A 71384-nucleotide genomic window follows, 5' to 3' on the forward strand; every position below is an offset into this window, starting at 1 on the left:
TTCTTTTACCAAATCTCTGCCTGGACTCTTAGCACTGATTTAGCCTCCAAAGGTAACACCCTGGCATTATAGCAACAAAACCAGTTTCACTTTCTCTTTCCAATCAGATTAAAATTATGTTACGTTTCACATTTACATGCTGTGCAGAACTCCTCTGACATACGTAAAGCATTTCATAGTTCCTTCATTCTCCCAGGTACCCATGGTTTGTAGATACAGAAGGAAGCATTATTTCAAACTATTTCTTTTCAGATGTTTCTAAAGAAGCTTCAAGTCTAAGAGGATTTTTAACTCCTACAGCCTGCTGTTCCAGGTATTTTCTTATTTCGTTTGCATATCTGACACCTTGCATGGAAAAAGAAAAAAAATCACCCATAAAATCTGAGAGGTTTGCACCACTCAGTGCTCAGACCATTGCAGAGCACAAGAATTGTTCCAACTGGCTAACACAAAAACCTGTTCAAAGCTGCAGTTTCCCATAGCAAGACTGAAATCCAACATCTTTTAATCTCTATTCCAAAAACAAGCTGCCACACTATCCACAACAAGATACTATTGCAGACATTTTTTTGGAGAATGAAGCTTGTTTGCTTGCAGGCTGAAGGGAAGGGTTGTTTGCAGTACAAGATAAATTTCCATAGGAGTGGTTCCAGTGCCTTCAGATTTGCACCTGCCAATGGCTGAGAACCCAGATTAAAATTAAAGTGTTGAATTTGGTCTGTAAGACCATTTGTGGATTGGGGCATTCCTCTTTGAAGGACAGTATGTTTTATCCTGGCCATGCTGACCCAGCTGCAATCCACCGCATCATTTATATTGGAGCTACCAGGAAAGTATAAAGGCCTCTCAGCTTCGGTATCTGCCTCTCACCGGATCAGTCCTACAGCTTTGAATTCTGCATGTGGCAGAGCCCATCTATTTCAGTAAGCTCAGCTACGGGGAGAGAGGAGCTAACCCCTCGTGGAGATATGTTCTTCTACAGGTTTAAGCTGAAGGGCTGTATTATGCTTTTTAAGAACTTACTGTTTCAGTTTGGCTTTCTTAATGGTGTGTAACTGTAATAACCTGCCACAGAACTGGTATCTTTGCACCAGAATCCTTGCACACTATTTTAAATCATAAATTCCTAAAACATTTATGCTCCTGCCAGTTCAAGAGATTTATTCTGACAAGTGAGGAGATGTCAAAGAAGTCAGTAAAAACTTCTATATCACTCCAATCACTCTGAAAAATCCTGGCCCCACTGAATCCAGTAGCAAAACTACCTCTCTTCCTACTAACCGGCCACACCTCAGTAAATGAGAGTCTTCACATGTTATATTCTATTCCGATTCTGAGGGATTCTGTTTTAATTAAACAGAGATTTTAGGAATGACCTCTAAACTTCCTAAAAATCAACCATGCTGTCCTCCAGTCCAGCAATGACTTTCATATGATGCTTCTCATCTCCTGTAATAAATTCACAGATGGACCATCCTTGTCCTTCCAACGCCTAAGAATAACTCCTAAGTACTGTTCCCAGGGGATTTGATTTAGTTTACACACATCTGCTGAGATACATGTCTTTGAGCCCAGATTAAGTCTTTGTTTGACTATATTTGAGCATTTGTGAAACTACTTGGCAAGAATGTCCTTATTTTATTCATTCAAAACATGTGCTGATCGTTGCCAGTGTGATCTGAACACCTCCAACAGAATTGTTGTCTTTCATTTCCAACCTATTCACAGGGAGAAGGAAACCTATTGCAGAAAATGGTCAGCTGCATTACCCCTAAAGCTGTGCTCCCCCCCGAGTTTCTCTTCTTAAAAAAAAAAAAAATCAATTGTTCTATTTTTGAGCAAATGCATTTCAGACTTAAATCTTTTCCTAACTAGACTAGTAATGTTTTCCTTTATTAGCCCCCTGTCTCAGTTTAATACCTGTTTTGCTCATTACTCTTTGACATGCTGTGTATCAGATGGGGGATGTTTCAATTAAAGCATTTTATCTTTCGTGGCAGAGAAAGGACTAGGAAACTGCAAAACCTAAGCTCGTGACAGGCTCTCGCAGAGAAAGGTGAGGATGCTGGGACTGTGGATGTGGCTCGCAAAAGCAAAACATGTCTTAGAAAGAGTACGTGACACTTCCACCTACATCCCAGACTGCCTCAGCAGCACACAACTTAAACCTTCCTTTTTGAGCGTAAACCACCTAGTATGTCACACAGCAAGACCACAAAGTTGATGCCACTGAACCTGCAGTGAGAATCTCTGCAGCTCAGCACCTCAGGGGGACAGTATATCAGGCCTTGAGGTTTACGCAATTTTGTATTACACAACTGCATTAACTTGTTGATCTGTTCTTCTCAGTAGGTCTCGTCTTTCCTAGAGCGCTAGCGTAAGCTCTCTACCTTATGTCACTTACATGAATTGTGTTACGACACCATCGACCAGAACCACATTGCCCAGGAGAAGCAATACCTGCGTCTTTCTATAGGAAATATGGCACATGGTGAGCTGTTGCCTTCTTCTGGTGGCTTATTAAGTTACCGCAGGCCAGCCCAATGACCTTCCTCATCCTTGGTGTGCAAATAGTTAGCTGGTCCTTGCTGCAACCTAAAATGTGCCAGCTCAGGTCTCTCCTAGCAGGATTATTATTACTATTATTTTCACAGAGAAAAGGGGAGAATCCAGCTGTCTGGGAACACAAGGAGACAGTTCTTACCCTCTCCTTCAGGAGCAGCTTGTAGTGTAGGTGGATGCAAAAGGGTATTTTTGGGAAAGACAGAATCAGATTCCTCCTCCCTGCTGTGCCCCCACTCACTCCTGAGGTAGGTGGCAGAGAAATGAGGCTGTAACAGCATTGGTAAGGGCAGGCTCAAAGTGGTGGCTTCATGGCCGTCCTGACAGATGGGGCTGCTTACTGTCGATGCCCCTCCAAGGCAAGGACAGCCCTGGGGCCAGGGCAGTAAGGTCCACGCTGCGATCCCTGCACTCTCCCACTGTGGCAACGAGCCTGCTTTAGGCAGATTTATCCCATGCCTAAGGGGCTCCCCACTGCAGAGCTTTTATCAGGACCTAAGCAGCACCTCCAAGCACAGGCACAGACCAGCACGACGAGGTGCAGCACAAGACAGGTCAAAGCAATGGCCTCTTCTCCAAACAGCAAGCAGAGGATACACGCAAAAAAACCCACAAGCGGTTGCTGTGCATCTACCGGCCTTCTAGAAAGCTGCTGGATGTTTTGTAGAAACAAATGGTTTATGGTTTGTAAGTCATGCTTTGAAAGCTAACATAGCTGATATCACAGGAAGCCCAGCCAAAGGAAGACAAAAGCTTTACAACCTGCGTAACCCCTTGCACTTAAACACAGAGCAAGCCCAGGCTAGCTGGAGCTTGTTTCACCAGACACCGACTGCTCGCCGCAACTGTGGAAATGCAGCTTTGTGTTCCCTTTGTGGGAAGAGCTTTGCCCGGAGACAGAGTTATTCTGATGCTTAACTTGAGCTGATGTTTCTAAGTGCAGATGCAACAAGACTTGCCCTGTTCAGAGCACAGTCCCAGAGGTTTTGGGAAGCGTTACCCATGCAGGGCTGGTCCCTTCTCAATGCTACTTAAAATTTTAGAACTGAGACATTTTCTTTCTGTTAGCTGTATAAGTGCAATACTATGTATTTTTCCTTCCATGCAATATTTGTGTCATATTTTCCTCTCTTTACAGCACTCCCTACTTAGGAGTGTTAGTAAAGATCTTCCAAATTTGCTCCTTTAATGTACTTGGTTTCTGTGGGGAACTTCTCATCTCCAGCTCAACCTGGGGACCAACAGTAGTGCCCTCACATATTATCCTACCTTTTACTCAGAATGAAAATCAATTTTAAAAAATGAAAAACAACTAAAAGCTCTCCCAGCATATTCTTAAGCATTCTTAAGCCATAAGCCAGGAGCTGTGTTGCCAGCGGTAGGTTGACAAGTCCTGGGCAAGACGGTCAAACAGGGGATGAAATAAAGCTCACTGCTTTCAGAATGTTAAAACTTCTTTTATTTTACCTCCCCATCTCCTGGGGTGGCCATGCTCCCCTAGCACAGGGTAACCATGCTGCAACCATCCCCATCCCAGCACTCCCACCTTGCACTGGAGGAGAGAAGAGCAGTCAGTCCCCACACTCCTATCCAATTTCTGTGCGGCTTAGATTGCTCTTCTTAGCTCCCCTTCATTAATTACTGCTGGAACAAGCCCAAATATCTGGGTACGTATCATGAAGTCAATATTTAAATAAGGACTTGTTGCGTTGAAGTCTTTATTTAGTATCGCCGAGTCCCCAAGCTGTTCCCCCATGAAGTCCCTCTTCTCCATTGGTAGGTGCTGCTAACAGCAGTCACAGCTGGGAGGGGAGAAAGGGGCTTAGAGGGGAAACGTGGACACGCTGTGGCCTTGCCAAGGCTCTCCTGAAGTGCATCTGACAAGCGCTCGGTTGTCCGCGATGGTTATGATCTCCTCCAACGTCCCCATCATGTAAAGCGGAGCAACAGCAAAGGTGGCTGGGAACCCAGGCATTTTCTAGGCTTTGGGAAGACTGGGATCACAGGCCACAGATTTGGGGCGAGTTGTTTATCTGCCCTTATAGTCCCTCAGTTTGCAGCCCCTGAAATGGAGGAAAGAGCGATTCTTTACATGCCAGGGTGAATGCTGCAAAGATAAACCTGTACTTCTTGTGGCAACAGTGACCCATGTGTCAATATGGGTGACGTGCCAAGCTTCCTATCACACTTGCACACCAGGTAAACTTTTCCCTTCCCGTGTCCCTCTCTGGAGCACTAAACGAGACCTATAGCAGATGAGAGACCAGGGTTACAGTAAGGAGGTGCCCATATAGCTGCAGCCAGAGGAGACATCAGAGAAAGCAAAGGACACGGGAGCTGCCAGAAGCGGAGCAAGAGGAGCGGATGTTTTGCAAGCGTTCAGCGTGCAGCCATAGGGGAGGGTGTTACCCTGTCTTTTATACCAACACATGGCAGTCTCAGTGTGACTCCATGTTGGCTGTTGTGCCTCCAGGAAAGCAGAGAAGGAATGCAAACTCTGGCAAACGAGACTGCCCATCCATCCTTTGGAAGAACTGATGGGAGCTTTTTGTACGCCTGCCAAGGGGAAAAAATAGCAACACAATTTACCTGGGAACAGATGGGCCTTCCTAGGCAGCCAGCCTTAATTAACCAACAAGACAACTTAACAGCCTCAGGCCGCAGCACATCACAGAGGCCTCGCCGGAGCGGCGCAGGGCAGTAGCCCAGCCAGCGAAGAAGCACCGAGCCAGGAAAAGCCCTGGACTCAGCACAGCAGCGCCGGGGCAGCCGGCGAGTCAAAGATGTCACTTGTTCTTTGCTCTCCCTGCTGCTCCTCCATATCACGCTGCTGACACCGCAGCCTGGGGCCGGCGCTCGGGAGGAGAGGCGGCAACCCAAAAGGCCAAGGACGTTTCCCTTTCAGGACAGGGAGGGGAAGCGGCACGCTGCGGCGACGAACCTGAAAGCCTGCCAGGAAAATGCCCCCTCCCCGGCGGCTCGAAAGAGGTCACCTGCGGTGCCTTGCGCCGTCTATTTTCTCAGTTTTATCAGAAGTTAAGAGTTGCAAAGTTAATTTGGAAGCGCTCAAAGGCAGATGGGGAGGGGTAAAGGGAAGGAGCACAAAGGGATTGCATTCGCGATGCCGGAGGAAGCCTTCTCACTTGACCAATTAACAATTTTCTCTTCATTTTCCAGCCCGTACATGGTTCTTCCTCAGCAGCTCTTCCCGCCAGGCTCAAGAACTATTAGCGAGTCCCTGTGTGCCCCTTTCGTAACCCTAAATGTTGCTGGTTACCAGACACGGCTGAGACGGTGCCTCCATTTCGGACTGTGCATCTGCTGGCTTTCAAACTCACACATTCACTTTCTTACTCTTGTCCTTAACCTTTTTCTCAGCTTAAAAAAAAATACATCATTTTGAGGAGAGTCTCAAAAACATCCCTTATACATCTGAATTCCTATCCAAGAAAACCAGTGTATTTTTGCCTTTAAAATGATGGCACATACTCCTTTTCTGCACACAACTCAAACTGGCTAGATTTAACATTTTAAAGCTATGCAGAGAGTGAACTTGTAAATAATGACATCTATGTATGGGACCTGTTGGGAGTTACACAGGGTTTTGTTGAATCTGCTGTTGGGAACTACAGCCCAAGAGCAACTGTAGGTTAAAGACAAGAGACCAGCATTGGTTCACAAATAAGACAATTTGATCTTTTATACATATTTCTGTATATACACAGGTCTGTCTAGCTCTGTATACTCAAACACATACAGACACTGAGGATCCCACTCCCCCATTTTCATTCCCTCCCCCATTTTTAAGAAGTTTTTTAAAACTGTCATAAAACCGCTGCAGATTAGTCTTGGATTATTCTGTATATTCAGCCAGTGAATCACTGACCGTGCAGCGCAGGGCTATCTATAATTTAACTTATAGATAATCCAGAAAGCCCGTACAGTTCTCCGTCTCTACCCTACCACGTGTTGCTGTCCTGCCGGTGCCGTGTGTTTGTTTCGGTGGAGCCTATTTCTCTACTCCACGTCTGGTTACATTTGAGGGGTCACATTCCCTTTCATGTGGAACCTTTAAAAGCAGCAAGAAACCATTGTTCCCAGCATAGTAATTGTCAGAGTACATCTTTTCCTATAGACTCTGCTTAGCAATATGAAAAGCTCGCATCCACACAGCCAAAGCAAAACTAAGAGTAGGTACACTAGTTTCTGTAATTATTGGATTAATCTCCACGACGTACGAATACAATAATTTCAGACTCTCTCTTCCTTATGGATGGCTCAGTTATAGTCACTTGCATAGTCATAAATGGGTAGCCAGTTAGCTGGAGAATTTTTTTTCCTATGGAAATCAGACTATTGGGTTTTGAGCTAATCTTCACATTTAAGAAAGTGTCAACTGCCTTTGAATGTCTGGGATTTTCTGTTAAGGCAAATCAGGAAATTTCTAATATGCTGAGTAAAAGTTAATTAGCTTCTAATTTTTATATCTTTTAAGATGAAGAATATTCCTTCCTCTTCGCTGTTAAATGCAGCTGAGCAGAGCTCTCTTTTACATGATGAGCAGACAGCAGGGCAATGTGGAGACAGTCTTCCTCCCAACCTAAGCAAGTCAAGCCCAGTACTCATAGGCCAAACACATTCTGGTAGGTTGCAGTCAGCCAGAAATATGAAGAAAACATCATGAAAGGAGAATGTATTATTTCTGAGACCCTTTCTTTTCCTCAGATCTCTATTATTGGCCTTGCATTTCAAATAAGCCTATAGCATAAGGCTATGGTTAGAGCCTTTGGACAGACCGCTCTGGGTCTGGCAATATCAGGAGGGAGCCACATTTAGATGAAAAAGAAACTGTCTTTTAGCGTTCCCCACAGCCAGCCTGATGTCCATACCACATGGGGGAGTTTTAGCCCTCCCACTTACCTCCTTCAGGCAACTCTTAAAAAGCAACGCACAACTCCTGATCATTAATGATTCATTATCTGTACCCCTCTCTTTCTCTCTTTTGTTCTAACTGTCACAATGTAATTCTTTGTCTATTTACTGTGTATTATTGGCCAATAACACTTTGTAGAGTCTTTAAAAAGAGCTGTTTACTCAGAGTCAATAACACATTCATCCATGAGGAGTTAATGCTCTCACATACACTAAGGGGAACAGTTTCAGAGGGCTGCACAAATCCCACAGCATTGTTCACGGGGATTTGTGCACAAACTTCTGCTTACCCCTCCTTGGAAATCTACATTTAATTCCGTTGTGTATGGTAATGAGAGTGCGGTGTGCTAACATTTCCATGGCTGGTAACCCAAACAACTTAACAGAATATACTTTTTATGTCATTGTCAGTCATTGATCGGGTAGTTGGTTGGCTTTAGTTGATAGGACAAAGGTGAAAGTCTATCTGCAGCTGAAGAATTTCTGATCAGGAGAAGCACTGGAGGAGATATAATCCAACCAGAACAATGCACTGCAAATGACCAAAGAACATGTGCAGCAACAGCAGCAGTCCCGTGCCCCATAGCAAAGAGAAGCCTCCAGGACTAATACACTACTTGTGCGATGGATTCAAGACGTTCAATCTAATCACTGGGAATCTCCATCAAAAGAGACCTTGCCCAACAGCAAACCAGCAAAGATTGGAAGGACTTTTCAGAACCACAGGAAACAGCACATTAGAAACCTGTGTATCCTAGGCATGTATAGAAGACATCTTCAAATCACTATGCAAATTTTACACCCGCTGTGAAGCCCAGTACTTCATTACTGCCCCTACTCAGTAACGAAGCAGCAGTGTTTTGTCTACTCACTCCACGCTTCAGGAAGAACTGGGCTGACTGAAGTTACCTTCGCCCTTCAGCATCGTTACCAGACAATATATAAACCTACAAACTCACAAAGGGCTTCACAGGGTAGGAGGACAGATAAAGTTCAGTCACAGTTTATCAGAACACCAAATTATTGAAATAGCGACCAATACTTTCATTCAGCTCCCTCTTTTGTCAGTCAGCAAGTTTAAAATAGAATGATTCAGTAAGTCTCTCTCTGGCTCAGTAGGTCCTTACCTGTTTTCAAATTTTTTCCCTAAGTCCTTGCCACTAGCCAGTGGTCTCTGGGTTTGAATGAATTATCAGGGTACCCATTTTAGACAGCCTAGAAAGAGAACTCCAGGATCTTGCCTCTTGTGTGTACTCACGGACTTTCTCACAGTCCCTAGTGCCAGCTGAGGCCGTCAGCTCTAACTAACCAAAGGGACAGGAGGACAGCAGGTTGTTCTGCTGCTTTCCCAAACCCCTAGGTTGAACACCAAACCTGAGGCAGATCACATCACACTTGTTGAGTCAGCCTGGAAGATCAACAACAATTTTCCCACCTGTGTGATCATCAGTTCTCTAATTCACCAACGTAGCCCTACTTCATCATCACACACAAGGACTGTGAGCACAGTCAGCAACACCTTTGGGTTTTTCCTGCTTCTCTGCATTGCAGGTGCTTGTAAAAGCTTGTAGGAGCATTCATGTGTGCCTGGGGCCAGTGCATGGAGACAGGCTGTGGGGCTCAAGGCACATTTCTTCTGACCCTGTACAAACCAGCCCATATACATTACAGCAGTGGCATTTGCAATATCCCAACTGAGCAGATAGGCATATTCAATTTATATAGCCTGATTCGGAGGGCACGAATGTTCCCCTTCTTTCCACGAGTCTACAGATTCCTTTCCCTCCAGGAACAGTCAGGACAGGTGCTCCCCACACGGTCAGGTTACTGCCTCTTTGGAAGTGGCTCTTGGTGCCTCATTTCCAGCGCATTCCTCTGTGTTCCCACCTGTTTGAGAAAGAAGAAGCTGCCACTCCATTTAACGATTGCTAAGTTCTTCCATGCTCCTAGAGATGACTCACTGAAAACCTGTTTTGGATTAAAGCTACTGGAATTTTTTTCATGAGTGACCTATATCATACTCATACATGGAAGGCTTTCGTTCCACCTCAGAGCTGGCTAGGAACAAAATCCAACGTCACCTGTCCATTTTCAGTGCCACAGAGAAATGTATTTAGTGAACAAATAGCCCGAAAGTCAAAATTTGAGGAAAAAAAATTACTGTTTCAATCAAATTATTTGTAGCACAGAGAAGGAAAACAATATTTCATTTCCACATTATAGCATAACTCTAAACATCTAATAAGTACCTTAATAAGCTGTCATTTCACTTGAAAAAATTACATGAGTATGTCTATTTCTCATCTTCTACCTTGATCCAAGGAAGGCTAACATTAGAAATCTGGGCTTGACCACAGGCAAACTGGAGGCAGAATTTAGCAAAGGCTATATAGGGATTACTGTAAGAGGACTTAAGGCTTTTAGCCATGGTTTGCACCAACAATTTAGGTATATCCCACTGGAAGGAGTTGCTGAAAAGGAAAACCAAGGAGAAACATACCCTCAGAAAATATAAATATGAATATTAAATACATATACTATACCAAACTTATTTGATTAAAGCATCATACACATAGATTGTCCTGAACACTGTCCCTGTTACATGCCACTGTTAAATTAAACTCATCAAGGCAAAAGCTCCGGGAAAGAAGACCTGCTGGAGGACCCACTATTAAATCCCAGATATGGGGGATTTATTATTAAGCGTTTGAGATCAATTCCATCAAATCTCTCTGACAAATTCAGTGGATAAAAGCTAACACAGACCTATTAGATTTATCAATGGAAAACACAGTAAGGGAACTGATAAGGGTTATTTCTAAAGAGTAACCATATTTTAACATAGCTCCAAGTTAAAGCCAGTGATCTTTTTGAAGAAAATATGGACTCTGGGCATGATTTGTTCAGGTACTTACAGCACAACAAGAAATTATATGATGCAAATTATTTCTTCCTTTATCTTCTGAATTAAAGTATATTTTCCTCCAAGAAAGAAATAAAATCTCATAACAGAAAAAGCCATGAAAACAAAATGCAACTAGTGAAACTAATATTTTCTGCCGAAAAAAGAGCTTTTTCTCTTGAATCCTATGAAGTATTACAAGTAAAAAGACTATATCACATCCATTTTCTCAAAAAACATGCTGTGCATTGTTTTGAAACTACTCTTTCACAATATGTAATATCATTTTCAGTGATCAAAAAACTACTAAATAACATGAGATAAAGTTTCTTTGTTTTGAGCAACACAAGAAGCCACACTTATGTGAACCACTTATGGTATGGATGTGGAGAGGATTAAAAATAAATAGATGATAAAAAGAATGCCTCGATTACAAATACATATTTATGAGACAGGGTAACTCTCACACAGACACTGAGAAATACTTTTATCCCAAAGAAGTTCTAGTGGTGTTAATTTATTTCTACCAAATTTTACATTTTACAGCAGACCTCACCTGATAGAATAGCTGTAAAAATTATTTACAAACCATAACTGGGATCAAACAGAGTTAAAGACAGAAAACTTATTTTTGAAAGTCAGTATCATTATTTTCATGTCACACAGAAGAAATTGAGGCACATGTAAGATCAGCAAGCAAGTTAAGAGTAAGGAACAGACCCAAGGTCTCCCACGTCCAAGGACACAACACTGGGCTTATCATTACTACACAAAATTCAACAAATACCAAATAACCACCTTAGCTGTCTCTGAAACTTCTGGGAACCCTTTTACAACTTCAGGTTTTCGTCAACTGTAACACAAGGATAATTTGGACAACTTTACAAGGGATTATCAGAACTGGTTGCTTTGTGGTATCCAGCACCATGTTTGCAAGTATAAATATAGATTACAAAATTTATTTTCAAAGCAAATAGATGCTAAGGTTTCTCTAAAATAAAGTTTCAGAAAAATGTGGTTAGTTCATTCTTTTGTAACTCCAGGAGCTGTAAAGCCTCCTTTCCTGAGGCCTTTGAAAATGATCTGTTCCTTCATTTACTTTAATCCTCTCTGGATTTCCATCCATTATTTAGAAGTGTAAAGTGAGTTGTTTATGCAAACAAGGAAAATGATAGTTTTCTGATTTTATATGCAGAATCATGACATTCCACTACAATGCATTATTAGCATGATAATACTTTGCACTTTTATAGTGGCTTCCATACAAGGAATTCAGAGTGCTCTGAAGAAATCGCCACTTTGGCCATTCAAATTTATATTGCCAAATCGGCTAGGAAAATATGTTTCTGCAATCTTTCGACTGCTCTCAATTAAATAAATTGTATTTAACATAATGTCAATGCTTTATAATTCCAACTGGTTCAAAAACTGTTGCTTTTGAATAAATACTACATGCAAATCAACATTTAATTGCATAGTAGTCCCCTGCAGCTCCCTGCATGTTGCAACTTTACAGATGTTCCCAGTAACTCAATGGATTGTGTAAAGAAAGATCACGATTAAGGGTTGTCTTGCTAAAGGTCTAAATGCACCAGCAGGTCCTACTAGCTTCCTGTGTACCTTCAGTCAAGCAGAGATTTGATATACATCTGCTTCTCCTGAGCCATCAATCCAAAAAAGCCCAACAGATACTTGCTCATTTTTCTTTTTAGAATTAAGAAATACTGGGGGGGGGTGGGGGGGAGTGGGGGTGTCTCTAGACAACTGTCCTATAGCTTGGGAACTGCCAGTTAACTGCAGCCTGTCTACACACAGGAGACACATCTTCTGAGTAGGTGTCTGTGGCAAGCTGCACAGGAACACTCCTGTTACTCTGCAGCTACCTATCATCTGTCTGTGCACTGTGGTTGGCCGCTATTTTCTTGTCAAGTTGCTGGCCATAGAGTTACCGTTATTGTCTTTGTGAAGCACTAGGCACCATTTATTTCATGAGGAAACAACAAAGCATCGTCAGTGATTCTTCCGTAGCCCTCCATCCCATATTTCAGAAGAGAAGGGAAGAAAAGAACAGGAGATTTTCAAATATGGTTGAGATTAACAGGTATCTGACTCATATCTGACTCTCACTGACTTCATCTGGGACCTGAGTGCCCTCTGAGATCTCCCCCATACGAACCATGTATGAGAGCTAGTTCAAAAAGGATTGTAATGTTGACCCCACCAGGCGATCAGTTTGTCACTGCAAAAAACAGAATGAACAATGGTGACCACAACTCACCACCACAAAAAATAATGCCAGTACAAAGAGTGACCAGCTATCATCCCTGTGACGTGGGTCTGTAGGTAATGTTCTGGCAAAGGCATACATTTCTAAGAGCCCTTGATAAAGTTTCCTGTGTGTTCTTTCAGTTCCTGTATCTACAGGGACAGGAAAAATAGATAGATATAGAGATAGAGAGATATATATAGGACGAGAGGAAATGGCCTCAAGTTGCGTCAGGAGAGGTTTAGATTGGATATTAGGAAAAAATTCTTTACTGAAAGGGTGGTCAAGTATTGGAACAGGCTGCCCAGAGAGGTGGTGGAGTCATCAACCCTGGAGGAGTTCAAAAAACATGTAGATGTGGCACTTCAGGACATGGCTTAGTAGGCATGGAGGTGTTGGGTTGACGGTTGGACTAGATGATCCTAGAGGTCTTCTCCAACCTTGATGATTCTATGATTCTATTATTCTATATGTGTGTATATATATATACACACACATAATTTGATTTGGTTTTAATCTGGGCTAATGAAAAAAAAAAGCAATTTAATTCCTCAGCCTTCCAAGCCTGACACAGTTTAAGAAGCGGCTTACTCTTGAGACAAAGATGTGAAGGATGTCATGGCTCTGAGGGGCAAGATGCTGCTTTGGGTGCTTCTCTGGTCTTAACATCATTGCCTACCCTGTTTCTGCTGCTTTAGAAATCACACAGCAAACAATCTCACCAGAATAAGACTAAAATCCTCTGCCTTCCCTCCTATACACCAGTCAGCCCTTCAGTCACTGAAATGTCATATGCCAGCATTAATACTCTTCAGGGTCTTCTCAATTTCTTCTTGTCTCCTTGTCCTACAGTCCTCTCTCCATACCCCCATCTGTCCCTTACTGACATCTATGAGTCCCCTCCCTGTCCTCACACATAACTCATTTCCCCCCCCCTTTTTTTGTTTGTTTAAGACCTGAATATGGATAACCCATACTCCAGGTATGGGGGTCCCTATTTTCTCAGTTTAGATAATAAGCTCTTTGGGTCTGAAACTTTGCCTTGTTTGTTTATACAAAGTGGGCTGGAATGCTTACTTGGAGATGCAGTCTGTGGGATGCACCTGCTTTATACACTACCTGCATTGCACAGGTTCAGTCTCAGCTAGGATCTTCAAAATGCATCTTACAAAGCTAACAAGAGAGACAAACTTCTGGTTCAAAAGTTTTCTGTTCTGAAAAGCTTCCAGGAAAAACTAGGGATCAATAGATGGAGTTTGCTAGCTGGTTTCTATTATCAGTAAAGCCCACGAGTAAAGAAGTTGCCTTTTTCCCCAGACAACCAGAATGTCATTGTTTAACCCCAGCTGGCAACTGAGCCCCACCCAGCCGCTCACTCACTCCCCCCATGGTGGGATGGGGGAGAGAATCGGAAGGGTAAAAGTGAGAAAACTCGTGGGTTGAGATAAAGACAGTTTAACAGAGAAAGCAAAAGCCACGCACACAAGCAAAGCAAAGCAAGGAATTCATTCACTCCTTCCCATGGGCAGGCAGTTGTTCAGCCATCTCCAGGAAAGCAGGGCTCCATCACATGTAACAGTGACTTGGGAATACAAACGCCATCACTCCGAATGACCCTTCTTCCTTCTTCTTCCCCAGCTTTACATGCTGAGCATGACGCCACATGGTATGGAATAGCCCTTTGGTCAGTTGGGGTCAGCTGTCCCGGCTGTGTGCCCCCACAACTCCTTGTGCACCCCCAGCCTACTCACTGGTGGGGTGGGGTGGGGTGGGGTGAGAGGCAGAAAAGGCCTTGACTCTGTGTAAGCACTGCTCAGCGGTAACTAAAACATCCCTGTGTTATCAACAGTGTTTTCAGCACAAATCCAAAACATAGCCCCATACTAGCTGCTGTGAAGAAAATGAACTCTACCCCAGCCAAAACCAGCACACAGAACTACAAGCATCCACAGGGAGAATTTGGAGATTAAGGACAGCACCTCAAATCCTGGCAGCAAGTAAGAGAGTGACAGGAACTGCACATAACCCATCCCACAGGAGAGTGAGGGAGCACAGACCCACACAGGGGCTTGTGACAGCTGGACCCATGCAATACAGATTTGACTTTTGTCAGGTCTCCCAGGCAGATGTTACTGTCATGTTCAGGTGGATTTGGGCAGCTCCTTCAGGAAGGAGGCGAGGGAGAGGTGCAGCTGAGGGACAGCAGGCTGTTTTCCTGAAGCTGATCCTTTTCCTTCCCCTGAGGTGTCCTGGGAGTCCATTGCACAAGCAGCTGCTTCTTCCAGCCCTCAATGAGAAGAAAGTAGAGAGTTTTCAAATACATACATCAGCAGACTCTATCAGGCCTTTAAATGTATTCAGGTGGCTACTTATTCTGAAAGCAATGCAAGTTTTTTGTCCCCAAGCTGATTTAAGGAGCTGGGCTGCACAGTCTTACATTTCCTTCTCTTGCGTTTTAATTTGTTTTGTTTCCTCCTTCCTGAGCCCTGTGTCTGCCAGAAGTAGAAGAGTGATCATTTCTCACACATGTCAATCAAGAAAATTACCAGCAGGAAATGGCTCACACCCATCTCACTGCTTACTGGTATCTTGACGTTTCCTGTGCCATCATCCAAACAGACAGAACTATCTCTGTTTAGTACAAAGCAACTACCGAAAGTTAAAATAATTACGTACAAAGAGAGTACATGTTTCTTTCATCTAATTAGATAATATGCCCAGGTGTTTAGCACCAAGGCATCTAGTCCTTAATTGGAAAAAGCCAAGGACAGAAACTAATTAGCAGCATTAATCAAAAGCAGAGGTCTAATGATAATTAACAACACATCCCCACTACAAACCCAATCCCTTTATTATAAGGTGTTCCAAATTGTAAAATTAAATGAACAGAGTTTTACAATAAGTGTTTCCAATTGCCATCTTCTGGCAAAACTACACACGATTTCCCCAAAATAAAGAATACTAATCAGGCTAAACAATGTCATTTTTCACACAATGGCTGTCAGCAGTTTGTCCTGTAATTTGGAAAAAAAAAAAAAAAAATCAAATTCCCAGGTAACTCTCCATATTATCACAGCCACCGAGTGCCCAGTGGCCAGACAGGTCTGTGCTCTTGCTGGGGCAAAATGCTACCTACCATACTCAAGGAAGTGCTCACACTAGCAAAAAAACCATACGAGGGGAGGGGAAACACACTGAGTCTTGCTAAGGTGGTCTCCACAAGCATGGGAGGCTAAAGGTCTTAAAAGTGTTGGCAAAGACCTCAAACTTTTGTGAAATGAAGGACTAATGAGCTGCAGCAAAAAAACCATCAGACCCACCGCCCTCCTGCAAAAGCCTCTGGAGAAGGCAGGGCCGGAGAGGAAATCCCCCCTCTCCAGCTCTCCCCTTCAGCCCTGCCTTTTAGGAAACCCTGCAGTTTTCCAAGAGCGTCCACATATTCAGAACACAGAACAACATTCATCCCAGAACACAATTTAAATTTGACTGCTCAGGGTTTTAGCTTCACTGGTGTTCAGTAAACTCAGGCTGCACTGGATTTACAAGAGGGAGAAACTGCTGGGTTGTCACCTTAACTACACTCCTCTCTTCCCTGGGACTCACCAGGGTCACTTCTTCCACCCTCCCTCCACTCTTTTACCCAAACTCCTCTTTTAACTCTGTTCTTTTCTGGGCTTCCCATTACAGAGCTAATAGAAATGCATCTTCAGGGCAAGCTAAAAATTATCATCCCATGTAGAAACATAGTCTGCAGTTGGTTACTGCCAGCTGAGCTGCAAATTACGTTATTATAATATTAACAATGATTTTCCTAGGCTCTGACATGCCATTAAGTGATTACTTACAAGAAGGGAAGCATCAAGGGAGGGAAAACATGAAAACAGTGAGGCTCAATGTTTGAGACTGCAGGAGTTACACTCTCAAGAACAAGGTACCCACAGAAAGAGAAATCTCTGCCCGCATCTGTGAAGCCTACTTCCCAGGTCCACCACAGCACATTTTGCACGTGGAGCCTCTAGCCCTTCACTAGCTGGGTAATTTCTAATGCCATTCACTTGCTCTTTTCCCATCTACTCAAACACTCCTGTGAGGCAAAAAATCTTACCTGATTCAAAACTTAAAAGGAGTAGTCAAAAACCAAGGAGAACGGCAGAAACCTCTGCGCCAGACTAACATGTAGGCCGGTCATTTGCAAGCAAAATGTCCAGATCCTAGCAGCTTTTGCAGGCTGAAAATCCCACTGCTGGGCAATGGAAGATTTTACACGCTTTCTCTACCATTTTAAGGCCCTTTACTCACACGCACTCATGTAAGAATTTAATAATCTCATTTATTTCACTGACACAATTTGTGCAAGTAAGATCAAGGATGTATGTGAATGCTTGCAGGGCTACAGTAACACCTAAGTTTTATCACCTCTATTTAGCAACCATACTGTGGTTTGCGTGCATTTCATGTTAGATACAGTGCCTGTCAAAACACTGAGAAAAAATTCCCAGGGATCTAAGCCACCAGCTTTCCAGAAGCTGAAGTTTACAAAAGGGAAAACAAATAAAACCCCCTGAGGAACAGTCTTCACACGTCCCTCAAATCAAGGTTGTAGGGATTTTTCATTCTTTTGCACCAAAGAGAGCTCCTACACATCGTCCTTCTCCCAAAGGACTAAGGCAATGGAGACTGGTACTGAACAACACCTGATACAAAATAAATCTAACTACTCTGTCAGCCCGCTGCAGGTCCAACACAATCTTTTTATTATTTTGGTATTTCTGTGTTACATCTTAGCAAAGAGGCAAAGCAAAACAGGAAAAAATATAAGTGTTCATTCCATTTGGTGTGTGGACTAAGAATAATTGCCATCAATATTGATTAACCCCTGGGGACACCACTGAATTTAAAACCCGCAGACAGTGAAATCCCAGCTGATGCATGCTCTGCTTTGAGTAACACGTATTACATGTTTCTATGTTTATATTTATCTGAGAAAACTGTGAAACTAATGGTCCCACAATGGGAATAACATGTTATCATATGCTCCAAGATTGTGCAGTTTCTGCAGCTCTCTACCCCTACCAGGTGCTAATCAATGACAGGTTGATTAAAGTTCTTCCAAAAGTGAGTATTCTGAAAAAAATCAAACCATTTCTGAGTGTTTAGCAGCTCCAGAAAACATTTTATAGTCTTCTAGCTCAGTGCTGGTTTTTAATGAATATAAATCACCAGAGACCAGATTCTGTACTACCCTACCTACTGCAAACCCTACTGGGTTAATTGACTTCACTGAGGTGGCATGAGTTCATGCAGAATTTGGCTTAACAAGTCATACCTATATTGTTTTAGTTATTGCACTACAAGCAGTGAAACTATGGGCCAGGTACCAAATTCACTGTTAGGGCGATACCAAATCAGATCCCAACTCAGTTATGGGATATACCAAGGCATCGAAGGCTAGCAGAATCATTTTAATAAAGAGGACAAGTTGTTAGTAATATTAGCCAGGCAAATTAATTCTCTGTAATCTATCTCCCAATTAATAAGTATTAAAACAGAATTTTTTCACATGTATTTTATATTTAAACTGTACAACAATTTCACCCATGGCTTACTCCATGCCTAGAAATGGATGTTTCACTGGGACTTTGTACAAAGGTTCCCGTGGTTGTTTTCATTACACTCAGTGCTGTTATGTGATGATACAGTATTGTGTTTAGTTACTGGAAGTACCCATTATAGTAGACATTTTAAGCGCAAGAAAATATTCAGTAAATGTTCTGATTTTGTTTTGTTTGGGTTTTTTTACTTAAGACTTCTCTGTTTGTTTATAACTACCTCACATGCAGGAGAAGTGTCTCAAAATCCCAGCAAAAGATCAGAAATCAGCAGTAGTCACCTTTTATATGCACATGGCCTGACAGCTGTCTTTACCCAGAGAGAGCTCATTACCTACATGACTCACAATACAAGACGGGCAGGACACAGTGCAAGGCATGTAAGACAGAAGAAGCAGAACCTGTATAGCAAGGACCTCCACAACCCAGGTGGAGAGGCTGATGCAAGGAAAAGATCTGGTGGACAAGCCGTTTTCTGCAAACACGAAACAGAATCTTTCCCTGTGCAGTTGAAACACCACCAAGTCTACATAACATTGAGTTTCGCATGTCTTGGCATGCCTGTGGATTTTATTTCTTCTACGTGGCAGTTGTATGTAGGAACTCAGCTATATTCCTGGAGCCATTATGCCTACTAGGTTCACGTGGAGTTTGGAGCCTTCACAGTACCTGAAACTCCACAAGGAACCCCTAGGAGTTCACAGGCACTGAAACAGCCCATGTCCACAAAATCCTGTTATCCCTAAGCACACCTGGCTTGGATGTCCTGCAGTATGAGTCTGTCCTCCTGATTCTGCAGCCATAAGGACATAAGCTCAGTCAGACTTCATCACACTTAAAATTCAGTTATGCCCGTGTCCTGTCTCATGCACCAGCCAGCAGCACAGACCTCAGGAATAATGTAAAAATGGGTTAAGCATCTAGTCATACCTTAACATTTAATTTCATCTGCCACGTTAATCTATCCAGTGGCCCAGTGACAGCTGGGAAGTATTGCAAAATATTTCTAACCTGCCTAATTTCACGCTAGCAGTAAACTTTGTCTTCCTGCTCCCTTTTCCAGGGGATTTCTGAACGTGCCGAACAGTGCAGACCCAACATATGCCTATGTGGAAGAAAAACATCCTGCACCCATTGTCTAACCTATCCTAGAGTCCTACATTCCCTCATACTCCAAAAATAATGAAGGGTTGTGCTTGGCAGCCCACCAGAAATGTATGGCATCTCAGGCCCTGCCACCAAAGGCAGTAGGTGACACCTTGCCCCACCCACCCAAGCTGAGGATGAGGCAAGTTCTCTCCCCAAAAGGATTAACTGGCCTGCAAGGTGAGACACAGGGGTGACACAGGTGACACCTGAAGGTGACAGGCCACATCCTAGAGACAACTAAGACTGGAATTGGATTGTAAGCAATCTTTCAGGAAACAAAAGATGTCTTAGTAAAAAGGAGAAGGATCTCACCAATTTGCTAAGGCTACAAAGGGACAAGGAAGTTGGGCCAAAATTCAGCAATTAGCCTGTATATTACAATTTGAGTCAAAACACAGAGGTGGTAAGCACTGACTGAAATTAGTCATTTGCAAAGTACTGAAGTAACACCGGAAACCTACTCTGTTTCTTGCTTTTACACAGTGAAATCTTTCAAAACAAATAAGTGTCAGCATCTTTTGTGGGGACTTGCACAGAAACACACCTCTCTGCCACCAACAAATCTGAAAGCATGTCAAAGCATATGACCAACACAAGAAGACAGATTAAAGATATGCATGAATAATAATAAAAAAAATTAATGGCTCCTGTTTTTAGTGTGTTTTTAGTGTGCTTCCATTATATGCTGGAAGGTTTAATAAAGTACATTTGAGTTCTGCTAAGAGAGGTCTCGGTCTTCCAAAGTGTTGATGAAATCTTCTTAACACAAGGTCGAAGAGCATAAATAGGTGTATACCTAATTTTAATGCAAGTACTTTCTACAAGACTTCCAAAGTACTCCTCTTCAATGTCTTTTCCAATACTTTTTCCTAGAGAAACAGCATCACCTTCAGGCCAAAAAAGATCACATTCCAGTTTCTTTACTCAGGAAAGACTTAAAAATTACTTCTCAAAATCTTGCAATTTTTTTATTTCTTTCTGATCCTAGATTGCAAAACATGAACATACAAAAAAAATGTTATAGGCCTGTACACAAATTAAAAAAAAAAATAGGAGGAAGGGGCAGTCTCTCCTAGTTTTGGATCCACTGAAGTTTCAGAACAGTCCACACAGTTGAGCTCAGAACAAAATAAAGACAGCAAAAACAGAAATAAGATTTAATAGAAATAGATGCGTCAGAAGTAAATAATCAGGGAAAGTTATATAAAGATGCCTACACCTGGAAATTGTATAACAATGTTCTCCCTAACACTATCACTAAATCAGGTGCACCAGTACTAATGTTGACAGTAAGCACAGCAATTGGAAGACAGGCTCACAGCACTTTATACTAGTTTTCATTAATTCCCATCATTTATGTACTCAGTGAAACCCTGCCTGTATAGAGGATTGGCCCTTACTAGAGGTATCAGTGGTGGGAAAGTAATAGGATGTAAGGAGAAGAAATGAAATAACGCGGGACATGGAAAAGTTGAGGATATTTCAGTTGGATGTGTGAGATGAAATGAGTGCCCCATGAATTCACGAAGAAAATAAGGGGACCTCAGTCCTATCTTTCTACATCTTTCTTTATTCTCTCTGTCTTTGCGATGGGCCAGTTTTAGAACAAACCTATCAGTAGCTAACTACTATAGCAATTATTTTGCAACCAGAAATCCCCAGTAACAATAATACAGTCAAAAAGGTCAACATGGTGCATGAGTGGCAGAAAATAGGATGTTTCAGGGTGTGCAAGCAGAAGAAGCCATCAGCAGAAATCAGGTCAAGCCAAACAAGACCTACATGCACACTAGGAATTTCATTCATATCGGGGAAAAAACCAGATGTACCAGTGCATAACTTCAGGATAAATACCAGCTTGTTGAGCTATTTTGAAATGATCATTTGAATTATCTTCATGCTACTGCCTGTCCTGGGGTATGGCATACACACATGATCATCTTCAATAGTAAAAATTATTGAGCACAATTAGGCTGAGCAGTCACAAGAGAGGAGGTGTGACAACAGTCTGTTATTCCAAAAAGGTTGGGAACTACCATTCTGTGCAGCACAGCATGGGGACTGCCATGTGTGTTTAGCTGCCGCGCTTACTCCACCAGTTCTACAGCAGCAGTTGCACCGACAGACCTGCCCACAGCTGGCAATTCTTTGGCTTGTCTAGGTACCACAGTAGCTCCAGAGAGGAACGGGATGCTCTTTTTGTCATGTCCCAGGCTGGCTTGTTGTGATACGCTTAGAATACTTTGGACCTCTGAACAATCTCCATAAGCTTTGTCCTGCACAAACAGCGATGGTCTGACCTTGTGTTGGTCTAGACCAATGAGACTTTCCTTCCAGACAGGCCTGCATTCAAAAACTGAATAGCAAAGTGACAACTGAAAAGAGAGGGTGCTTACTTTACCAGTGTTAAAATCTAACTTTTAACCCAGGCGCTGTGTGTTAAGATTCCTGCTCCAAATTCAGACATAAAGTACTAAAACACAGAAGGAAACATTTCTGCCATTGCCCTAATGAAAGAGCAACCATCTCTCTCTGCCCAGAACAGAACAAATGGATGACAGTGACTTCTTCTGTGTTAGTTAACCTTTTGTAAACTTTGCCTTTCTTATATTAGCTTTGAATCTAGTTTTAAAACTTCCTCCTCTTTTAACAATCATGTATTTCATGGGTTAACAGTGACACATTTAATCCTGAGGAACAATTTTACTGTAAATTAAATTTGATTAATTGTAACAGATGAATCACAGTGAACTCTCCAGATTATTTTATGTCACCTTACACTGCAACAAGAGAAACTGAGAAATAGAGGGCAGATGCCTGTATGGAATAAGAAGTTTAACATCTCAGTTACTTCCTCAAAATGCCTTTCTTCCTGCCCAGTATCAGCTTTACACGGCATGTTTCACATGTAACAAGCTGCTCTTCATCCAGCGTTGACCTTGTACAAGTAACGCATCAGATGATCTCTCAGAGAGCAACTGATCAACCAGTTACATGCACAAATAGGTATTTATGTATAAACACACACGTGTGCGCATACATACACACACACACATTAACAGTACTAAGAAAATAATTGGCTGCGATACCAGTGTATTTAGTCTGCAATTTCTTCCCAATTTTCTTTGAAGAATAATATCAGTGTTTACTATGGCAGAGCCCAAGGCCAGGCTCCCCATTTCACTCACAAATTCTACAGGCAATTTTTCACATGAAGTGCAACAGATGGAGCCATTCTCTACATTAAAAAACAAAACCAAAAACAAACAAACAAATAAACCCCCCCGAAACCACTGGAGTTTTCATTACAGAATCTTATTCCTGGTGTAGCTGAGCATCCCTGTGGCTTCAGCACAATTTTTCTTTCATGGGAAATGCAAGCTGACCTGCCAAAATCGAGAGGCTTTATACTTTACGCTAGCCAAATCTTCACTATTCCTTGCTTGTAGTCGTCCCCATGTGCATTGGGTCAGTACCTGAGTGAGAGTACTTTGCCGAGTGCTCCAGAATCAGGAACAGCTAGGAGTGGAAGTAATATTTCAGCACCCAAGGATACACTTACCTCTAAGTCACAGATAGATCATTATGGGAGGCAATTTATATTGATATTGGTAATAGCTATGACCTGGTGACTTGACCAAAAATTTGTGAAAGCTGAGTTCTATCTCTCCTTTGCCACCAACATACAGGATAACTTTGGACAGTCATTTCTGACTTTAATCCTAGTTACAAGAACTGCCAACAACCTGTAACTCACCCTAAAATCACCAGGGGTTGGAAGGGTCAAGCACCTTTGAAAACAGACCTTCTTACCTCTCTGCCTTAGTCATCTCACCTCTGAAATAATAATATTTTCCCATCCCCTGCAAAGGGCTCTGAAGCCCATGAAAGGAAAACGCTACTTAAATATAAATAACAAGTATGATATTATGAAAAATTAGTCCAAATAAGGAGTTTCCTTAGTTAAAAAATAAACAAATGCAGGAAAGGCATAATTCCAGGAGTGGGAAACAACGTAAGAAAGACCCTGAGGCTAGTTAGAAAGAAAAACATTCTGCGTGGAGGAAGAAAACAGAACACTAACAGATACTGCATGTAAGTGAGAGGGATTTTAACTTACGAAAAGGATCAAGTGCTCTTCAGGTAATTCAGCAACCTTGCAGCTCAAGGATATGCTACCAGCTAAGGGAACAATTCAGCTCTGGATACTCTCTGTTAGTCTAAGCAAAAAGTATAAGCCAGCAGCCATGGAAAGGAAAAAGCAAAGGCAAAAAAAGACATATCCTAAAGGTAAAATATTCAGTGATACCAGAGATTGTGAAGTTGGCTTTGAACACGGGTAAAGGATAACACAGATACCAGCACACAACTGATATGGCAAACTGCAATTTTATTGCGAGAGGTTTACAAACAAGCTTACTCAGTAGTCACTGCATGGATGTAAACAGTTCCCTGTGGCCACTAGCTGGGGACCTATGAAAAGGGAACCTGATCCACTGGATCATCTGCTACACCTTTTCCAAAAGGCTTCCTTGGAAATGTTTTTCAAGGTTTTTCCTGGCTTTTTTGCCAATTGCTCAGGCTGAAGGCTGGTGTCCTTACTCCTCCCAGCAAAATTCTTCTCCCTTTACCCCTACAAATATTGGCAAATAACAGCCTCCCATAACATGGCCTCCTTTTTGCTGGCTTCCTTGTCACAAGGTAGGTAGGTAGGCAAGCAGGTAAAGGAGTCCCTGCATCTGAAGAGTCAAAGGCAAAGTAGCTGATTCCTGCATGAGCCAAAGCTGCTGAGCTTTTTCCCCTCCTGCTGTTGCTCACCTAAGCTTTTTCCCCTCACCACTCTCTCTCCCCCTCATACAGTGGAGCCAGTGACTTGAAAGTTGCTTCATCCCTCCTGTACTTAGGCCAGACAGAAGATTCACTGGATGACCAAGTGACAGCATTATCACTGGAGACAATGAGGAAGGCTGGCGAGAAAGCTGAAGATCTCACTTTTTGCTGTATTTATAGTTTAAAGAAGTGGAGAGGCAAGGAATGATCAGAAAAAAGGAGAAGGAAATGTAAAGAGAAAAAAAGCGCCGCTAAATTTCAGCGTCTTCACCATGAAGTGCTGATAGACCATGAGAGCCAGTGAATTCATCTGATAGGCAAGAGAGAACAACAGGATTTGGGGGAACTTCTGCAAAGATGGCAGGAAATGGGAAGGAGGCTTCACTAAAGATAATGCTGAAAAAGCAGTTAACAAAAAATAGGAAGGCTCACAGGTAAAACAGGCTTAAGGAAAAAAATGTGTGCTGGAGCAAGTGAAACAACAACAACAAAATAAAACTTCGAGTTTAGGAGACCTTTATGTTTGGGTAGGCAGAAGCTGAGTGAGCCATGGGAAGGTAGTGTCAGAGGTGTAAAGCAGATGTAGGCATGCCAAAAGGCACAGTACTATTGTGGCAGAACTGATCAAGGCAGAATATAATTAAAATATGGATTGTCCTTCTGATTTTCATTCTGGACTCTGCTTCCAGGTACGTTCTGCCCTTCAAAAAGTTAGTTTGGAACTGGAATTGAGAAACACAAATAATGGTGCCACATACAATACTCAAGCATGAGACAAACTCCTGCAAAGATGTGCAGTGAATTTAGCCTGTTTGGAGTTTATAGCCAGAACTGGGACTTTCTCAGTTCACGTCTCAGATCCAAGGTTATTTCTTCATGAAGTCAAATGGAGAAAAACTGTCTTCACTACTTTTGAGCAATATATATATTTAACCAGAAAGTTTGTAGAAGCCTACAAGATGGTGACTGGAAATCTCAGGATGGCTTTGCCATGTATGGCTTAAGGAGATGCAGCATAACCTCATGTCCAACCGTCACACAACTCCCAAAATTACACGTGTCTCCATCAGTGAAGAAACAGACGCCGACGGACAAGGTGGTGTAGTCAGTGAGGCCGCAAGTGCAGTGGGACGCGGCCACTAACCAGCCCTGGTTTCTTACCCCTCACTCGCCTCAGGTAGGTACCAAGATCTTCTCATGAAGCTCCTTCACATGTCATGATACAGGCTATATTTAATAGCACATTACTGCTGTTTCCACTATCAGAAAAAACTTGGACAGAGGACACCTCATCCATTGGGGTGCCCATTAAGGCAAGTATTTACAAAAAACTTAGCAGCAGCACCACGCTCCCTCAACACCGAGGACAAGGATCAAGCGCTTTCGCAGGTTTCCGCCGAGGCTTCCTTCACGACAACCAGCATCAAAGACCGGGGGGCGGGGGGGAGGAGCCAGATAAGAGAAAGCGAAACGAGCGCAGAAACTGCTTTCCGCCAGGGCGGGGAGGGAAGCCGTGCTTCTCCAGGGGAGCCTCCGGCCACCGGCGAGGCGCAGACCCTCCTGGGGCTCAATCGGCGCCCGAAGGCCGGGGCCCAACGGCCCTAACGGACACTGCGCCCCACGCACGCGGCCCTACCCCCCCGCAGCGGGCCGGGCGGCGAGGGCGGGGCCAGCCGCGCGCCCCGCTCCGCAGCGCCCCCCCTCCGCCATTTCTCGTTGGGCGCCGGCGGTCGGCATCTCTTCCTCCGCCTGGCAGGGGAGCCATGGGCAGCCGGCGCGGAGCGGAGCCGAGCGGGGCCGAGCCCGCAGGGATGCCGCCTGCTGCGAGGTACGGCTGGGAAGGCGGCGGCGGCCAGCCGCCTTTCCCTTAGTGGGTCGCGGCCCGTGGGGCGGGGGTGCCCGTCTGTGGTGTGGGCGTCGGAGTTGTTCCGTTAGAGCAGCCGGAGCGAGGGCTGCGGCGGCCCCTCACTGCCCTGGGGGGGCCGGGCCGCCCACGCTCGGCGCAGCGCCGCGGTGTGCTCCCCCCTCTCCCTCGGCGAGGGGGGGTGTCAGGGGCGCCGGGCCTGGCTTCCCGAGCTGCCGAAAGGTCCCTGGTTTCTGTTAGCGCTGCGCTGGGCGCGTTGTGGAGGCCGCTGTTGGCCGGCATCTGTGTCCCCGCAGCACGTTTTGGCGTAATGCCAGCTGAATCGCACATAAAAACAGCGGGTTATTGGGATTGTTTCTTCGGCAGTGTCACTGAATGCAAAATGGACCCTAGCGATAGTCTGTGAGGTGCGTTGTAGCTGCGTTTGATGCAGGTAATCGTGTGGCTCAAGGCCGGAAATTTGTAAGGAAAAATAGACAGCGGTAGACTCTGACAGAGCTTGTTGTCGCAAGTGCTCTTTTGTTGTCCCCCCAGCCGTGCTGGGGCGGCGCAGGGCAGCCGAGGAGTCTGTTGGCGTGTTTTAATGTTGCATGTCCTGCACTGGTTCCTCCAGGGGCATGTCTGGCTCCCCAGAAGCACTGCTGGCAGTGTATGGAAAATGGACTTCTGGTTAACGGACTTGCATTATTAAGGTTAAATGATTTAAATATCCTTAGAAGTGACTTATCCAAAGTCCCCCAGCAAAGCCAGGAATAGAGTGTGGGCATAACATTACAACCCACAGTGCAATTCCCTAGGTCGCATGGTTTCAGTAGTAAAGTTGATCCATACATTGTGTTATCTGTGTAGATTTAGAATGTTCCTTTGCTGACTTCTCTGCCTGAAACATCTCCTGTGGTGTCTGTCTGTCTGTCTCTCTCTCTCAATGTTCTGATAAGTAGATTTCTATAAATAAACTTACCATCTGCTTGTTTCAAAGAATAGAGTGTGTTTTCTCCTTTACTGATGTGGGACTTCTCTGAAATACAAGCCAGTGACTTTTGAAACTTCAAAGCCTGCTTTTTTTCTGATTGGAAGCAAATACAAAACAACCCAGCCTGAACTTCAGTTAAAAATGAGCTGCCACTAAAGATGATGTGGAAGCGTGAAGCTGAGTTTTCAAAGCGCTGGGGGCTTCAGGCAGCTTCCAGGGGAGTTACTGTGAGCCCAGGCTAATGAGGTGAGTGGCGGCTCACCTCACTAGTACTACTCACTAGTATTTCTGTGGCTTCTCTCCAGGGATTGCTGAAGCTCTGAAGAGGAAGAGTAACAAAAGCTCATCAAAGTTCTGGTAGGAATGGTTTTCCCCTGGAATTTCACTGGCGTTGATAGATCTGCGGAAGACATCCAGATTCAGACAACTGTGTAAACCTGGAGATAAACCTGTTTTGTCACATTTTTCTTACATGTTCTAAGGTGCTAAACACATAACGGCTTTGAATATGCATCGTGTAAGATACATGTGTTGTTCAGCATACAAAGCCATACACAAGTCACTTCAGATTCCAAGAGTGGGATAGTTGTTATTCATGACAGCATGTACAGCAAGGATCAAAGGTATGCAAATACATCTAATTGCGTAGTACTATATATGGAGTGCTTTGAATGTGTTTTGTGATTAATTGCAAGGATTAAGACATAAAGGAGATATTTTGCTAAGTGTATTCAGGATCCTCAAAGTTTTACCCTTAAGAGAGAATTTTGAACAGCCTGAAAAGTCAGATCCTGCAGGTGTAACTGTTCTTTAAAGTGACTGTGAATATTTTATCTTGTCACATTCACTAGTGCCAAAACTAAATGGACTTGATAGATATGTGTAACTTAATAGCTTTCTAGTTTGCTGATATCAGTGATAAACTTAAAGATTTTGTAACTAGTAAATCTTACTTTCTATCATTTTTAATTTTGATTGAAAAGAGGAAGACTTGTATTTTATATCTCCTAAATATTCCTCATGCTTGAACAAATTAATAAAATGAACCAAACTGAAATGAAAAGAACGTTCTCTTTGTCTGTGGAATTATGATTATCGGTTGCACAGATACAGGTTCTCAGCATTTATCCAATGACTTCCTATAGTCATGCTAAAACTTTGAGCAGAGGATGATTGACATCTCAGATAAGGGGTTTTTTAATTAATCTGATTTTAATATAGTGTGTTAAGTTTGACCATAGTATGCTTTGTCATTATTTAAAATTTTAAGCTGTTTGTTTTGCAGAGAAAATAATTTAAGTTGTATTGAAAAATAATTTTAAATTAAAAAACAATTTATTTGTATTAAACCTGAGGAGAAGATTCTTTGGAAACAGTTACACCCTTGCCCAGCCGTCTATAGATTCACAGTTGCTCCTTAGTACTTTGCCTGTAATTCGTAATGTAATATGTGAATATTAATGCTATGAAGATAATAAATGGTGTAAAATAATAACATCGAGGAGAGGGAATATTTTAATAGACCTTAGGTATTAAAAAATTGTAACATACACTTCATAACTTTCATATAATTATATAATTTTATAATTTTTTTTTTTTCTAACCTCCCTCTTGATCTACTCTGTTTCTGGAAACATTTTTTACAACAGTGATGAGTTCTTGTAATATTTCAAATAAAGCTAAGCAATGTTTATTTTCATGGTATTAAGTTGGAGTGAATGGCACAGAATTTTCAGATGCTATCTTCATGCAAAATTAATACAAATAATCATACAATGCTTTCTGTATTTATTTGAAATAGTAAGAGCCCTTTCCATGTGAAAAAAGGAAAGTGCTATTGTCATGAAATTGCCTGACTAATCTGAGGATCCTTGCCCCACCCCTGATAGCAGTAACTGTTTTAGTACCACTGCCTCCCCCCCAAACATTGAAGAGGTTAAAATGTACATAGACCTTCTTTTACTTGCAAGTAATTTACTAAGATGATTTGCTGAATGTGATTGTTTTTAATGTATTTGCAGGTGCAAAAGCAAAATAGTTATTTTACAATCAGTAGGTTATATTTCTTAATCACTGTGGAAACATTGATGGATGGACCAATGCATTTTTATCAACTTGGTAAGTTGCCTGTACCTTTATATTGTAAGAGGAGTAGTGCTGCTAATTTTTCACTAACACTCCTCCTGAGTTACTGAAGTAAGATACCATCATCTTATTATAGAGCTCTCCCTGGAATAATTCACAGAATCAAGAATCTAGTGTATTATATTCTACATACTCCATTCTATACATAAACCATGATTTTCCCATAAGAAATAAATGCTTTGAAACAGCATACTGCAGTCTGCCTCTCTAAATGTCCAGTGAACTCTTAGCTGGATGTTTTCTTTTTCATTTCTTGTTCTAATTTTTTTCAGGACTCCTTAGTTTGTGGATTAGCAGGCACAACAAATGTTGGCTGAGCTGTAGTTGTAGTGAGAAACTGTTTTGATAGGATCATTTGATTCTGTAAAAAGGATAAGATGGTAAAGAAGATTCCCCATTCAGTTTACAGACCATCTTTATTTCTCCCATCTTAATTTCTCCATTTTTTTGGTCTAAGATTTTTTTTTTCTTGTCTGTGTCTCTTACATAAGAGTGTAACCTGCAAAATTTTGCAACTCTCCAACTATCTTTGCTAAACATGTTTGTTGAAACAAAGTTCTGAGGCAGTTTGAACTCCAGATGAACAGAATTTGATTTTGATAGGGGAGAGGCACTGAAAAATCACAAATATGGACAGAATAGAAAAATATTTATGTCAATAGGAAATACATCCGCAAGACAGCTGACACATGTGAGGTGGCTGGCATAACAGAATGGCAAAAGACCGTTTCCTTCTCCTAATCCGAAGGGGTTGCTCCAAGGAAGTGTGTTGTTACTAGAGTCTGTGCGCTGACACTATGTTTCTATAATGGGAATAGCCTTAATGTGCTAAAGGCTGTGTGCCTCTTGGGAGAAGGGAGAATTCCTGCCACAAATGATTACAAATCTGAGCTTGTGTTCAGGTAAAGAATAATAACTGTTAAAGTATTGCTTTGTTATCCATACCCACTGGATGTTTCTTCCAGATAGGTGATTTGTTACTATATGGCAAGAAACCAGTTGTTCTACTTTTAACTGCGCTTCTCTAAGAGGATGTTTATTATTCAGTAATAACATAGAAGAAAAAATGCAAAAGGAAGATGTACACGAGAGGATGTCTGTGGTTTGAATGGCAAAATGGAGCTTGAGAGAGATGAGTTTTCTGTCTTGTGGAAATATGAGTTTGCTGCATGTGCAACTCAAGTGAGCTGCTTAATCTCTCTGCATCTAATTTCAGAAGGGATGCTGGGAGCATAGTTTAATATTTGTGAGACAGATGTCCGAAGATCCAGATTTATAAGAGATACTTGGCTAAGTATCCATCCCAAATGATTTCAACAAACTTAGGTGCCCAAGTGTTTTTGTGTGTGCTTCTGTGTGTGCCCACTGCTAATTAAAGGGCCATTTTTAAGGGACTTCTCTGCAGCCATAAAGATTCTGTGCAGATATCTCTTTAATTGAGTAGGAAGTTTTTCCTTTCTTCTTGCAGTACTCTCTGCAAAAGTAAACAAGGATCATAAAATAACTGCATTAATCCATTAGGAAATTCTCGCAGTGTGTCTGGGACAGGACAGTTCCCACTAACTCGCTACTATTCTGAATCCCCTCTACTTTACCAGGAATATTTATTCTGGTGCTATGTTTCACATAGTCGGGGGTTGGACCAGATGACCTCTGGAGGTCCTTTCCAACCTCAACCATTCTGTGATACTCCTGTCCTATCCATTATTTGTAGATTTCCATAAAGATTGTTTTAATTTTTTATGAGCTATGTCCCAGATTTCTTTTCTCTTTTCATGGTCATTCTTACTGTGGCACATCTTGTTGACACGTCAAGTAGTTCTGTTATATTATTTGTCATAGTGTGGCACCTGAGAACCTCAATTGTGGACCAGAGTGCTACTGTGTTAGTTGCTGTACAAATGTGAAGTCAGACATTCCTCATGCTATAGAAGTTACCATTTTAAGTGAGATGAGGAGAATAAAAGAACATGTAAAGGCAGTATTGATCGGCACAGTTCAACAGAGGTAGCAGGCTAACGGTGTTTTGGGTATTGTTATATTTTTGGGTAGAGGGTTTAGGTATCAAGACAAAAGAGAGTTCATGCAGAAGAGCTCTAGGGAAAATAATGAAGTTATTTTGCATGTATTTCCATGGAGTTCGTCTAAAGTGTGAGAAAAAGCATGCATGTTTGAAATTAAACTAATAACTTCTTTGGCCGACTGAGTTTGGGAGCGGCATCTCATCAGTAGGAAGACAGACCACAAAATGCCTTTAAAATAAGGACAGGAAGTTTGTATTTGTTGCACTCGGAAAGCGGAAGGGAGCTAAAGGATCTTGAGAAAAAAATTAGAAGGGTCACAACAATAATTTCAAGAGTGTCTTGAAGCAATATGCTGAATGACAGGCTGAATGGGGCCTTAATCATGCCCTGTGACAGGAGAAGAAGTGTTGTAGCATCTGTTTGTGGTTTTTTCCTTTTCTTTTGCAGGCAGAGAATAGAATGCTGTAGAGTTAAACATCCACAGGGAAATGTTACAGAAACAGGACACAGTGGGAGTTACAGAGTAGAGCCTGAAATAGGGAGTTACAGGAGTTAGCTGACAATAATGTTCTTCAAGCAGTAATAGCATCTTTTTGCAGACCAGTTTTAAGATTCTTGTCGTGACTTAAAATGGCGTTTAATAGACAGGAGTGAGCTACCTGAAATATAGTCAGAATCCTCTAAGACAATATTTGATTGATAAGAACATCTTAAGTATGTTTATTCACACTGAGTCTTGAACCTCATCTGGCAGGGATCAGCATAAGCCTGAACCACAGTGTACTTGTCAAAGAACTAGCTCCTAGGAGCCTCAGATTAATGACAGAGGTTGGAAGGGGACATCCCGTACTCTGGGGAAGGAGGGAAGGGTAGAGGAAAGTAGGAGGAAGATGATGTGAAAGAAAAACAGTTCCACTGAGGGAATACTGAGTATTGTCTTTAGTTGTTGCAAATTAATATTGCCAATAGTAAGCTAATAATCAGATATTGTGGACATACAAATGCATTAATACATAGTTTCATTTTCCAGTGTACATCAGCATTCTGTGTACAGCTTGTTGCAGCTTGCCTGGTAAGAGTTTTTATTGTCTTTCAAATGCTTTTCCTAAGACAGTTCAAAAAACTTGCATATTCTCACCAAAGCATCATTTTAAAACTTCATGCTTTTTGAAGAAAGAACTTAATAGAAATACAACACAGGAGGACAGTCCTTTGCATTGTTGTTTCTATTGTGCTGAACTCTGTTCTATGGTTGCTTTATTTTGGGGCAAATTTTGGGCTGCTCTAATTGGGTTTATTGATTAGAATTGTTGTAATCTTACATTTGTTTGCCATTCATATTGGTGGGTTGTTTGTTTTTTGGCTTTTTTTTCCCTTTCTAGAAAGATTTCTGGGAGGGCCACCTCTCAACCTACAAATGGAATCTTGCAATTTTCAGCACACTTTGTCCTGGCAGGCAAAAAGTGATCCAACTGTGCCAACATACTATCGCGTGCTGTACATTGACCACAGGCAAGTCTCATTTGATAAGACGCAAATTTTACTTTTAATGTTTATCGACTCAAAATACTAAGGCTGGGCTTTTCTTGTTTGTTTGTCTGTCTGTTTTTCCACTCAGAAATGCTTTCTCCTACCCCCCAATGCTTTCTTGTCTCAGAGAATCCAGATAGATTATTTTGATCTTTTTTAACTTGTTTTGATTTACAGGAACTGGAAGACTGCTAAACAATGTTCAAATATTACACAGCTCTCCTGTAATTTGACAGATGATTTTGAAGAGTTTTCCAGTCAGTATTCTGCATTGGTTCAGAGCTTCATAGGAACTGAAGTATTCAATTCTTCTGTACTTCATTTTGTGCCATATCTTGACAGTAAGTTCTCTGCACATTTTAGTAGTTTTTTGTCATAGCTGTTGTATAAATTATATTCTGCTACCTTTACAGTAAAACACTGCAAAGTAACTTGGTCAGTAGCTTACTCCTTTATCTAAGAGAATATGAATTTGTATATAATCTATCACATATCAGTTACAAGACACAGAATATTTAGACAGCTTTCTAAAATTAGTGGCTACAGTAGTTCTGATAAATGGACAAGGCTCTGGTTTTGAAATAAAATGTATAATATAGAGGAAATAGCGTCACATCAAGCATTGACAAGCACAAAGTAAAAATTTCTTAAGCGCATAAGATACATAACTTAAAAAAACCAAACCAAAACAAAACATTGTTTTTATGTCTTCAAGTAGTCAACGTTAAGAGTTAAAGAAATACCATGTTTGCACTAGGTGTAGGGGAAGAGATTTAATTGTTTGTTCATCAGCCTGCTCTTTTCCCTTTCCTTGCTGAAAGAAGATGGTTATTATCTGTGACTTTTTCTAATGCTAGAGGTGGCTTCCCCCGTAGTTGTGCTTAGTATTCAGTTTTGAAGTAACAGAGGCAGAGGTTGAGGAACAATTGGAGGACTATGGAGGAGAAATAGGTCATGTTACCTGTGAATTCAGCACGGCGGTAGCCGCTGCTGTGTCCACTTACAGTCTCAGAAATGATGAAAAATTGGAGGGCATGGAGGGAATAGTCATAAGGATAACTGAAGGATTTGAGAACATCCCTCTGAGGTGGAGGCCTTCAGTCTTTCAGCAGTTAGTTTAATAACAAGAAGGATCAGAAGGTGCATTGACTACTAGTTAATATGATGGCAAGCTTCTTCAGTCTTGTAAATAAAGCATAACAGCATGCCCTGACTGGAAGCTGAAGCTAGGTAAATTTTAGCTAGGAACAAAAGGCATATTTTGAATTGACCACTGGAACAAACTGTCAGGTGCTCTGACTGATTATCCATCACTGGCAACTTGTAAATTGAAATTGGATGTTTCGCTAGTGGTTCTCTAATTCAAACCATAAGCAATTGAGTGAAGTCATGTTTTCCAGGGCATGGGACATAGATGAACCCTGTAGTCCTGTTTTGTTTTACAGTGCCTGAATAGGAAAGAATCAGTATTCCATGATATTTCCTTACTGGATGTAGTTGATACCTACCTTCAAATACCTATGGTGGAACCTCACTCCTGTTGACAGATGGATTGAGCAAAGACAGAAAGGCTTCATAACAAAGAGCCAGGAGAACAACCACATTTGACTATAACCAGATTTAAGCTAATGTTTATTTGTAACTTAAAACAAAAGATGAGAAAGGAGTAAGTGTGCAACCCTTTGAGTAGGACATGCTTTCCTGTTTGAGAGTAGATGGAAGCTCACATTTGTTCCAAGTATTAAACTTTTTTTTTTCCTTTCTACCCTGTTTCAGGAGCAGAAGTAGTTAGCAAATGTATATTGCTTTTTTGAATTTTGCAGAGGTTGGCAAACCAGTCTCCACCTTGATCAAAATGTACATGCTTCTGGAAGAGACAAAAGTGAAATGCAAACTCTAAATTTTCATTGTTTTTTTCCCCCACAACGTACTATGCAGAAATGGAGAATTATGGAGGTAGTTTGTTCTCACACCATTTTCCAACATTCCTACTTCTTTCCTGTATTGGAGGAGAGAAGATCTTAGGCTTGATTCGCTACAGAAGTTCCTCTGATCTTGATGGATGTGTAGTTTTGGAGAGAGGAGAGAGTTAGTGTGTGTGGCTCTTCAACCTCATATGTGTTCTGAGTACCTGAACTTGAGAGACTACTTTGAACTCAGTGGAAGTCTCACAGAAGTGTAACTATGTTTCGCTAGGTCCTCTGTTTTAGTTTTAGAGTTTTTAGTCTTTGGAGCTCAGCTGTCAAGTTTAGACCTATAGCCTTCCTTGCAGCCAGTATGAATATGTGCAGGGCTACACACCACTGAATTTCTACAAAGATTCCTTCCAGAGAGTGACTAGAAGATGATGATGAGCAATAAAGTAATCAGCTTTTCCTATACATTAACCTCAGCTTTCCTCTCAAATAGATAAAAAGCTCACATCTCTGTGGAGCTGAAGCAAAGCCTTTGTCACCTTTCTGCTGCTTCTCTCCCCTCCACTGCTTTCTGTTTTTAAAGTCTAGTCATGTGGGAAAAGATCGTTTGACTGTGGAACTTAAAAGTGGCAAGGCCTTGTGGATTTACAGCAGTGACATACTCGGGAATCTGATTAGTCAGCTATATATCCATCACCAAAATAGAATTGGTACTGAATACATAGTGTATATTTTTTCCATCTTTTTTTCTCTTTCTTTTTTTTCAATAGCACGCCTGGGACCACCAGAAGTTAATATCAGTTCCTGTCTAAACTGCATAAATGTCACCATAAAGCTGCCAGCTTCTCACCTCAGAAAAAATGACAAGCTACTGTCTTTAATTAATATATATGAAGAGCTTGATTATGATATAACACTGAAAACACTTGATGGAGAGCATAAGGTAAAGAACTTCTTGTTTTATTTGTGCTTTAGGGGAGAAATACAGAAAGACATTATTAAAATGGCCATGATGGTTGGCAGATTCACAGAAGGAAATATGTGAACAGAAGATACTTAGAAGAAAACAAAGAGAATGGCCAACATAATCTTAGCTTCCTTTTACTGCAGAGAAGCAGGCCTGGAAGAGGAATACTACTTGTCCTATATCTTTACTTGAAATAAAGCACAGGACACTGGCTCAAGTGATTATTTTCTGGGAAGACAAGGGAAAGACAGTGTAGCAGAAACTACGAGCAGGTGTATGTACAGCTGACAGGAAAATATGTTCAGAAAGCAGTTCAGTAGTTTTCTGTCAAACTGGAAAAATGTATCCAGTTAGTTTCTGAAACAACCTATTCTGGGTCTGGTACTATTTAATTTTTTTTTTTTTTTGGTATGCTGAAATAGAGAGGTAGATAGGCATGATTAGAATTTAAAATGATCCTCACAAAATGGAGAAATAATCTTAAAATAATAGGAGATAATTCAATAAGGACCAGTGCAAGGCATAACACTTAAGAATAATTGTCTGTGTAGTAAGTAGAGTGGTAACAGCTACACAGGCAGCAGTTTTGCCAGAAACGATGAGAGCATTCTATAATATTAGAAGCTAAACATGACTGACATGTTGCTGAGAGATAAAAAAATCATATTTTTACATACTCAGTACTTGTAAAGCCCACCTACCCCGCACCAGTCTGGGGTTCAGAAAAGGCACAGACCAGTTGAGCAGGATCCAAAAAGGAACAGTGAGGACTGTGGGGCATCCTGACAGGACCTGCAAGGAAATGCTGGAATAATAGGGGATGGCTTAGTGTAAGCAAGCAAAGCACAGTTAGAGGCTAGAGTCTCTGAGTATGTAAACACTTACTACAGAAAAGGAGGAAATAAACCGTTCACTGTGACCAAAAACAGTGAAGTGAAATTGGCAGTTGTGTGGACTTCAGGTTAAACATCAAGAGAGACATTAATACCTGGGCTGGCAAAGCACTGGAATAAGTTGCCTAACTAGAGCGTGGACTGCCTGTACTAGAAGTTTTGAACAGCAGGTCAGACTGTTGGGAATTTAATCTGTCTAACTCATTCTGCCATGAGTCACAGAAGAAGGACCACAACTTGCCCACCATGGATATTTTTCCCCTGCTTTCTGAATCAGAATATCACTTGCAGTTTCAAATCTGTAGAATCTGTGAGGCTACTTCAAGGGGACATACAGTGACCAACAGTTGGAGACAGAAGGCAATTTATCTTTGATAACACAATATTTCACAAACAGGCATAATGTAGGCATCGTGACATCAGCTAGAACTAGAGATGAAGCAGTTGTCTAGGTAAACTGCTGAGTTACCGTGTCATTTTTTGCAGTTTCACACATGCTACTGCATTTCTCTGAAAGAGCCATAATGTTTTATCAGTGGTTGGGGATCTCTTTTTAGGCAAATAGCTAACTTTAAAACATTGTCTTTCATGGCAGAGGCCACGTGAGAAAACCACTAAAGAAATCTTTAATACTGTCATTCAAGAATTGTATCCGAACAGAAATTACTGCGTGTCTGTTATGGTCACTGCATCTCTAAACAAACATTCCATCCCATCAGCCTGGAAATGTATAACTACAGACTCGGTAGCTCAACAAGGTAACTGTGCTGTGGTGCAGGAATGGATTGTCTGACTTGATTATGTGCAAGTGTTTTCTCTTTACGTAGGAAGATTCACAAGTCAATTAATCCTAAAAATAATGAGAGAGAAAGTACCTTCCAAGTAATAAACATAAGTGAAATATAAAACCCCATCCGCTTTGGGGCTACAAATCTATTGTTAATCCTGTGAGCCATACAAGTCTCCACTAACTGCATAAATAGTTATCAAGGATGGTGTAATTTCTTTTTTAATTCCTGAATCTAATTTGAGATTTGGTCTTGTTTTGACTTTGGACCAGGTGACCTCCAGAGGTCCCTTTTAACTAAAATTATTCTGTGATTCTAAATAGCTGTTCTGAATGTGAAATATGAAATGTGGTCATTGGAAACTTCATTCATATATGTTTGTTTGGTTGGTTTTTTTCACTTGCAGATTATCATACAGTTGCAATCGCAGTTGCTGTATGTTTTTCACTGATGTTAGCTGGTGCCCTGAAGTGTGTGCATGCAGGAGGCTATATTCTTCAGAAAAAATCACTTCCGTATATCTTGGTATGTAATAATTCTCATATTTAACCTTCCTGGATAGGAGGAAGAAGTTTACCATCTGAAATTTCTAATCCTGTGCATTAGGTACAAGTTATGTAAGTACATGCAGTGCTTTAATTTGCAGTTTACCTATGTCAAAGATAGTCTATAGGCTGCTAAATCTTGTCTGTTCTGCAGAACAAATACTCAATATTTTTCAAAACCATTTCTTGCTACTTCTGTGACAAGTTACTAACAGAGATAGTGATGTGATCATCCCAAGCACCTTACTCGGTGCTTGTCAGGCCGCACCTGGAGTACTGTGTCCAGTTCTGGGCCCCACGGCCCAAGAAAGATGCAGACTAACTGGAGAGAGTCCAGAGGAGGGCCACAAAGATGAGCAAAGGGCTGGAGAACCTGCCCTGTGAGGAAAGACTGAAGGAGTTAGGTCTTTTCTCCCTGGAGAAGAGAAGGCTCAGGGCATACCTCATTACAGTATTCCAGTACTTGAAGAGAGGCTACAAACAGGACAGAGGCTCTCAAGACAGCAGGCAGTGGGTACAAGTTGCACCACGAGACGTTTCATCTTGATAGAAGAATGACATTTTTTACAGTGAGAACAATCGCTGGAACAACCTCCTCAAGGATGTGGTAGAGTCCCCATCACTGCAGGTTTTCAGTATGCGGTTAGACAGGGTGCTAGGTAATCTCATCTAGGCTCCCTCTCCCATGAAAGGTTGGATCAGATGATCTTTCGAGGTCCATTCTGAGCTGGGCTGTTCTATGATTCTATGAAGGGGAGACCCCCCCAAAGTAACTTTAAATGAACTCTTTATGGTACACAGAAGCAGGCTAGGTCCTACAGCAGAACACCCAGCGTAGGAGAATTAACCCCTTGCCTTTGAAAATTACCTTATATGTAAATCTCTCCTGCAGCAGACAAATTTCTTCTGCTATCTGAACAAGGGCAGTAACTCCAAAACAAAAAACCCACTCCAGTTCTTAGGTGAAGTGCATAGGGACAAGACCCATTCTCCACCAAGAAGGGTGCTCTGAAAACACTCAGGAGCAAAGTGTATCCATTGCTCCTTAGCAAAGCAGTTTCTGGCACATTTTGCCTCCATTATTTCACCCTGCGGCATTGTACTCCTCTCTAAGAACAAAACCAATTACCCCTATAATGTTTTTCCATTTATTACACCAAAAATCAGAGCATTCCCTGAAGATCTGAGGATAGTTTAGCCAGGTCCCTGGTTGCTGGAGTTTAAAGGCATTTTGAGAGATCCTACTACTGAAAGCAAATATTTTAAACTTGCCTTCAAGGTCTTTTCTTTATCACATTTCCATAGGAAAGCAAGCTGAAAAGACAAAAGGTAGCTTTAAGACCCAGTTGGGTATGGGCATATTGTTCCTGTAGTGATGCATAAAAATGGTCTAGAGTTGGGAGTTTGGGCCTCATTATCCCCAAAAGGTGAGCCAGTTATTTAGGCACATCTGGAGAAGAAAAGAGTCACTGTTAGTGCTCTAAGACTTTTTTTTTCTAAAGCTATGCTTCGTGGTTGTTGTCCACAAATGGAGTCAAGGACAGCATGTGAGAAGTGCTAAAAGTAAAAGTTTAGCAGCCTTGTAGGAGCAAGATCTGGATATTTGTTGTGTGTGAGATCATTTCCAACAACTAAGAACTTACTCTCAATTCACCTCAGCAAGGAGACAAAGGACAGACCATCAAAGACCTTGGTAGAGATGAGGCACTGCTTTGAGGAAGCAGTCTTTAAAGCATGTTGTTTCTCAGGTTTCCTGAGTCTGCTTTGTAACATCAACAGTAGCTTCTCAGTCAAAGGAAAAGTCCTCTTTACTGACCTTGCAGGTCCCCAACCTTGCAGTTTCACGTGTATCTCATACCATACATTGGGGTGCAGTTATGTGCAGATACGTCCCTGCCAGAAAAGTATCCTAGTTGTTAGTTCCAGAACTGCTACTAGCAAGTTCAGGATCACTTCTCTGGGTAGCCTGATGTCTGTCTTCCTTCTCCAGTCTCAGTAATGGTTGATTATTGTATTCTGTTATAAACAGGCATTAGTGAAAAGGATGCCTGATAGTGGAAAACTTAGTAGGAAAAAAAGGATATTTATATGCAAGTTATCTCTGCCAGAATCTAGAGCTGGCATAGTGTCTTAGAAACTAACTCCTGGACCAGGCTGTCATAATCTACCCGAATATTGGAGTTGGATGAAAACAAAAAGCAAAGGAAAAGAAAAGAAACAATATAGCTCGGAAAGAACCCTTACTCAGGGTGGGGGTAGGGGGGAGGATGGGCACATACACAAGGCAAACAGTACCTGCATCACCTTCCAAATGCTAAGCTATTCTCAGTAGTCACATATAGTGATTGGCAAAAAAGTCCATGATTAAGGAAAGAGTACTTAAGGAAGAAAGAAGGGTAATGGTAATATATCACTCAAATTTTTCCACTATTTTGAATAAAATAATATTTCTTTGACTTTTTCTGTGATCAATGTCATGTTTTAGCGCTTGAGGAAGCCAGTCCTGAGTCAGCTGATTTTTTATTTTAATAGAGAAGAGGCTGAACTGCCACTAAATTTCAAGCAAAAATAACAAGATTCCTGGGACTTGTTTCTATCCATCTTTGTTTGCTTTCTTTTTTTTTTTTAATAGTTTCTGACTTCTTTTACATTTAATTCTATGGGGTTTTTCAGCATAAATATTTTCCATTTTCTACAAATGTATCCAGAGCAGATTGGTATCAACTTTTTTGAAGACATTTTTCCTCATGTTTCTGTCCTTTGCTATGTCATTACCTTCATATCCCTAAGACTGCTGAACATGACTTTGCCAAGTAGTGTCTAAGGTTCATTTTTTTTTGTTGTCAACATTTTCCCCCAATGCTTTGAATATTCAATAATCCTCAGAAGTGCAGAGTAGACTGAGAAAATGGGACTTAGGATGTTATATAGTTCATTGCTTCAAATGGTACATTTCTAAAGGCTATTAAAATTGATCATCCATGTAAGGCTTCTCTTTTGCATGGTAACTGCAAGAGCTAATAGAGCGTTGCAAGACTCACCTCAGATTTAAGATGTATTTCTAAAATAAGCTTTTAGTCTTGGAAAGATATCTCAAAAACTAGAATTAAAATATTTCATACCTGACACTGCTTGGCACTAGTGTCATTTCTTTGAGGTTGTCCAATGCTGTGTGCCTTGATTTGTAGTGAAGACTGTCATATTTACAGGAATGGAGAAGAGGGAACAATCCTAGATGCCTTGAACTCTGCAGAAAAAGCCAAAAATGTGGCACAGAAGGAATCGTTTGTTTGACGACCTCATGATTGGGGGTATCTTTTTCATATTTTTCTATGCGTGTGTGCAAATGTGGTTGACTTCTTTTAATTCACTTTGCTCTTTTAGGTATCCATCAGGACGTTAGCCTATTCACCTTGGACGTTTGAATCTGAAGAAATAGCCTCTGTAGAGATCATTTACAAAGAGGTTAAAAAAAAGGCAAATGAATCCAGCGGTGGTGTTAGTGATGAAGATGACAGTGATGACAGTGACAGCGATGCCATAAGTAATCATGACTATACAAGGCGTGATATCATAAGTAGAGTGCCTCATTCCTCTGACAGGCCAGATGTATTCGTGCAGTACTCTACAAACAGTACATGTGATGACAGCAGCAGCCAGGCAAGTGAAAATCCAGACGCTGACCCAGAAGATTTTGAAGAGCCTGAGATGGACATTGAAGAAGACAAAGATGCAAGTAGCAAGTTACTTAATCCTTTCTCTGAGGTAAACTGTAACTATTCTTCTAGGCAAAGGAACAGTGCTTGCTTTACCATTAACTTAAAAACTGTGCTGTTGGGAGCCTCTGAAGAGAACGTGGAGAGTTCTGCAGCTCTTCTTTCTTCCCAGGAAGATGCGGTTCTTCTTCCCAGGCAATGTACTCGTGCTTTTGAATCACCACTCCTGGATGATACAGAAAGTGAGCAGAAACCACACTGTCATAACGGCTCTCATGAGTGGCAAAATTCCTCTCATTCTTCTGATGAAAGTGACTCATCAGATTCAGATATGGACCAAAAAAATGAATACATAAGAAGATGAATAAGTGAGAACCACTATTATTTTATAACATACAAATTTATATTGTCCAACTTTATTTCTGGACTCAACCTACAGATCGTGTCTTTCTCTCTTTTTAACATTCCATGAGTGTATGCCTGAACACTGAAAATATGCAACACTCATTTTTTTAACAAATAATTCTCTCATCTCTCCAGGTTGTTCCAGGTATGGTTCAGGTTGGATTATCCACAGAGAAACAAAAATGACTGTTCGGATGCAGCAGAAAGAGTAGTTACTTCATTTTGCAGTTTGATAGTGAATGATACCTTTTAGCTATTACAAAGGTTTTCTATAAGTCAAGTGAGAAGTTAGTTTGTAGTAGAGGGAGTTGTGAGTGGCTGGTCTCTCAACCAGACCACTCTTTTAATTTGAAAGGACTCTGCTATTATTTTTTAGCTCTGTTACTCTGAAACCTGTTTTGCTGGATGGATTGCTGTATTCAAGTCAGTGAACTGATTTCTACATTTGTGCAGAGAAAGATGATCAAGTGAAATAATGGGGGCAGAGATAAGGATGCTCAGCTTACAAAAGGGTTCTCCTTATTGTGAATCAAGGCATTAAATACACTTTTCAATAACTTTTAAAATATAATTTTGTGCAATTATTGAATACTACACTTTTAAAAAAATCTTTTTATGACATGTAAGTGTTACTGCAGTGTACAGTTATACTTTAACATTTGTGCTTCATAAAAAGAAAATGTTTCTTATCACTGTCTGAATTTTTACTGTGGCTCCTACATGCCTTTGAAAAGCGATGTGAGTTAGCCTGCTAAGAATTTACTCCTTATAGGAAGGCTTTTAGGTATCATATAGCTGAAAAAACAACTTTTTTCACCTTGTGTTGAACTGCTTTGGTGCTACTTTTCTGCCTGCAAGCAGTTTCTGGCTGCCATGGCTGGCAGTCATTCTTTTGGTCAGGATAGCTGTGAGTAATTTCTAAGGTGCCGGCATATATTCTGCTGCTGTACTACTTTTAAGAACTAAGCAGGTGTAAGTACCTGACAGCTTGGATCTTGACAAGTTAATTATTGGCAGATGTACACAGCCGTAGAATTAGCGGATGAAACTTCCGCTTGCAGTGACCCTGTAACACCCTGCTGTTTGTACAGTGTCGTTGGTGTGCACCTCTCCGCAGTGGTAGAAGCCGGGGGAATCGCTCGCATGTAAGCAAAGGCAGTGGGGCTGTGCCCATCCCAGGGAAAGCCGAACCTGCCTGGTAGCCTTGTTTAATAACAGGAGGTGATAAATGGGCCAGAACCAAAGGTTAAACCTCCACAAAGCAATGGTTATTTTCACTTGGCAACAGTAATTGTTGCCTTTTTACTCTGGATAATAAAACTGCACACACCCCTCCTCCCCTAGGTTTACGCTAATTTTGATCAGGGACGCTGAATGTTCTGGTAGTAGTGGCATTGGCATCTTTGGTGCAGGCCAGATCTCGGAGTCAGGAGATAAACCTTTCCTCGGGTCACATTCGTATTGCCTGCAGCGGGAGTTGCACTCAAGATCAGGTTTGACACTATGCATCATCTGATGTCTGTTTATGCATTATTTCTTTATCCACTTTATGCTAACCTCCCATCTCCTGTCTTCCCAGCTGCCAGGCTGCCTGCTGAAAACGCTCTTTAGAGATTGTGAGTATCCAAGCAGCCAGGCATCACTAATATATTTTAGAACACAGCACCGATGAACAGCGTTCCGGGCCTGTGGGGAAGGTTCAGGTGCTGCGTATGCCCTTAGGGAAAGGGGAGCGCGGCCGTGGCGAACGGGGGAGGCTTTGGAAAAGTTGGGGGGAGCCGAGCGGGGCGCGGGTGCTGTTCCCCCCGGCGCTCGGAGCCGCCCGGCCCCCTCGGCGGAGGGTGAAGCCCCCCCCCCAGCCCGGGCCGGCCGCCGTGCCCGCATGCCGCCGCGTCCCGCCCCGCCCAGCCCCGCCCTGCGGCGGGAAGGCGGAAGGGTTTCGGGGCGGCCCCGCTTGCCAGGGCAGCGCCCGGCGCCATGGCGCGGCGGCGCCGGCACCCCCGCTGCTGAGGGAGGCCCGCGCCGGGAGCCGCCATGGCCGGCGCCCTCCGGTGCGCCCTCTGCAGCTGCCTCCTGCTCTGCGGTGAGTCCGCCCGGGCCCGGCGGGGGGCGGTGGAGGGGCCCGGCCGGCCCCGGAGGGGGCTCGTCCTCCCGATCCCCGCCTTGCCGCAGGGGCGGGGGGACGGCGGCGGGGCCGGGGCCCGGGCCCTCGGGAGGGTGGCGGGAGCAAGGGTCGCGAGAGGCGGCCGGCTTCGTCCTCCGGGGCTGCGCTGCCCCGGCAGCCCGGGGGCCGCGAGGAGCTGGCGACCGGCGGCGGCTCCGCGGGAGGCGCCGCTGCCGTGACGAGCCGAGCGACACCGACAGCGAGCGAGCCGCCGGCCAGGTGTCCGCCGCGCCGTGAGGGGAGCGGGGAGAGGCCGGCGGCCGCCCGCCCTTCGCGCGGTCCTTGGCTGGGGGGACGGAGGGCTGCCGGGGCCCCGGCGGGATGCTCCGCTGGCGCTGGCGGGGGCCCAGCTCCCGGTGCCCACGCGTTTTTTTTTCCCCGAAGGCTGGATCTGTGCTGAGAAACTGGAACTTCCCTTTTCGGTTTTGGACACTCGTGCAAGTCCCAGTGGTGAAACGCGCCTGTGGGAGCGAAACCACGCTCTTCCAGGCACGGTAACCGTCAGCTGTGGGAGCGCGGGTGTAGCTGTGCGTCCAGAGCCCGGCACGAACTGGCCTTCTGTGGCAGAGCTCCTGCTGCTCCAGGCACGGCGAGAGCACTCGGAGAGCAGCCGCCAAACTGGCCTGGGCCCTACGTTTCCCAGAACAGGCCGTATCTAAGACTGTGATGTGAGCTGTGTATAAAGCTGTCATTTACAAAACCACAGAGGTATCTCCTCACCTCTTTGAGCCCGTAGTGCTGAATAAAAAACTTTACCTGGAGGCTTTTCAAGTAGAAAACGCTGTCAGGGAAGCGAGCCTTCAAAGGCATCGTGCTTTTTACTGGGAATTTACAAGCCCAGCTCAAATCTTTGGAGGGAGCTTCCTCAAAGCATGGGCAGCGCCCTAGAGAGGGTCCTTTGTAGCAAGGACCACATCGTGCGGGAGAGGGGAAATCAGATGCCTTGTACTAGCCAGATTTTTTTTCAGCTGTGGTGTTCACGCTGAGTCTTTTTTGCAGTCTGTGACCTGCACCCATCTTAGCGTTCTGCATGCCTGGGATTTTGCAGGTAGGAGAAGGTGTGGGAGCAGGAGGCCAGAGGTGCCTGCAAAGGGGCACAGCGTGTGCACAGGCAGAGATCTCTGAAGGCGAGTGCCCGAGGTGGGTACCGCTGAGGGCACGTACGTACAGGAACGTCATCTCTCAAGGAGGTCTTGGTGCAGAGGAGCAAGCAACTTCTGCTTTCATGATGTAAAGTGTGTTTGAGTTGATTTGTTGGGTGCGAGAGTAACACTGTGGGAATTGAGTCTGTGAAATGGTTTTTATTTAAGCAGGGTTTAGATTTAAAACTTGTCTGCTAAAGGTGGGTAACTGACATTCATTTCATGTATTTATGCTTCAACTATAGACATATAAAATAGGTTATTTATCTTGGAACGTATGTCATTAGGTTTTACTCCTGTGATATTTAAGCACTAATCCGGTCTGACAGGGTTTGTTTGCATTGGTCATTTGTGTTGCAACAATGGGCCAAAATCTTTTCTATTCTAGTTTCAATACCAACAATTACTTTCAAATAATTAAATCGTAATAGTAACGGGTTGTTCGTCGATACTACTTCAGGGTTTCCTTTATTCAGTTTCAATAAATCAAAATGATTGTGTTTTCGTCATTTGCGAAGAGTGCCAATTAATGATACGTTTGTCTGGATGGTATATGTAATAGCTCTCTTGCCTTCGAAGGTACTTCTTGTTTATCTCTGTTTTTCAAAAGGGTGGCTTAATAACAGAACAAGTACAGCATTTTAAATGGCAATGCTAATCCATGCAGTGGTGATATAAGCATGCTTAAGGCAGATTTTTTTTTTTTTAATTATTTCAGTCTTATACCCAGGTCTCTGTAGAAAGACTGTTCATGTTCCTCTTCAGGAAAAAAAACAACAACAAATCAATCCACACACCCATCTGATTTCCACAGTGCTACTGGAGCACTACTTAGAAACATTTGATTTTGACGATCCCAGTGAGAGTTCGTGCACGTAGCCTGCTGGGCCCTAAGTCTTAGGCAGTAACAAGTCAGTCATGCATAATAAATGATGATAGCATAAAGACTGTACTTACTGGAAATCATTGATGTTGGCTAATTTGGTTTTGTTGCATAAGCTCAGAAGGAACGATAGGCATCAGGATTTAAATTAATTGCATTAAAGTCTTTTTAAAAAAAGCATCCGAGGCAAGGAAGAGAAAGAAGGCTGTATTTAAGGTTTGGATGACTGAGAAGTCACTGGAGAAACACAGACTAAAATGTTTGTTTGTTTTTGGTTGCTCCACAGTATCTGGAATAGTGCCAAAACCCCAAAATGCAAGAATTATTTCAGTTAATCTTCGTAGCATTTTACAGTGGGATGCACCTAGGTTTCACAAAGGAAATATAAGTTACACTGTCCAATCTAAGAGGTAAGTCTGGGGGAGTTGTGCTTTCTTTAATTCACGTTTTACATCTGTGTGCATTTGTGATTTGTTTCCTTTTTTATAGGAAGATCAGTAGCTGTCCCTTTCTTTTAGCTTGTGAGAGCCTTATCTTCTGAGCTGAATAACAGGGCAGAGGCATTTTCTGCACATTTCACACCCAAGGCAGCTTGGTACCTACTGTTTTTGGAACCAGAAACACATTTTAACGTTGGCTGTTCTTATCTGTGTATGTTTTTTTTCTCTATCGTGTTGCTCTTGCCTGCGATTCAAGAGACACAGTCCTGCTGAGTGTTAGGACCTTACCGGAGCTTTCACTCCAGCAGCATTTTGTGCTCTGCCACCAATGCAGCCAGCTTGCCTGCCCCCTTTGTGGAAATGCCCAATGAACTGGAGGCTGGTGGCTCGGCCGTTCAGTGCCTTAAATTTAGGACACGTTTTCTGAGGTGTCCTTTTGTCGGTTTTGGTGGGTTGATTTAGCTTTGATTTGGTTTTGCCACTGTGTCCTTCCGAGTTGGTCCTTCCTGTTGGGAAAAGTGTCCTGTGCGGCTGTACTGAGGAAGGCGGCCATGTCCCCAGCCCAGCGGTGAGCTCCCTGCCTGCCTCCGTGCTTGACAAGGAAACCATGTGATGGGCCAGAGGTCTCGCCTTCCTGCGGAAGGTTGAATTCTTTGGCCAAGACAGGGTGGGATGTAAAGCGGAGATGATGGCACCCACAGGCAGGTGCCTGCTGAGGAGAAATCCCCAAACTGAGGGTACAGGCCATCTTAAGTCAAAAGAAGATTTTTCTGGGTTCTGGTAGCAATTACCTGTTGATCACTATGTTCCTAGGTGGGCTTTTGATGCAAAACAGAAAGAATATTTATTACACAGTTCCCAGTCAGTTCTCAGGCTCTGTTTTCTCTGGCTTTTCCTTATGTGTATATCTTAAAAGACACTTCTGAACAAAGTCCGAGTTAGACAGCGAAGCCGGGCATAGCGATATTGTCTTAATATTTGCAGACTTGTCTGATAAGTACTGTCTGTTGAATCAAGTTTTGTAACCACTGTCGAGAAAAGGGCATCTATTTACTGAATCATAATTTTAATGTCTAACTTGATCACGGATTTATAGATGCATATAAAATGTTTAATGTGTGTGTACATGCTAGGAATGATGTTTCTCATACACTGGATTTAATTTTTCTTGTTCATGAGTCACAATTGGTTGTATTAACAAAGAGATCTGCCACTTTTCCAGTTAATTGAGAGGAAAAACGTTTAGTCAGTTATAATTTACCCATCATACACATTTTGTTTCTCTTCCATACAGCATCAATTTCGCTGGAAACAGATACGAAAATGTGAGCACAAACTTGACACTCACGGAGTGTGATGTCTCTTCTCTGTCTGTGTATGGAGACTACATTTTACGGGTCAGAGCGGAGTCAGAAAATAACCATTCAGGCTGGGTGACCGTCGGATTTAAGCCAATGGATGACAGTAAGCCTTTTTCTAATCTTCCACAAAAAATACTGTCTGCTATTAATGCACCTTTACAATTTGGCTCTATAAGAAAAGCTATAGCATGCAGATCATTTTTAAATTTAATTACATTGAACTATAAAATCTTAGTTGTAACACTTTAGTTTTTTGAAGGCAGAAGTTGCTGTCGGAAAGCATAGGAGGTTCACTATTATAGTAGATGTTAGTATTGGTACTTGAAACAACTTTTGAGGAAGTTTAAAAAAATTTTTTTTTTCCTTTAAAATAAGGCTTTGTTTATATTTTTCAGCCAGGGAGAGCTTTTCTTCAAAGATTCAGACTTCCTGTATATCTAAATAAGTTCAGTTACTTTCTTCTTCGTTGCTATGTCAGGCAAAAAGCTTTCTTTTTATTTTTTTAGTTAAAAAAAATCACAACAAAAGATTAATTTTTAGTCAAGAAATCTTAATTGCACAATATTGCCATTCTCTTCGTGAAGCTTTACAGTCTTTTGTGAGAGATGATTTAGACATTGCCTTGCATCAGAGTGCACTACAGAGAGGTTAATCATGTTGCTGTCACCTGAGCTTGGGAATGAGGGAGTGGTTTTTACCAATGAGCATTCTTATGCCACTCATAAGCAAAAATGAAATTATTTTAGATTATGTAGTTAATGTTACCCAAGGCTTTTTTCTCCTCATAGCTGTTAATACAAAACCATGCAGGAAGCTTCTGCTACACCTCCTCTTCGAGAAAAACTTTTGAAAATCCTTTTCTTTCTTGTTCTGCCTTCATTTGCTTGAATTTCATCATTCTGTTCCTTGGAGTTCAGAGTGTAATTTTACAGTTTACAGCCTTGTTTTTCCAAATGCTTATATTGGTTATCTCTCTCCAAAAGCATAATGTTGATATAATTTAATCTGCCTAGAACAGAAGCACTGAAACATAGCACAGGGAAAAAAAAAACCCACAACATTGCAAGTTATAAATTACAGCCAAAATAAAGTGTAATACAAACAGTATGGATGGATTTTCAGAGCAGAGAGCAAGCGTGTAAATCATTAACAGAGTTGTAGTTTGACATATGTTTGAAAGAGCATGTGGCCTTCAGAGCAGGCTTTGGAAAGGCAGCTTATTCCTGAACTGAGAAAATCTGGATATAAAACTACCTGGAAAGAAAGACCTGGGAGTACTGGCCAACTGGCCAAATCTCTGAGGAGGACATGAGGACTTTCAATGTTGTCATAGCTGATCTGAGCAGGGCATAATGATAAAAATATCTGATATTCCTTTCTGTGCTATCATTTCTGCTAGTGCTTTTGTAAGAAATTCCACACTGTATTGTAGGAATAGCCTAGGAAAACCAGAGTAACCAAGACCCTCCTCACATTATTTTTTGCAAGTGTAACAACATATTCATGAGCATTACATGAAAACATGGTCCAGCAAGTAGATTTTTAAATTTAGTTTTAATTAAAGAAACAGCTATTTCTAGAGGAATGCAAAATTGTTAGTATATTGAGCTCTTCCTTTCTCAGACACTTGATAGTTTGGCTGTAGCCAGGCAGAACTTTAGTTGAGGCAGCCAAGGCAGAGTTGTTTGTTGGAACAGGAGACTTTAATGGAGAGCTCGTTGCAGACACAACGTAGTTGATAAGTAAGCTACTCATGAGTCAATTTAGATAGTGGCACAAAAATGTAATAAGGACAAGCCATTTTCAAAATACAAGAATATAATATTTGGTCCAAGGAGCTCAATCTTTAAGACATGCAGAAATAATTCAAATGTTTCAGTTTTTCAAAGCGATCACAATGAAAGAAACATTCAAACACTTCACTAGAGGGTCTCCTTGGAAAAGACAGATGTTGCAACAGCTTGGCCCAGAAAGAGAAGTGAGTAATAACCTATAGAAATAGTCCTTCCTCCCCCAGGAGTCACCACAGCTGGCAAAACAGAACAGAGTTAATTTAGTGTATGGGAAATGCAGTCTGCAAAAATATCTGTTATTTAACTGCAAAAATAAATCGCTTTCAAGACCAGTACTATAAGGAAAGGATTTATTTACGCCTGACCCATGAAAGGAAATTACTTTCTTCTAATAGATAGAATTATTTAAAGCGCGAATTGTCATAGGTTGTGTAAAACTGTCAAATTGAAAACAATGAGAAACTGAATTCCCTTCTTTCTTCTCTTCCACCATTCTAATATATAGCAGTCATTGGGCCACCTGATATAAAAGTGAAGTCTGAGTCTGGGTCCCTGCACGTGGATTTCATAGGCCCTTTTGCTGAAGGTGAACATGACAAGTGGTCTCTAAAGCAGTATTATGGCTCATGGAATTACAGAATACTGTACTGGAAGAAAGGCAGCAGTACAGAGGTAACTTCTGCTTCCTGCATGTTGTGACTCCGTGACTTTGACTTGGTAAAATACCATACTGATGAAGTTCTGAAAGCTGACAGTACTGAAGTAAAAATGTATCTCTACTAATTACAGTGTAATAAAGTCTAGTCACTACAACTGGTATTCAGAGCAAATGGCAGACAGATGTGTAAAAACAGCAGCATGGATATAATTTGCTCTTTCCGTAATTAGAAATAACTGCTGCATTATGAGTTTATTCCCTCAGTTTAGTGATGATTTGTGATGCAGTCTGCCCAACCAAATCTCTGTATTTCACCCACACAAGCAAGGGGAAACTTAGAAGCTGTAACATCAGCAGTATCTGTGATCACGGTGATAAGCTGACAGATTCAAATCTCATGTCACTCAAGTATTTGTGCCCTTCGTGGGACTCTGGGCTTTGAATACCACCGTGCCTGGGGCCTTATATTAGCTGTGGTCACCTTCACCTCTTCAGTTTCTGTCAGTTGTAATTCTCTGTCTTCCTCTCATGGACAGCCTCTTCCACAGACAGATCTGTTACTCAGCTCAAAAGGCTTCTCCATACGAAATGCATGGAGAAAGATCATAAATAATATATTAATTATAGGGTCATGAGTTCCATTACAGGAAAAAAGGAAGCCCTTTACTGGAAGGTATCAGTCACAGTATAATTAGTGCTTTGTACATCAGTACAATTTTCATATAATAGGACTCCACTACATATAATTCTGATTCGTATTTGTTACCCTGCAAAATTCTTTGGCATTCAATTCCAGAAAATGAGGGGTCATCATTTCCCAAAAAACAGACTGGTTTTCAATTCCCAAACTACAAGAAATTAAGGTATTTCTATTAGAAATAGTGCGGCCAGCAGGACTAGGGAAGTGATCGTGCCCCTGTACTCGGCACTGGTGAGGCCGCACCTCGAATACTGTGTTCAGTTTTAGGTCCCTCACTACAAGAAAGACATCGAGGTGCTGGAGCGTGTCCAGAGAAGGGCAATGAAGCTGGTGAAGGGTCTAGAGCACAAGCCTTGTGAGGAGCGGCTGAGGGAACTGGGGTTGTTTAGCCTGGAGAAAAGGAGGCTGAGGGGAGACCTTATCGCTCTCTACAGCTCCCTGAAAGGAGGTTGTAGCAAGGTGGGGGTCAGTCTCTTCTTCCAAGTAACTGTAACTAGTGATAGGATGAGAAGAAATGGCCTCAAGTTGCACCAGGGGAGGTTTAGATTGGATATGAGGAAAAAATTTTTCACCGAAAGGGTTGTCAAGCACTGGAACAGGCTGCCCAGGGAAGCTGTTGAGTCACCATCCCTGGAGGTATTTAACTGCGCTTAGGGACATGGTTTAGTGGTGGACTTGGCAGTGCTAGGTTAACGGTTGGACTTGATGATCTTAAAGGTCTTTTCCAACCTAAATGATTCTATGATTCTATAAATTTGCATAGGGATCAAAGAAGCAAAAGGCATAGACTATGTAACTTCATAGTTTTTTTTATGAAGTGGATGCTTGCTCTAAATGTTGAAAACTAGCTATAGAGTCTTCTCACCCCTGAGAAAGAATCTGTTACTACGTAATGGGGCATGTTGTAGGGATTCCTATACTCTGCAGGAACTGTATAGTTACAGGGACATAACCAATCATGCTTCTAAAACAGCAAGTTGCATCTGCTGTCAGTCACCTAACAGCTTCCACAAGCCTTTTTCTTTCTCTGTCTTTTACTTACTTTTGTCTAGATCATCCATCCTACTTGCTTCATCTCAAATTAAATTATGTTTGTCTGTGACAGCACTCTTAGTTGATCTCATTTGGTTAGGCAATTGTTTCTCTCTGCTACCAGATCTCATTTATTGTGTCTCTGTAGGCCTCTTTAGCTTGAAACTTCATTAATGCTGCTAGAAGCAGCCAGAAAGCCAGTGGCATGAGTGGTCTCACTCTCTAACCACAGGTGAAATCAATGTAGAGTTAGTTATCAGTTATGTGACATAGGCAGGGCATTTCATTCTGCCTTTAAAAGCCTTATTCACATTGCAGCTGTAACTGCTAGGATTTGTCCTACTAAATGTAATTTTAATTACTTGGCTAGTCCATTCACTGGACTCGTGCTTTTCAAATTTTTTGTATTCTTCTCTGTTATTAGGTAACTCACTTAGATACTAAACATAACTCTGAAATATTATCCAAGTTGGAGCCGTGGACAATATATTGTATTCAAGTGCAAGCAGTTATCCCTGAGTGGAACAAAGCAGGGCAACTGAGCGGAGAGCTTTGCGAGCAGACAACCCACAACGGTAATACCTGGTGCATCACAATGGGACGTGCGCTGTAGGGAACTAGGAAATGTGCAAAGCCATTCAAATTGAAAATCGGTGTAACGTGTAAACCTTCCAAAGATGGATGTGTTTGTTACTTTAGTATTGTTTGGTGGTTAATATGTGTGCGCACCTTTGGAGCAAAGGAGTTGGAAACGAAGTGAAAACTACAAGCAATATAGCACCAGTGGCATGATGCTGCAGAGGCCTGAAAATCAGAGTTAAACAGAGCATAGGCTCTTCACTGATCACACTGTGTGCCTGAATTTCTTTTACCATTAGCTGTATTCATCATCCTATGAAAGCCTTATATCTGTAACTGAGAAAGGAATTGGACCCTCTGTTGCAGTCTGCTTCATCTGTGGCGATATTGCTTGTCATGAAGCTAGGCCATGATGCTCTTTCTCTGTGACACACAGCAATTATTAATCAATAATACAAACAATTATTTTGTCTCAATGTTTTCCTTTTCATTTTGAAGGCAGTTAAGTACCAAAAGTGCTTTCCTTTCCAACCATGCCACCTTAGCTGCTGTTGTGGAGTCCAGCAATAAGCACGACATGGTCTGACCCTGTTGTCTTAGCAGGGAGCTTTATGTCCCTAGTTAAAAGAAAGGATAGAGTCCTAGATACTGTCTTTTGCATGGGCATAATGTGTATTTTAAGTAACTTACCCCCTTGGATAACTTGTGGAAAATCAGACACACAAGTTGATGAGGAAGCCATCTGGGGGAAGCCTGGGGAAGCTACTGGGCTAACCTGTTTCTCACATGTTTTTCCTCGTAAAATGTTTCCTCATATATTTTTCCCACATGTATATTATCTGCATGCACTGCAGTTGAATTGCAGGTGGGTTTTGGTGGTGGTGTTGCTTGTTAGTTCATGGCTAGAACAGTGCTTAGCAAGCGTAGGTTGGTTTAAAACATTTATACAGTGATGTATGGATACATCTTCATTCCCATTTCCTGTTGTGAAATTCCTGTGCACAACATAATTTTTTTTAAAGACTCAGTAGTTCAGACTTTTATGGACTTTTGTCCCCTGCTGTCTTTACTTTGCTGCCATTTTTACAGATTTCTTTAAGAGAAGAGTGGAAGCCTATACTCTGGTAGTGCTATGTGTCAATTCCTACACTCCTGAAACACCAAAGAGTGTACAGTAGCTTTTTACATGGTATCACCTTGTGGATGGTTCTGTTGGTCTTTTTTCCTTTAATCATTTGCCTAGTATTGCATGTAGAGTCACCAGTATGTGTAACTGTATATGTCTAAATATGATGGCTTGTAAGCTTACTGTATCGAGAACTTCCTCAGCATATTCAGACTAAAAATTTAAGAGCTAAGAGGTATTTTGCACCTGGAAACAAAGACTTATGTTTGCAGTTACAATTTTGTAATCGTTTGTTGGGGGTTTTTAAAATTCCATAGAGAAAGTGATAAGTTGAAAATAATATGTTCAGAAATTAATAATCACAGTTTAATTTTTTTTTTTTCTTGTCTCTTGCAGGTGTAACTCCTGTGTGGATAATTGTGACTGTTCTTATAGGCTCAACATTAGTTGTTGTAATATCCGTTCCTGTTTGTTTCTTTTCCTTTTTGTATCTATATCGACTCACCAAACATGTTTTCTGCCCTTCATATATTTTCCCACAGCACTTGAAAGAGGTTTGTTTTCTACCTAACACAATTAAAATCAGCCTTTTCAGCAGAACCACCTGCCTTTGAAAGGCTCTCTGTGCCAAAACCTTTAGAGCTTCTTTTATTTTGCCTTCTTTCATTTGTACCCATTTGTTAGCCATCTGTAAAGCACAGACTATTCTGAGGGGGTTTTAGACGATAAGGAGCAATGCTGGTTATCTGTTGTTAGACAGTTGTTGTGTATGGTAAAACTTGCCCTTCTGCCAAACATAAAAAGCCATTCACGTAAGCGTAAATTATGAAGTTGTGAACTTTGGAAAAGGCTGACAAAGGAAGGTACTTTTCAGTGTGAGAAAGGGAGCGGAAGTTAGTTAATTTAATATATAAACTCTGGCATTATAAGGTCATAAATTTTGTATGAGTGTTACCTCAGTTTTTTCGTCATGTTCTGTGGCACTGTGTGGACGTAAGTAAGAAGCAGTGAAATTAGAATTCCTTTTGAAGTATGCTGATGTATAATAAACTCTAAAATACTGTAATTCTGGATTATTCTGCATGGAATGGTCCCAAATATTTAAAAGCTGAACAACTTAAAAACTTGTCATAGACTTTTAATCCTAAAGCAACTTCCTAATTTGTAATAGGAAGCTTTATATGGCTTAGAAACAGGATGTTTTCTTTCATTTTAAAGTGAGAGAATAACAGGTGTTAACCTGCAGTTCCTCTTTTGAGCTAGTGAACAACTGAGCTATCTTCTCCACTCTCTCATTTCAGACGCACATTTGTTCTGAAACAATGTTCTCTTGCAAATATAATAATGAGTTTTAACTTAAGCAAAGAATGTAGTGAAATCTGAAAATTCAAGATGGAATGAGAGCAATGAATGTTAGCCATTACTGTTTGGGAATACCACTGACCCTGTTACCCATATAGCAACTTAAAAAGGCTGTATCAGAATCTCCTCGAAGAAACAAGGCTATACAGTGTTACGTACACTAAAGTTAGCAACCTATACTCTTCTGAGTTTCTCTGGGTCTTTCATTTTGACTCGGTTAGAGTTCAGCAGACTAAGGCTTTGCAGCTGACTTAGCAATCACCTTGTGCTTTAAGCTGAGCACATTGCTCGGCACACAGTAGTTTGCAGAACCTGGAGCTCAGCTGTTGGGAAGGTAGCGTTGCTCTGATCAATACAGGATATGGTCAAATTTCGTTTTGCTCACAGGTTTCTCGCAAGAAAGGGAGAATTTTCATTTTGTGCTAGTGGGTTATAGCAGTTAATCACAGTAATCAACTGTCAGTCATGCTTACCTAAAATGACATTTATCAAAGGCAGTGGTTTCACTACATGAGCATTTGAGATTGCAGGTTAACTGACAGAACATTTCAAATTACAGTTTGCTATAAAAAGGTCTAATAGTAATAATATTAGTATTTATCTTTGTAATTACAGTGAACAGGACTCCTGACAGAGCAGCTTGTTTCTTACGTAAATTGCGCTAAAGTAATAGACAGGGGTCAGGTCACAAGAACAAAACGCAGTTGTACTCCTCCAGCCACTACCAATAAAATGAACTGCCACTTCAGCTGCCAAAATGAGTGGTTGACATGTTATTACTGTGTTGAGTAGGTGTGCTGTTCTTGTGTTGACATTCGAAATACAGTCATGACATCCTGCGAAGTCCATGTTGATTCTTGAGGCCGGTTCCATCTTATCAACAGAACAGGGAGTGGGAGGAAGTTGTGATATTTCGGTACTAAAATTAAGTCATCTTTCTCACTGAATTGCATAGCCCTGCAAATCTCCCTCCCTCTCCTTTACTTGACTAAATGGTTATGGTTTATGTTGACATTTAAAGCATCACTATTTGATGTCTGAGCAGACAGCTCTCCGAGATGGCAGGAACAATTCACATCTTTTGGAGCTGTTTGACAAATCTCTCTGCAAACTCCTTCACCTACAGTCAAGTCACTGTTTTTAGTTTTTGTTTCCCAAGTTTCCAAACTTTTTAAGAAAGTTTATATTCCAAAGAAGTCACTAATCCCTGGGGTATCTTCTTGCAAATAAAGGCACTTCCGACTTGTTTCCAAGCCTTGCACAGGATGTTAAAGTGACGTATTACATTGTTGCCACTCTGGGACTTCTAAGGATTGAGAAAGCCAGTTGATGTGTGGGAAACAATATAAAATATATTTCTAAGCAAACAAGATGGTATGGCTGGTGCAGCCTAATTCTCATTTCCTCTTTCCTTCACAGTTTTTGAGCAAGCCTCCCAGTGGTTCACAGTTTTTTTCTCCACTCCCACAAGAAGAGCATCTTTTTTATGACAAGCTAACTGTCATTTCAGAAGAATCCAAAAATCAAAGCGCTGAGACAGGGGATGAGGCCAACAAGACAACAGAGCACCTTCAGGACTCTGAACAAGAAAATTCTGATTCAAGAATAGTACCAGCTTCAGAAAAGGCCTAAATGCACTCCTTCACTCTGACCAAAAGAAAAGCAAATGGGCTGTTGAGTTTATCTTCTTATTGCTGCATTGTTAAGACAGTAAAAATTCATATATGAAGATGTGTACACAGACTTTTGACAGAATCATTATTTTTTTAAATTACAAGAAACTTGACTATAAATGAGGAATTAAATGACACATAATTTTTGCCACTGTTTGTAGTGGCTCACTGTTAAGTTGTAGCAATACCTAGGACTGTATTATGACATTAATTTAAAAAGCAAACATGAGATATATATATATATATAAAAAATACTAGTTAATTTAACTTTGATGAACTATTTATTGCAAAAGCTAATCAGAATGGCATATTGTATAAGGTTTGTAAAAGAAAATCATATTTTGTAAAGAAAGACCTGATCTGACTTTTTTTTTTTTTAACGAGTGTGTATTTCTTAAGGATATCCCTAGTGGCATAATCTATTGATTATTTTTTTATCTGATGCAAAATTGTAAAGTTACTAGGATGCTATGAACTTGGTATGAATAAACCAAACACAAATATTCAGTGTGTTTTGCATTGCAAGGTGTTACTCGTGCTTCATCGCTAAGGGTAATGGCAACGTACCAGCGCACTGCCAGATACCCATCTATGTTCAGGCATTGCTCAGTCCCCTGAGCCTCTGCCCTGCAGTTTCTATGGCTAATTAAATTTTGCCCTGAAATGTCCCCTGAAGTCTGTGGAAAACTTCGCAGCTATAGTGGGAGTTAAAAGGTAGGTTCATTTTATTTATCTACTGATACATATTCTTAATTCAAAAAAAGTAGATCCAGGTTGGTGTGACTCCCATGCTACCTAATACAATCTCACCTGCACAGCACTGTTCATGCTTATGAAGGTTATGTCCACACCAACATCGGGGCATAAAGTGTGACCTTTGCACTGTGTGCTAATTTTGGGAGTAACGCAAAATGTTTTGTGTGTATTATTACATCAAAATGAGAGTGAAAAATTAAATTCTGTCAGCAAAAGTAACTTGCCATGAATGAAGTTGTGTGTAAATCATAACTTGATGTGGGAATTGCTACATTTTTGGCTATGGTTTTGAGGTTTGTTAATTAATGTGTAAATATTCACTTCTTGGGAACTGTTGCAGGAAGAAAACATAAGGAGAACAGGCATTGATTCTTTGTACCACCCAGCTATATGTAATCTGCACGTGTTTTTTCTGTACTTTTTAATTTTCATCATATTTTGGTTTAATGTAGAATATGGAAAAAATGGGGAAGCATTTTCATTTTGTTTTTTTAAAGGCATTTTGTTTCACTGGTGCTTTTCTTCACCTCTCACCAAAGCTGCTCTGTGAGTGCTGATCCTAATGAAGGCCAATGTCCTGTGTCTGGTACAGCTCTCTACTCTAAAAATTCAGCTCCCTCTGTGTTCCCTATCCCTCCTTCCACAATAGCAGCAGCTTCTGTATATTCTTTTTTTTTTCTTTCTTTTTTTGGCTTTCAGAAAGGCAAAACACACATAGCATAGCTCATATGACCAATGCATGTGCTAGTTGGCTGGCCAGCTGCTGTCAGAAGAGAAGAGGGTTGAGATTTCACTGCCTTTTCCTCATTCTTTTAGTAGAGCTGCTTTCGTCTATCTGGCAGCTGATTGTCATGGAAAAGCAGGAAGTTACTGTCTATCAAACATGGCTGAAATCAATCGCCTGGTTCAAAGGTTATGATAAGGGCACAGATAAGGCAGTCCCATGTGTTGTGCCACTTCATTACATTGGTAAAGCAGGTTGAGGGAGGAAAAAAAAATAATCTGGGCTATTCAGAGATACGGTCTTTTTAGACTAAAGCAGGAAGAATGTGTGCGAGAACATAGTCTCTGAAATTTTAAGAGGTTGGCTTCCCCATTTAAAAATAGGAAGCGTTTCCCCTCATGTCTTTGCCAATACCAATTGTACTATCACATGAGAGGAGAGAGAAAGACTCTGTTCTCAGAATACTGCTTCCTCTTTCAACACATCCATATAGGTGGGGAAAGGAAGGATTTGTCCTGACCGCTTTGTTTGTTTAACTTTTCTTTGGTATGGAACATGGTGTCTTTAAAGAAACAGCTGTTTTAAGGTCATGGGAGCCCATCTTTATCCTACTGTCTATATCATCGTCAAAAAGCCTTTATATAGTGAATCCCAAAATGAAAAATCTATTAAGATTCCAGCTGCACCATGACTAGCGTGAAATAGGAATGAATTCCCCAACTCTCTATCTCAATAGGTCACCGAAGTTTCCAGAAAATCCAGACTTGTACGATCCTAGCAAAGGTTCAACCCTCAATCATACCATGCTCCAGTTGTCTGAGGACATCAAGCTGACACAGCCATTAGACTAAACCATTGCTAGTGTTATTCTAGTGCAGATAACTTGGTAAACCAAGGAGATTATATGCCACACAGAACAGAACTGAAGGCTCTAATGCAGAAGATATTTAATAAAGATCATCCTGAAAGGGCAGAGAGACATTCTGTGAAATCCTGATTCCATTATCTGGTGCCAGAAGTCTTATTTCATGTAGAGCTAACCTTGTAGTCAGGGCATCCTCTAACACTGGTGTCTGCTTGCTTGTCTACTCTCCCTTCCAGTCATATGAGCATCCAGCATGTGCATTTGTGCAGTATAGCAAAGCATCGTTTGTATCCCTGTTTATAGAGGAATTCAAAAGTAATGTTAAATAATGACGTGACCTTGTGAAGGCCTGTGATTAATGCTTCATTGCTGACTTCTCACCTCACGTTAAATCGCTTAGCTGCATTGTCCTTATAATTCCCTCGGCTCTTGTATGAGGATTACGGTATGCAGATACTGCAGCGATGGGAGAGACAGAAGCCCCCTAAGTAAGCAGACGGACATCGTGTGTGTAATGACAGGGCAAGCAGGAGAGGGGTAAGGCCTGTAGCTAACGTGTACAGCACCTGAGAAATCTCAGCAAGGCTGTTCGAGGCACCGTGAGGAGGACAGGGGAAGCTGTATGTTCAATGACTGTTAGAAGACAGATTTAGCTTGCTGAACCAGGCAAGGCATTTCTTGGACGACTCCTCTTTTCTTTGCTAAATTTCACTCTTCTGACCTCAGAAGGTGGTTTATGACTAAAAAGATGGTGATAAGTTGTACTTCAGAGTTCCTACATGTGGTGCTCATCGAGACCTGACTTGCAGTAGATGTGGAGCGTGTTCACCTCCAGGCATGATCCACAGCAGTTGAAGGAACCTGCCACAGACAAGCAAGGTTCTTCCTCCATGCACAGAAGGACCTTTATGTAAAATTTCTGGCACGTGATACAAAGCGCAAATACAGAGCAGTGCAACAAGGATAGGAAGAATTCACAGCACTATGAAAAGGGAAAGCCCAGCTCATTTTTCATTTCTGACTTCTCACCTCTAATAATACCTCATTTCGTATTAACCTGACTAAAACCCAGCTAAGCCATTAATGTCTACAGCTTTTACTCACACGTCGTTAAGCAGCTCTTCCTGGGGATTTCGGGGTTTTCCAGTGTTTTGTTATTTAATGGGCTACAACCCAGTAAATCAATTACAGTTAGATAAAAGGGCAAAGTGACAAGGGGTGATGTATTGAGAAACTCCAATTCTAGCCCCACAAAGCCAATCCCTCAGGGTCTCCCAAGACAGTAACTCCCTCAGATGGCAACTGCCTGGGATCCTTCTCTGGAAGAGCATCTCTTTCCTTGATGACTACAAAAAAAACCCTAGGCTACTTTTTCTTCTTAGGCGAGGTTAGTCCATACACAAATACCTCTCGGACATCTTGTATTCCTTCTTTCTGCTCTGCAGGGAAGTCGGGAATCTAGTTGTGACTGGCACTGAGGCCAGGCATGGCTAAGGTCAGGTATCGCAGTGCCACTTGAGAGGAATTAAAGCTGGCTTTTACTTTTAAAGGTCAGCCTTTCCTAAGAGCTCCTAAAAGCAGTCCAGATTTTTTTTTCTTCAGACTGACCTGCAGTTTGGTTTGCTTCAGAAGTCTTCCTGTTCCAAACTGAGTCCTCACAGGAAAGCATTTGTAGGTGAGAGCCCTCTTTGTCAGCCACAAAAGCCACGGCTTCACTGGGATGTGTAAAATGAGCCAACAGGCCTGGGGACAAGGTGCAGCCTCTGGCTGTACCTAAATGGGCTGCATGGCCCCACAGGTACCCCAGGTAGTACATGGCACCTAGTGCCTCTTCAGAGAAGCAATAATTTAGGGAAGAGTTGAACTTGAGCTAAGCTTGTGGACAGTATGATGAAAATGAATCAATAAAACAGGTGAATTATGATTATGCAGTTATAATTTAAACTGCAAAGTACAGAAGTATGCTGCTAACTGGCACAGCGTGCCAGGGGTTTTGGCAAAGTGATGAGTAAAACAGACTACTTCGAAGACGTGGGAGTTATTGGAAAAATATTTTAGACATGAAATGCAAAGCAGAGCAGGATGATTAAGGAATGGAGAAGTGGGGAAAACTGAGGGAGAGCAGTCTAGGCTTGTGGTGAACAAAACAGATCATAGAAGAGGGCAATAAGGTAAGACAGTAAGAGAAGGAACAGGAGTTTAGCGCAGGTTCCGGTCAAGGGAGCAGAGTGAGCATTTCAGGGAGAAAGGGAACACGGGAGCCCATGGCCAACCAAGGGACTAGGGATGTGATCACCCACCAGCTCCACATTTTTCTTTTACCTCTCCATATTGGTAACTTCACTGTCTTCCCTCCCCACAAGGCCCGGGAGGCATCAGGGAAGGTTGGCTGGCTGCAGAGCACAAATCCGCATCTGCTGGCTGCCCGGCCAGAAAGAGTCCCGCTGAACAGCATAGCCAGAAAGGCTTTCAGAAACTTTAACTCTACATCCATGACAAGCTATAGAAAAAGCTTTTAAATAGATTCTTAACCAGAAATCCAGCATAAGAATTTGTGATAGTTACCCATTTTTTTTCTGAGGCAGGTTGAGAAACAACCATTATTACTTGGCAAAATGTAATTTTCTAGTAATCATCAGTTATTGAATAAGTGGTATGGAGTGTCTGTGCAAATCAAGGCTCCTTCCCTTGATATTGCACTGTCGTGAAAAAGAAAGTTGAAAATAGCTGTTTTACGGAAAGAACTTTGAATAATCAAAAGGCTTAGCTGACCGTCTGCATGCAATATACTGGCAATTGCTCATTTGCACTTCCTAATAGAGAGTCCTTTCTTATTTCTTCCTTACAAATTGGATTTCCTTAAGTTAATTTTGCATGCTTTCAAGCAATTACTGTAAAAGACTGAAGGCATGGAATGATGATATCAAAAAGACAAATGAGAAACCACTGGGGAAATCTTACAGAGGAAATCCAGGCTCCAGCAGCACTGATGTGCATTCACTCATGCTAGGATTTCACGCTGGAGAAAGCACCAGACCAAAGAATCTGTTTAATAACTTTCAGTTCCTCCATTTTCCCATCAACCCTGACATTGTGTCACTCAAATATTGTCTCTCATTTCTGCTGCCTTCTCTCGGCTCCCGTTGTTTACATTACACTTTTTAAAACTAGATTGCAAGGTCCTCAGAGCAAGGACTTTCTTTTGCAATCTATGTGAGTAACGTAGTTACAAAGACGATGTAAATCACAACTGGAGCTTTGCACATGGGTTAGATTTTCAGACATGCTGATGTAACAGTACAACCAGGCTCTGAAACTCACCCTAACCAAACACAACTTGCTGATCATTATGAAATATTATCTATGAAGACGAAAGTTGCAGATGTATTATAGTTAGGCATTTTGAAGATACTAGAAGGTCTCCACAGGCTGTAAAAAGACAGGTTGACAGCAGGCTTTCCACATCCTTTCAGCCTGGTTGATGCAAATTATGACACCTCTGCCCTTCAAAACCTAATGCACTGTTCTGACCAGGTGCCTGTGTTTTATTTACCTGAGTCTTCTTATGTGCTGAAAATATTCAGCTGTCTCATGGCTAAAAACATTTGATACACAGAATTATATCTGTCCAAAACCCAACTTTGTCTCTGTATATCTTAGGGTGGAGGGTCAAAAGAAAAGGGCAAGAGCTGAACCTAAGGGTCTTTGTAGAACTTCATGACCGTGAGAATAAAATTCTAATATCCAAAGGGAAATATCCTTTGAAATACACTTAATAATAAAGTCCTGCAGTATAATGCTACCACCTTTATCGTTCCAGCTCTGAGCCTGACCTTGCTCATTGTATCCTGCTCCTTTCCAAAAAATGATAAACTGGTGCCTGTGGTGCAGTATGTCCAGAATACAGCAAAGGCAAGACCAGAAGGGTGCACAGAGCAGGCAAATGGTGTGTCATCTCGGCACCAGCATGGGAGCAGCTGTGAGAAACAAACAGCTCCAGCTCTTGTCTTTGCACTGCAGCCTCTGCAGAAGCAGGGACCGAGGCCTTCCGACTCTCATGCAGCAAGAGCCACTCTCTGGAAGCCAGACCTTGCTCACATGTTTCCTAAAGAGAAAGGGCAGTTTGCTAGAGCAGCTAATAAAAAGATTAAAACTGGTGTCAGACATTACCCTGGAGGACTCACTTGCTCCTCTGTTGGTGGCTGAAGCCTTTAACAGAACACCTGGACCATATGGAGCAATTATTTACCCCTTAAGAAGCTGCAGAAGAAAAGGAGGTGGGGATTGCAAGGTTGAGGAGAAGCACCACCTGGAAGGCTTAAGTTAGCTGATCAGTTCTCATCTCAAGTTATAACCGTGTCCTGGACAATACCAGCAGAAGTCAGGGAGAAATTGCCACTATGGTACAAACCTGCAAAGATACAGAAACCGGTATCAGAAACCAGGGATGTAACACCCCATCATTGGATCTTTGCCACAACAAAAGCCACAGAGCAGCTGGTCAGACTGAAATTAGAATGAGAAGGGATTAGAATTAGAATGAGAATTCTAATTAGAATTAGAATGAGAAGGGATATCGAAATATTTTGGAAAACCTGAACTGCTATTACGTAGCTTTCCCCAATCCAAAATACCCCGGTCCCAATGAGATTAAAGTCTCAAAAGCAAATTGCTTGTACCACATGAAGGAAGGACTTGCATCGCATAGATACGTACTGGTTTACATTGACAAAAGAGTTTACTTGTGGAAAATTCCTCAACTGTAGCCTTGCTATATTTCATGCCATGCTATTTGGAAGGGGAGTGGGGGACACATATCTACTTTTATGAAGTGGGGTTTCATGTGAGCACAGCAGTCCAACCATGCTTTGTCCAAGAAACATAGAAATAAAGCCCAAATGTCCAAACACCGTGCTGGGAAAGAAGCAGGTGGGGGTTTTTTAATATATACTTCACTTGCAATGTTTTTAGCTTACAAAACTATGTAGGAAAACTATCATTCAAGTGCAGAATATCAATGTATTAACAAAAAATTGACCTAATTCCTTTCAGTGAACATCAATGAACTTTGTGCACAAGGCAGAAGTGGTAGGTTATAGTTTGACTTTAGTAAGATTTTTCATAATATCTTACAAGATACTGTCACAGACAAGTTAAGGAAAACTGGTCTAGGCAAAAGGAGACAAACATGGGGCTTATAGTGGGTCACAAACTATAAATGAGTCAATGTCTCACTGTTGTGAGAGGCAAATGCCATACAGAATACACAAACCGCACTATAGTCCACGAAACATGTAAAATAATCGTTCCTGCTATTTAGCACTGGCAAGGCCATGTGGAGAGCTATATCCAGTGCTGGGAAAAGTCAGGAGGAGGACAAAAAACATGCTATGTGAAGGAAGATGGTGTTATGTGGTCTGGCAAAAAGAAGTCTGATGGCAACATAATGACAGCCTTCAAAACTGTGAAAGGCTTCTGAAAACAGGAAATGAGTAATGTATGCTGTATGGCCCTGACAGACAGGAAAGCAGTTACAAGACTGCAACAAGGCAGACGTGAGGAAAAGTTTTCTAATTATGAAAACAGAAAAAGCGTGGGAGATATTGGCTGAGAAGTGGCATATTAAAAAAAAAAACACAACCCCCCCAAAAAAACCCCCCCAAACAACCGAAAACAAAGAGCAACTAGATACAACTGATCCTGCCTTGGGGCTGTACAATGAACCACTGGACTCCCTATGATCCTTCCTTCCTGAAACTATTTTTCTGTGCTTTTCAAACAAGATGAAATACTGTATTTGCTTCTTTTATCCTGTTCCAGAATTGACATGAGAAGAAACAAGCAAACGATTTCTCCTTTATCTGTGAGCCAACTGCAATAAATTCAGCGGAGCCTGCATGGCTTAGTTTCCTCCATCACACATACGTTTTAGTATTGACATCGATGACCACAGGAGCACACATTGTCTTCCCTTCTGTTTGGTTGCCTGTGTACTGGAGACAGAGCTTCTCTTCTAACAGATTGTATCAACACCAGTTTCTGTTTCTTTCTTCTATAATATCAGTGAGGAAGTTGCATTCAGACTTAATATTAGGTTACTAAATATTTCTACCAGTAATAAACTGGTAAGCTAGTTGTAGTTCATGATCTAGACAGCAAAATGGTTATGGTAAAGTGTGGTTTACATAAATAACTTGCCATAAAAATGTTTCCCTATAAACTGATCACAAGATAACAAATTATCATAGAATAAATCTGACTCAAGGTCAGAAATGCCCTGCAACAATATATCCCCCTAAGCATCATGTTATATCCATGCATTTATCTTCTACAGGCTTCACCATAATGCATCACTGATTTCAGTAACAGCCAACTCTTGACATGCAGAATCGATTTTTAATTTTTTTTTTTTCCTGGCAAGGCTTTCATAGCTGAGCAGACTTTATCGTGATCAGCTCTGCCTTACAGATGTTTTTAATCATCATTTCAGTATCACAATACCCTATATCTTGCAAGAATACATTTTGTATAATGCCTGCAGCCAACTCCTAACTTCAAAGGCCATAGTTTTTCTCCTGCTAAGATTGAAAAAAAAAGTACTAAGTACATCTCAGCTTTTAGCACTTTGTGACCGTGCTAGCCAAGAGCTGGCAGTCACATACCCTCAGTCACCGAAATCTTCAGTTGTCCAAAGCCGCCTTCTCATCACGTGTCAAGTGCTGCCATCAGAGCCCATAGCCTTGGGCTCCCTACCTTGGTTTCAAGAGTGTGTGGGAAGCTGAGAGAGGCCATGTGAAGCACCGATAGCAGCAGCCTGCTCCTACCCACCCTTCTTCCAAATGTCGCTCAGATCTCTGCAGCAACAGGCTGCAGACACAGAAGCAGCATGCTTCTTATGGGTGTCTGTGTAAGTGTTCCTGTAAATGCGTGTGCATCAGAAAATACGATGCTTCCAGGGAACAATGAACCTTGTGTGCATACGTTGTACACATGGTCTGCACGTGTACAGGAAATCCAGCACTCCTGCGAAAGGGTGGAGCAACCCTTGTGGGACAAGTCTGCTGCTTATACGCAATAACGCCCATCTTATGATGGGAAGGAGCTGTTTAGTATTGGCTCCGTTTGACCCCATAAGATGGTGAGTGTCTTCCTCAGCTGGAGAAGCACAGCATCAGTGATGCACAAAGTGCATTAACTGGTGTCTGCCATTAACACTGTGGATGTAACAGTACATCATTTAGGTTCCTTCTCAAGGAGACTGCCAACCTGGAGAGCCCTAGTTGTTAGGAGTGTGGCCAGTCAAGATCAATATTAGAAAATTACCAAAGAATTGTTCACAGCAGACTACCAGGAATGTGACTGCCACTGAAAAGGCCTGTCTCCTGAAAACGGCATTCCTAATATTTACAAGCTAATAAAAGGTTGTAATTTCACTCCATTTATCAAAGAGCACTGACAGTACAATAGCTATGCTGAATGATGCTTTGAAATCCTGTTGTTGAGATTCAAAAGTACTTCAGCAATACTAATATACTGACCTCTTTTTTTTTACAGCTTCAGAAAAAGGATCAATAACAGCCTTTGTCTTAAAGAGCAATTGGTTCACACAAAATCACACAGGAAGTTGTGGTGAAGCTGAAAATATTTCACAGATTGTGTCCTACTTTGTTATTTTCATCACAACACGCTTTCTCCTCACTGATTGTCTACTGACTACATCATATGATGATCATGATAGATATGATGGCCCACACCGAGTGGTACTTAATAGCCTATTATTCACTCAGTTCTGTTACACTATAAATACACTTCTGCATTATATATTTATTGCATTGCATATTTATTGATCAAATAAATTAATAATGGAAATGAGAAACTAAAGTTACATTGATTGTTTAAACACTCCATAAACTATATTTTATTTAAAGAAACCGTGCTAGGTACAGGCACCTGTAGCATACCAGATAACATGAGACAACGTGTTTCAAAGGACATGGTTATCTATAACCTCTTGTCCACAGCCTTCACTGTAATGGTATCAGCCTCTTCTCAATCATCAGTCTTTTTGATAGGACAGGCTTGCAGCTTTTACATCCCTGAGTTGGCTATGCTACATACACATTCATTCATTTACAGGAATCAATAGCATCTGCTTTTCATAAGCGCAGTTAGATACTAATGGTACTGGCTTTTAACAAGCAAAACTGACATTGTGGTTACCTGTTGATGACCACCTCAGAAAAGGAAATCATTGAAAGGTTATAGAATCATAGAATCATAGAATGCTTTGGATTGGAAGGGACCTTTAAAGGTCACCTAGTCCAACTCCCCTGCAATAAGCAGAGACATCTTTAACTAGATCAGGTTGCTCAGAGCCCCATCCAACCTGACCTTGAATGTTTCCAGGGATGGGGCCTCCACTACCTCTCTGGGCAACCTGTTCCAGTGCCTCACCACCCTCATTGTAAAAAATTTCTTTCTTAAATCCAGTCTAAATGTGCCCTCCCTTAGTTTAAAACCATTGCTCCTTGTCCTGTCACAACAGGCCTTGCTAAAAAGTCTGTCCCCGTCTTTCCTATAGGCCCCCTTTAAGTACTGGAAGGCTGCTATAAGGTCTCCCCGCAGCCTTCTCTTCTTCAGGCTGAACAACCCCAACTCTCTCAGCCTGTCCTCTTAGGAGAGGTGCTCCAGCCCTCGGATCATTTTTGTGGCCCTCCTCTGGACCCGCTCCAACAGGTCCATATCTTTCGTGTGCTAAGGGCTCCAGAGCTGGACACAGTACTGCAGGTGGGGTCTCACCAGAGCAGAGTAGAGGGGCAGAATCACCTCCCTCAACCTGCTGGCCACGCTTCTTTTCATGCGGCCCAGGATACAGTTGGCTTTCTGGGCTGCAGGCGCACATTGTTGGCTCATGTCCAGCTTTTTGTCCATCAGTATCCCCAAGTCCTTTTCTGCAGGGCTGCTCTCGATCACATCATCCCCCAGCCTGTATTGAAACCGAGGATTGCCCCGACCCAGGTGTAGGACCCTGCACTTGGCCTTGTTGAACCTCATGAGATTCACACAGGCCCACTTCTCCAGCTTGTCCAGGTCCCTCTGGATGACATCCCATCCTTTTGGCCTGTCAACTGCACCACTCCACTTGATGTCATCTGCAAACTTGCTGAGGGTGCACTTGATCTCGCTGTCAATGTCATTGATGAAAATATCGCACAGCACTGGTCCCGGTACGGACCCCTGAGGGACACCACTCATCACTGATCTCCATCTGGACATTGAGCCATTGACCACTACCCTCTGGATGCGACCATCCAACTAATTCCTTATCCACTGAACAGTCCACCCATCAAATCTGTATCTCTCCAATTTAGAGAGAAGGAAGTTGTGGGGGACCGTGTCAAAGGCTTTACAGAAGTCCAGATAGATGACATCCATAGCTCTTCCCTTGTCCACTAATGTGGTAACTCCCTCGTAGAAAGCCACTAGGTTGGTCAGGCAGGACTTGCCCTTGGTGAAGGCCATGCTGGCTGTCTGGAATCACCTCCCTGTCCTCCATGAGCTCTAGCATAGCTTCTAGGAGGATCTGTTCCATGATCTTCCCAGGCACAGAGGTGAGGCTGACAGGTCCGTAGTTCCCAAGGTCATCCTTTCTACTGTTTTTAAAGATGGACACAATGTTTCCCTTCTTCCAGTCACCAGGGACTTCACCTGACTGCCATGGCTTTTCAAATGTCATGGAGAGTGGCTTGGCAACTACATCAGCCAATTCCCTCAGGACTCTGGGATGCATCTCATCAGGTCCCATAGACTTATATATGTTCAGGTTCCTCAGGTGGTCACAAACCTGATCTTCCCTTACAGTGGGAGGGGCTTTACCCCCCATGTCCCCAACATGTTGTCCATTAACTCGGGAAGCATGAAGAGAGTGGTTGCTAGAGAAGACGGAAGCAAAAAAGTTGTTGAGTACCTCAGCCTTCTCCTCGTCTGTTGATACTAGGTCACCATTCTTGTTCCTTAGTGGAGGTACGCTTTCTTTAACTTTCCTTTTCTGGTTGATATACCTGTAGAAGCCCTTCTTGTTATTCTTTGCATCCCTTGCCAAGTTCAGCTCCAGCTGCGCCTTGGCCTTCCTGACCCCATCCCTACACAAGCAGGCAGCGTTATCACATAAAAGAAGATGATGCAAACCGTAGAAATATTCTGTCTGGATCAAATTTTGCTATCTTAGATGGTACAAGTGATTTCACTGCCTCATGGACTTGAGAAGGATCCCTGCATTTATAACCCAAAATAAAGTTAATTTTGTTGATTTTTGTATCTTTCCCTTTAGCAATGCCCAAATATTTCTTAAAACCTACAGGCCAAAAGAATTAAAGCTCCATTTATGCATATTTTCATTGGTGTCTCAGGAGAGCCTAGGCTTAGTAGACATGCTCAGAGTATGTGTAGCACCTCATAGCAAAAGAGGCATCAACAGCCACTAGGAACACTTTTATCCAGAAGTATGGCTGGAAGGATTGTAATCTCCTTAAGCAACAAAAAATGTAATGTTTATAGCACCTAGGATGTAGAGGGCATAGACCTCTGCCTACCAGAGTTTCAAATCCTCATCTCTGAATGACCACTTAGGAGTTTGTTGCTTTGAGGGGGTAGGAAGTGAAAGGTAAACCCTGACTTCTATCCCCCCAACCATTGCAGCTGGGCAATCTCATGAAAAATATGAAACAGAAAAAGAGAAGACGAGCTCTTTAGTCATAAAACCAGAACTTTTGCCCGCCAAAAGTGAGCTGGGTCCAAGCCCCACTGTAGCATGCATGCTGCATTCAATACGCCTGGTAGCATTCCTTCAAACATTCAAGAACCAGGGCAGACTGCACCAGAACACAGACTTCCCCCTCCCCAGACAAGTGCCCTAACTATTGAATGAGAAGAATTATGTTCCCTTTCCATGACTCAATGCATCTTGTGGTTTCTTGATTTTTTAATTTTATTTTTGATTAAACTGAATGGGGCATTTTTTTGTGTGAGCTGTGTCAATGGGCTCTACTGACATTTATAGGTCGGGATGGAATAATGGTGACCAGACAACAAGGGCAGAACAAGGGGAGGAAGTGTGAGTGCTGTGAAGAGAGCTTGTGAGAGTTGCACAACCACTAGCCAGCCCACACCGACAACAAAATTAGTTTGCATTACTCGGTCCACGTCCAGCAACGCAGCAGCTGCTGTGTGCAGATAAGCATATAGTTATGCCTACACCTGACAAAGCGACGCTCAGAGGGAGGGCCCTCACTCCCACCCGGGAGGCGTAGGCAGGTCAGCACAGCCCGCCGCTTCTGCCCACGCACCGGGGCTTGGCCTCCCCGCTGCTGCTTCAACCGGGCGTGAGGGACAGGTCCGCGCGCTGGGCGAGCAGCCGCCCGCCGCGAACAGCACCGGCCCAACGACCAACGGCCGCGCCCCCCGACCCGCCACAGGGCGGGCGGCGGAACCTGGGAACACGCGCAATTATCGGGGCTTTCCGCGCCCGCGGAGCGCTCAACCTCCCTCCCTCTCCTTAAGCAACACCTCCCATTACTACCACCGGAGAACAAACGCCTGAGGGGGGCACCAGTCTCCCGGCGTAAGTCGCTCTCCACACGCTTCGAGGACAGGCAGACTCCCAGCCCCCAGCACGCCGACATTTTGTGCCCCGCCCGGCCCGGCAGCCCGCGGCGGCCCCGCCCCCACCGCCGCAGCGCGGAGCGGAGGGTGGTTGCGCATGCGCAGCCGCCCAGGGTTTCCGAGAGCGGTGTGGGCGCCGCTTGCGCTGAGGGACGGATGGACGACGGAGCGGTGGCGGCGGCGACGGCTGGCGTGGGGCGCGCGGCCGTGGCGGCGTTGCTGTCCTGGCTCCTGGTCGCGCTGTCCCCACACTGCGCAGGTGGGTCCCGGCGAGCGGGCAGGGCACGGCACGGCACACGGGCGGTGGCTGGGCCCTGGTGCGGCCCCCGTTCTCAGGGGGGAGCGTGGGGAGCGGGTCGCGGCTTGTGCTGCTGCTGCCCTGCTGCGGGTGGTGCGGCACAGGTGCCCCCGGCAGCCCCCACGCCCCGCCGAGGCGTGCGGCTTGCGGG

General features: G+C 42.3%; 3 protein-coding genes across 7 annotated transcripts in view; all 3 read left to right on the plus strand.

Moving 5' to 3' along the window:
- The first annotated feature begins 25990 nt into the window (after window positions 1-25990).
- IFNAR2 (interferon alpha and beta receptor subunit 2) lies at window positions 25991-42701 on the plus strand. Its single transcript, XM_072845513.1, has 11 exons — window positions 25991-26078; window positions 27393-27444; window positions 27570-27710; window positions 29109-29205; window positions 32287-32328; window positions 32639-32768; window positions 32964-33127; window positions 35473-35645; window positions 37158-37320; window positions 37757-37875; window positions 41280-42701. The coding sequence occupies exons 4-11, from the start codon at window positions 29175-29177 to the stop codon at window positions 41973-41975; spliced, it is 1518 nt and encodes a 505-aa protein (XP_072701614.1). The 5' UTR covers window positions 25991-26078; window positions 27393-27444; window positions 27570-27710; window positions 29109-29174; the 3' UTR covers window positions 41976-42701.
- A 424-nt stretch (window positions 42702-43125) lies between these two features.
- IL10RB (interleukin 10 receptor subunit beta) lies at window positions 43126-58027 on the plus strand. Of its 4 annotated transcripts, XM_072845538.1 has the most exons (8): window positions 43948-44099; window positions 44565-44669; window positions 46492-46615; window positions 47940-48109; window positions 50305-50471; window positions 52614-52764; window positions 54291-54448; window positions 56676-57999. In XM_072845538.1, the coding sequence occupies exons 1-8, from the start codon at window positions 44051-44053 to the stop codon at window positions 56886-56888; spliced, it is 1137 nt and encodes a 378-aa protein (XP_072701639.1). In that variant the 5' UTR covers window positions 43948-44050; the 3' UTR covers window positions 56889-57999. The 4 variants fall into 4 exon arrangements, with proteins under 4 accessions (XP_072701649.1, XP_072701629.1, XP_072701658.1 ...); XM_072845548.1 differs by lacking the exons at window positions 43948-44099; window positions 44565-44669 and adding an exon at window positions 43126-43632 and having other exon boundaries at window positions 56676-57992; XM_072845557.1 differs by lacking the exon at window positions 44565-44669 and having other exon boundaries at window positions 43941-44099; window positions 56676-57984.
- A 12995-nt stretch (window positions 58028-71022) lies between these two features.
- Window positions 71023-71384, plus strand: part of IFNAR1 (interferon alpha and beta receptor subunit 1) — a 24976-nt gene continuing 24614 nt past the window's right edge. Inside the window, exon 1 of one of the 2 annotated variants that reach the window (XM_072845579.1) lies at window positions 71023-71194. In XM_072845579.1, the coding sequence (XP_072701680.1) occupies window positions 71092-71194 (103 nt within the window). In that variant the 5' untranslated portion in view covers window positions 71023-71091. The remainder of the gene's footprint in view (window positions 71195-71384) is intronic. The other variant, XM_072845570.1, reaches the window with a different exon arrangement.

The sequence above is a fragment of the Ciconia boyciana genome, chromosome 1 (genome assembly GCF_034638445.1).
Source record: "Ciconia boyciana chromosome 1, ASM3463844v1, whole genome shotgun sequence".
Lineage (NCBI taxonomy): Eukaryota > Metazoa > Chordata > Aves > Ciconiiformes > Ciconiidae > Ciconia > Ciconia boyciana.

Excerpts from the sequence above, each read along its gene's own strand:
- IFNAR2 (XM_072845513.1), top strand. The coding sequence starts at position 29,175 with ATGGATGGACCAATGCATTTTTATCAACTTG. Across the intron at positions 32,769-32,963 it reads GTGCTGTACATTGACCACAG|GAACTGGAAGACTGCTAAAC; the intron begins GCAAGTCTCATT and ends TTTGATTTACAG. Across the intron at positions 37,876-41,279 it reads AATCACTTCCGTATATCTTG|GTATCCATCAGGACGTTAGC; the intron begins GTATGTAATAAT and ends TTGCTCTTTTAG.
- IL10RB (XM_072845528.1), top strand. The coding sequence starts at position 43,729 with ATGCCCTTAGGGAAAGGGGAGCGCGGCCGTGGCGAACGGGGGAGGCTT. Across the intron at positions 48,110-50,304 it reads ATTTAAGCCAATGGATGACA|CAGTCATTGGGCCACCTGAT; the intron begins GTAAGCCTTTTT and ends TCTAATATATAG. Across the intron at positions 50,472-52,613 it reads AGAAAGGCAGCAGTACAGAG|GTAACTCACTTAGATACTAA; the intron begins GTAACTTCTGCT and ends CTCTGTTATTAG.